Source organism: Xiphias gladius, chromosome 17 (genome assembly GCF_016859285.1).
Source record: "Xiphias gladius isolate SHS-SW01 ecotype Sanya breed wild chromosome 17, ASM1685928v1, whole genome shotgun sequence".
Lineage (NCBI taxonomy): Eukaryota > Metazoa > Chordata > Actinopteri > Istiophoriformes > Xiphiidae > Xiphias > Xiphias gladius.
In genome coordinates, this window is record NC_053416.1 from 27,966,249 (window position 1) to 28,038,337 (window position 72,089).

General features: G+C 39.1%; 2 protein-coding genes across 3 annotated transcripts in view; one reads left to right on the plus strand and one right to left on the minus strand.

Moving 5' to 3' along the window:
• Window positions 1-2,335, minus strand: part of riox2 (ribosomal oxygenase 2) — a 30,477-nt gene extending 28,142 nt beyond the window's left edge. For both annotated transcript variants that reach the window (XM_040151264.1, XM_040151265.1), the window contains exons 1-2: window positions 2,242-2,335; window positions 62-509 (exon numbers count right to left, since the gene is read on the minus strand). In XM_040151264.1, coding sequence (XP_040007198.1) covers window positions 62-502 — 441 coding nt within the window. In that variant the 5' untranslated portion in view covers window positions 503-509; window positions 2,242-2,335. The remainder of the gene's footprint in view (window positions 1-61; window positions 510-2,241) is intronic.
• A 22,086-nt stretch (window positions 2,336-24,421) lies between these two features.
• On the plus strand, window positions 24,422-58,959 carry sim2 (SIM bHLH transcription factor 2). Its single transcript, XM_040151018.1, is given in 13 exon segments — window positions 24,422-24,596; window positions 35,147-35,229; window positions 38,290-38,379; window positions 38,815-38,923; window positions 42,557-42,642; window positions 47,381-47,580; window positions 47,915-48,021; window positions 49,574-49,721; window positions 49,814-49,967; window positions 51,592-51,874; window positions 53,487-53,502; window positions 56,490-56,526; window positions 58,171-58,959. Coding segments are annotated over 13 exon segments (2,277 nt in total).
• The last annotated feature ends 13,130 nt before the right edge of the window (window positions 58,960-72,089 follow it).

Genomic DNA, 72,089 nt, shown 5'->3' on the forward strand with positions numbered 1-72,089 from the left:
CATAATTTGGCCCAAAGGCAACAAAAAGTCACAATTTTGTCTTTGTTGGCAGCCCTCTCACCTTGAACCTCTGCGGCTGGTGGAATTGGATGGTGGCCTTATTCTGAACCAAGTACTTAGTGAGAACACTACTCTTAACTTGCCCTTCCTTGTTGAGCACTTCTTTCTTGCCATTGATGCAGCGAACAACGTTGATGTCCCTGTAGTAATTCAGACCCTGAGAACACAAGCTTTGCAGGTCAGACAGCTGAAACAAAGACTGATAGTAGGAGGCTGTGCTGGAGTCAGACCTCTGCAGATGGAGAGGTTTCTTCTCCCAGAACTCCCTGAAGAACTGCTCTGTCCCCATGGGCTGGATGAGGCTCTCAAACAAGCTGACTGGGCTGTGGAAGCACAGAGGCATTGAAGTGTCACTGTGCTTTACCCTGCTCTGTTTAGGAGGGCGCTGCTCATCATCACTGCTCCGTCTCTTTACATTCTTTGCTTTGCTTTTCTTTGGCATTTTTAATCTGAGGAAAAATTCAAAGAATACCATCAGTGTAGTGCTGAAACTAAATCGGACTGAATCTCAAAAGTACTGGAGAAATGTTGTTACTGAATTTATTACCACTATGACGTAATGGTTTCACTGCGTCTAAATGACCTCAAACCTACTTTCGCATTTCTGTACTGCATTTTCATGTTAGTTATTGGCCGACAAAGTCCGTCCAAAGTCTGAGACCACGTTCCCATTCACTTGACTGGGTGATATAAGCTTTTCTTGAGCTAACTCATGTTTATCACTGAATGAGCGCAGTTGTTCTTCAATAAAAACAGGTCTACAGGGCTAACAAGGTATGGACGAAATTGGTGCTATTTGGTCAGTAGATCAGGTGTAAACAAATTTGTTATACATATTCAGAAACTAGCTCATCTCTATATAGTTGTGGAACACTGGGCCCCAAGGGGGTGCCAAAGCTTTAAAAAGATTAATGTCTCATAATTACCTGCAGGGTTTTTTTTTCTGAAATTAATATAAAATGATCCATGGTCATGTCTCAGCATGTGAAATTTGGTTTCAATTCTATCAGAGTGGGTGGGGTTTATAAGCAAGTAATCAAAAAAAAAACTAGCAATACAACAAAAAATTGTGAAAAACCACCACCAGAGGGTTGTTAAGACTTGATTCATTCTCAACTCAACTCATTCTCAATTCGATGACCTACTGATCACCACCACAGTAACTCTCAGTGTTTTACAGCTCATTAGGTTATTCATTCTCTTTCACTTCATTGCAATGTTTTACTGATTGTATGTAGAATTAACTCAATGTTTAGTGCCCACTGCTGTCAATGTATATTGTCTTGTCCTTATGGTCTAGTGATGTGGACATATGATCTATAATAGCAAGGTCACTGGTTCCCAAAACATTTTAGGACAGGCTACCCCCCAAATACTTGTATCTTCCGGTGGTACAAAGGACAAGTCACCTTCCCAACACGCTTCATAACTCTGTAAGGACCTGTAAATCCAGGCCCCAAATGGTCACATAGCTAGGCCTGTGGCCAAGGGGTTCATTGCAGTGCAAATTTACCAAAATTAATTTTCAAGAGGAGATTCCACACCAAGACATGTCACTCTCTTAGACAGCTAAGAGAAGGAGAGGTAATGAAGGGGCTTCATCACACCCACCCCCAGGGGGCTGAAGTGTATTTACAATGTTATTTTTACTGTCATGTTAGACCCATCTCTCCTGGTCCCTTTTACCTGTGATATCTTTTGTTTCAATTATTCGAGCAGTGTGAGCTTCAGATGGTTACCTATAATATTATGTATAGTGTCCGGTAGTAATGTGTCTGCATTGAGCAGTTATGTCAGAAGGTTTGGACCGGATTGAGACAGCCTGACTAGAATGCACAAAATTCAAGTGCAGCTTTCAACCAACTGTGGCACTTGAAAAGTGTGGTTTTATCATGACAGATAACTTTGTGCTTTCCAAGTCGTCATCTTGATGACAGGGAAGTTTATATCGTTGTTAAACAGTATTTCGCCTTGGAAATAATTTAATTTATTTATTTATTTAACAATGTTGTCCCCGTGCGCGGTCCCGCAAAGGATCTGCAGTTCATGGCAGACAGACAGGCAGTCAGAATTCTGAATTATATCTGAAGCAACCTGGTTCACATACACTGTTATGTTTATGTGAAAGTTTAGCATGGCGCTATCAAGTAACAATCGCAGTAACTCTATATACTGACTCACCTAACCAGCAACGTCTGAGATGAGACCTTTACCGTCCCACGTGAGTCGAGTTGTGTTGCGATAAAATATGTCCGACAGGAAACTCCTTGTAATGTCGTCACAGCATAAAAACTTTGGGTCCCTTGGATTGAGGACCGGTGTTGTTATAACATAATCTGTGACCATCAAAAAGTGTGTGCGTTGGTGGCATTGCTGCATGGTTGTTACTTTGTCTAAGTAGATTTAAGATGCTGCATATTTTAGTTCAGTTGCCAGGCACTGTATGGTCACTGATTGCCTTAGTCAGAAACTGGGACCTTCATTGATATGTGCTTCTGTTGACCCCTGATAGTCGTGTATGTGTATATGTATAGTTGTGTGCGTGCTCACAATTTCACAATTTTTCATGTCTGTCTTAAAACAATCAGGTATCCATATGGACATTAAAACGGGTTTTGCTTGCTTTAATCATCCCTCCTGTTCATACTCTCACAAGTGTATTTAAAAGTCTATCTCAAGCTAATAAGAAGCTTCACCTTACCAAATTAGTTAAATCAAGTGGATATCCTCCAAACTGGATATCCACCATAGCCTTTTTAGTACAAAAGTCCATCTTTTTTGTTATTATCCATTCCCTGCAACTCAACAGGGAAACACATCTGGGGAAACAGAGTGGATTTTGTACCAGAAAGGTTCTACCTTTGGAAGATACCCACTTAATTCTACAAACTCAGACTCCTGAAACCTCATATAAGATTTGAATAAACTTTGAAAAAAATTTGTGCACAAAATGAGGACTGTGTATTTTTTCTCCTATCACTTCCATTGAAAACACATATGGAAGGGATCTTTATTTGCCAATATGAACAGGAGGAATGATTGCAGCAAGCAAAACCTCTTTCACTGATCATATGGGAACCTGTATATTATGGAAGTGAAAATTTGTCTTAAAATATGGTCAAATCTTCATCTAAGTTACAGTAATGAATAAACACAACATATTTTAACCAATAAGACTTGTTGTTGTTGGTCCAAAAGTCTGAGACCACTTACCCATTCATGAGAAACTGGTCCCAGACTGTTGGACTCCCACTGAGTAAACATAAAGTATTTTACAGGCCATTTACAGTGCTCGCATGTATACTGCTGTTATACAGGTGTTTCTATTTCAATACAAATAGCAAATTCAGTGAGTTATTATCACTGGTATTCCTAAATTGCTCAAATTTTGAGCAATTTAGGTGTATTAATATTAATTTAACTGTATTAATGACATAACATCTAGAATCAGTACTAGTTGCAGGTTATGTGGCCTCTGTGTTGAAGTTTATTTATAATCAGCAAACAAGCTACCTGCCCCCTTTAACAAACACACGCTTAACAAGTTAACAGTTTCTACTTTCTGTCCTTGAACACAGAGTTCCTTTGAGATAAGACAAGATACATTTGCATCTCTCCCAGGAAAGAAAAGGTTAAGAACCTGGGAAACCTACTATTCATAAAGTCAAACAACTTAAATTCTCCATAAATGATAACATATTTAGCAATTAAAAAGAAATCACTGCAACACTCAACAACATTGTAACATTTTATCATTTATAGAACTATGTCAGTCTTTTTTACAGTCTGTGGCTTCCATCCATCATACAGCCTAACAGGGGACAACAATGGACAAAGAAGTTCAAAAAGTGAACTTTCCGTGATGGAAGTCAAGACCATATGCCCATGCCTGCCAAACATCCCACTCCCAGAATGAATATAACAATTTAGGAATGGATAAAATACCCAATGGGTACATCTCTATCTGCAATACAAGTAAGAAAAAACCCCATGATGTTAAAAGGAGAAAACCCTTAAATGCACTACTCACTAAATCTACCTAAGAATCAGAATCAGATCAGAGTCAGAATCACTTTTTTTCGCCAAGTATGTCATACATACAAGGATTTTGTCTTGGTGCGTGGACACATGTACGACATGTAATTACTGAATAGACCACACAAGAACACAGATTATTTATATGTATTCAAGAGAAGTAAGACATTAAATTAAGGAAAGGATAAAAATAAGAATACAATAAATAGAGTAAAGCTAAGAGTGTAGAATTAAAGGAGAAAATGTGAAGGAGCCAAGAGTGTTGATTATGTGAACGTGTACCTATGAGCAGAGTCCGAGGAAACATATAATTAGAATCTATTATTTACAGCATATTCCAGATTTATATGCACTTGTTATACAACTTTGCACAAGAGATACACTTGTGCAAAGATGCATTTGGTAAATGAAAGTTGGCCCACAGCAAGGGTACTCAATGATGTTTTGTTTAAAGAGTGTCTGTTGCAGTTAAACATAAATGACAGACAAAAATTGTTATATAAACTACTAATACACATTTATTTTGTGTAATTTTAGCATTTTAACATTCTACCAATTAATGTATACGTGTGTATATATATATTATATGAATTATAACAACAAGAAATCATAATTAGCTTGATCCTCTTTAACCGGCATCCTGGTACCTCTACACTGCTCCCTCTTCATCAGACCTAGACTGGCCACAGTCTGAGGAGAAATCTGCTCAACTTTCATTGGCCTGGAATGGGAGTTCTTCCAATAGGGTAGTGTTTTCAGCATTACTTAGCACCAGTAACTGTGATGTAAGCATTTTGTTGAATACTGATCTCAACAGAGGGACAGTAAAGGGTTATGCAACAGCATAAAAGAACAAACACAATTCCCACTACTATAACAATAACAGCTACAATTATAACTTCCCAAATTATACCAAAACAGCCTGATTTCCTGAATGACTGCCAGCATCTTGGTGTAATCATCCCTGTGTCCCTAAGGTGTTGGTGCGGTAAATTCATAAATTCTGTGGGGTATATGGGCATTAAGAAATTTACCTGCTAATTGTCACTAATTGCTGTCTAATATATATTATATGCGCTTATTTGTAGTGAGGATGCCCTTAGTAGATGATCTTATTACATTTGAACAACAAGGACTGTTTATTGCTGTTAGGGAAAACTGTGAAAGGCTTTGTTCATTGTGTAGTGGCAGACAGTCTTGGAGCCCACAGTATTGTAGGTTTACGTGGAAATTTTTTCACCTAAATATGTTTGCAGATTTTGTACAGCAGAAAATATAGACATTCAAACAAAAGAAGTCAAGTCAGGTGTATTTTGTCAGAGTATCAAGGACATAAATATTTCTCATCTTAAAGCTATTGAAGAAAATTCCTTGGCTAGTCATTTTGGAATAAAATGAAAGTGTGTGCTTTCAGATCTTTCACATATTTGTGTGACGCAGAGTTTTCCCCCAGATTTAGTTCATGATCTCTTTGAAGACATTATCCCTGTTGAGATTGCTCTTTGTATTACTGTGTTAATTTCTAAAAAATATTTTACATTAGCCAACTTGAATCAAACAATAACAACATTTCCATGTAAGTGGACTGATAAGAAAAAATGTCCCCATCTTGAACCCCTCATCTACACTACAAAGTGAACAACTGGAGGAAATGCACATGAGAATTGGAGCCTGTTGAGATATCTTTCTCTCTTTATCGGAAACAGAGTTCCTTCAAACGAACCAGAGTGGCAAGTCCTCTGTGAAAGGAGATTGTAGAACTTGTTGTTGCACCTTTTCACACTGATGACTTATGTCATATCTTGACTTCAAGACATCTGAGCATAGGATTCCAAGAAGTTTTCCCCATAAAAGAATTCCGCCTAAACATCATTACTTGGAGCATTATCCATGGTTGATACACCAGTTTGGCCCCCTTGTTGCACTATTGAGTATGAGATTTGGAGCAAAACATAGCTTCTGTTTGAATAATCCGTCATACAGACTGTTACAAAAATGTACTGTATTCATTATCTTAAAGGCACCAATTTCAGACTGCATGTAATCTTTACATGTGTAGATTTGCTAAGCAATTTCACTGCCAAAAAATTGGATGCCTGGTACCTGGATCATTATCGAGCTTATGACCCGGTCATATCTACTAGTAGAGCACTAAGGCTTTATCTAAACCTTTAATCGCTCCTGATCTAATTCAATTCAGATAAAATAGGCAGATTTTTTTTATAATATGTGATACAACTGTACAATAGACTAACAACTTATATACTGTATTTCATAGTTGAATAGCTTTGCATTTAGAAAATTTAGTGTACATCAGAGATTTCCTTAAATGGTTCCCTGTAAAATTGTGTATAAATTCTAAAGTATCTTATGTATAATATTAACACAGTTGTTAGTTGGGATCTATTAATGTGGGAACGTTTCAGTATGATTCAGATCGCCAGTTAACTATAAACAAAATAAACAGCTCAGTGTAAGAGTACACTTTTGAACTACCATAAAAGTAATTGAAAAATACTTTTTGTAATTTAATGAATTAACACTTTTGCTTGTGAAATCAATCCTCACATGCCTGTAGGTATATTGAACAAGAGTGATTGGTGGCAATTATCATTCCTTTTATACATGCAAGCATATCACTAATGAAAGTGAAAGACAACATTTGCTGTCCTTTTTCAATGTAAAAATGAGACTATACCAAACATAATATAAGGCCTTAGCAGTTTGACTTACACCAATATTGGGAATTTCCTAAATTTAATATTTACTGTGAAATGTCTTCCTTTTTCACCAGAATTATAAAAAGGGAGAATTGTGAATCGATGAATTTGTGAATATGAATTAGATGTAAGTAATGGCCAATTTTGTACTACAGCTATACTACTGTTTTTATTCTTCATCTTCGGTCAAGTTGCAAAATTGGACAGCATTATTTTACATTATGTGTGTTTGTACTCTCACCTAGAGCCTCAAGGTAAATGTTGTGTTTGCTAATGTTCCTTATTGTGTACCTTGGAGAAGACATAGACAGACTTGTCAAGGTTTTTCTGGTAAGTATGACCTGGAGGCTGGAACCAGCAGACTCTCCTTGTCTGGTTTTATGCGGCCGACATGGAACATGGGATGGATCTTCCAGGATCTGGGGAGCTTAAGGCGCACAGCCACAGGATTAATAACTTTTGGTATAGGGGATCGGCCTATAAACCTGGGAGACAACTTATGTGACTCCACCCGCAATGGGAGGTCTGTAGCAGAGAGCCAGACACGAGCAGGTTGGTGGGATAGAGCTAGGACCCGCTGCCAATTTGTCAACCTCTTGTACCAGGGTGTGGTCTTGAGGAGCTTCTGATATGCCCACTTCTATATACAGCAAAAATTAAGGATGAAGGAATTGACTAAAGGAAAACTGGCTTCTATCTCAAGCTATGGGAATATTGGCAGTTGGCAGCAGTAGGCACAATGGAAGGTAGAGACCAGAAGAAGAGCATAGTAGCATGTTGTGAGCATGCTCAACCCAGGTGATGTGTTTGCTCGAGCAGATCCAAGTGGATAGGTTATGGGACGCTAGGCAGCACAGGCTTGTCTCCAGCTCCGATTCATCCAATGGTTTAGCCATTGGTTTGTGGGTGGTATCCTGATCACAGGCTGACCATGGCCCCCAGCAGAGAGCAAAACTCCTTCCAGAAAAAGGAAATAATTTGCAGCCCCCAGTCTGATACCACGTCTCTGGGAAAACTATGTAACCTCAGCCGTTTGGGCAGAGGTTGAAGGCAATTTGGGCAGACGAATGGAACGTGACATTTTAGAGAGTCTGTCTACCACCTTGAGAGCAGTGGTGTTACCTTCAGAGGGAGGCAGTCTGGAAATTAAATCAAAGGAGATGTCAGACCTGGGGTGCTTGGGCACAGAGAGAGGGTGTAGAAGACGAGTAGGATGACTTCATTGAGTCTTGTTTCAGGCACAGACTGGACAGGGTGCCACGTATACCCCAACCTCACATTCCATGAAAAGCCAGCAGAAGCACTACTTTATGACAAAAACTGTCTTCTTGACTCCCAGGTGGCAAGCAAAAGGACCACATGGGTCAACTGAGAGCAAAGAGAGCAAAGCTCAGGATCAACTGAGAGCAAAGAGAGAGAGAGAGAGGGATAAACAGCCAGTTTGGGGTGCAACTGTCGGGCACAGGAGAATCACTATTGGCTTGCTTGACCTTGGGCTCAATACCTCATGTGATAGCTTCAACCACACAGGAAGAAGGGGGTGTGTGAGCTACTGGAAAAGTCTGAGTTAAACTGATGAGAAAGGTCATCTGGTTTAACATTTTTTGAACCTACATGGTATGAAAGTGTGAAATTGAATCTAGTAAAGAAAAGAGCTTGTCTGTGCATTGAGTCGTTTAGTCGTCTGAACATATTCAAGGTTATTATGAGCAGTCCACACTAGGAGAGGGTGTTCCTGCTCCCTCTTACCAGTGCTTTCACTCTTCTAATGCCACTCTTATAGCCAGCAGTTCTGTGTCCAATGTCGTCATTTCTCTATGCAAGGGTGAGTTTCCAGGACAGGAAGGCACAGGGGTGTAACTTGTTGTCCACCAGAGAATGTTGAAAGGACCATCTTGCTGCTAATGTCCAAGGCATCCATTTCCATCTCAAACTGAACATGAGGGTCCACGAGAGTGAGGGTGGGAGCAGAAGTGAAGCTCTCTCTCAACTTCCTGAAGGATTGATCTGCTTGAAGGGGGCCATGAAACTTTGCGGAGCGGTAAGGCATGCAAAGGATCTGCCACTGTACTTAAGTTCCTAATTAACTGTCTATAAAAATCATCAAAGCTAAGGAAACGTTGTAACTGTTTTCTACTGGAAGGAGTAGGCTACTTGTCACAGCACAGACCTTGGCAGGGTCCATCTGGATGCTGTTCTGTGAAGTGATTAAGGCCCAGGAATGATACTGTTGTGATGTGGAACTAACTCCTGGTTGAGGAGCCGCTGGAGGACCTGGCAACATGATCATCATGTGTCTCCTCTTCTGTGGAGGAGATAAAGATGTCATCCACGTGACAAATTCAAAACTGTTCAGCGTATCAAAAAGGACATTGTTTACCACGGTGTGGAAGACAGCTGGAAAGTTTGTGATGCCTTTTGGACTCACAAGGTATTCATAATGTCCACTAGGGGTGTTAAAGGCTGTCTTCCATTTTTCCCCCTCCCTTTGTCCCCCCTCTAAGTGATAAGCTTTTTTCTCTAACTTGGTAAACATTTTAGCACCTTGTAACAGTTTGAAAGCTGAGGAATTGAGAGGGAGGGGGTACCTGTTTTTTTCTTTGTTGATCACTTTCAATCCTCGATAATCGATGCAGGGGCAAAGGGTCTTGTCCTTTTTGTCCACAAAGAAGGATCCCTCCGCGGCCACAGAGGAGGAAGGATGCATTATCCCAGCAGACAGGGATGCAGAGATGTACTTGTCCATAGGCTCTCTCTATAGCGCTCACAGAGAGTAGAGGTGTCCTTTGGGGGGTGATTTTCCTAGTGGCAGGTCACTGGCACAATCATAATCACCATGAGGTGGAAGTGAAGTGGCTTTGGACTTACAGAGTACTTGGTGTAGATTGTGATAACAGGATCTACATGAAGTGGGGCTCTAAACGAGGGAACTTTGGAAAGATCATGGAACTCAGGAATTTCAGGTTCTGGGACTGCTCAAGCAGTTGGAGCCTATGTAGAATTGGAGGGTGCCAGGGATTCTGACTCCTCAGGATCTGGACTTTTTTCAGATGTCAGAGACACAGCAGACTCAGGAGGGAAAGGACAAGACGAAGCAGGTAAGTTCTGAGGATACACTGAAGAGAAACAGGTTAATTTGCACCACTCCCCTCAACTCATTACCTCACCAGTAAACCAGTTCATGTTTGGATTATGTTTTAAGAGCCAGGGAAGACCTTGAATTAGTGGTTTCAAATTGGAGTTGACAACTAATGAAAATTTTATTATTCATAGTGTCCATCATGATGTTTGTAACTGGAAGAGTGTGTTGAGTTACTCCTAGTCTTTTACTGGACAGAAGGCCATGGAATTCCCCAGCTGAGCACAATAAATGCACCGACCTTCCTGTAGAGGGCACCGTCGCTCCTCTGATGTCAGTCTGGCTCGTCCCAACTGCAGTGGCTCCTCCTAGGCTGACGAGGGTGCTGTGATGTCAGGAGACTGGTGGCAGCGAGGGAATGCTGAGGAAATGGCCTTCCATCTGTGGATTGCACCCTTCTGTATGGAGGTGCAACTGCTCTACTCTCTGCTCTACTCTAAACTACATTTTTTTCTCTCTTTCTTACGTTCTTTCAGGCAATTATCAATTTTAATAGTAAGAGCGATAAAAGCATCTAGAACAGCAGGTCACTGATGGAAACCAGTTGGTCTTTTATTGGGTGAGAAAGTCCATGATAGAAAGTGTCAAGCAGAGATGAGGTGCTCCAGCAAATGTGTGCTGCCAACGTGCAGAACTCAGTGGCGTAATGTAAAACTTGCCGAGTGCCATGATGAAGAACCATAATTGCTCCCTCTGCCTCCCGGAGTGGTTTAGTCAAAAATCATGCACATGGTGCTAGTGTAGAGAGAGAGAGGAGCACATGTGAGAATTCTGGGTCCACTCAGCTGTAGCATATGCCTCTGCCCGACCATACAGGTCAATAATAATGTATGCTACCTTAGCTCGATCTGACGGGAAAGCTGAAGCTTTCATATCGAAATGTAGACCACACTGGAGTCATCGGAAAACTGCTCTGGTCTGTGGAGATGGAGGATGGGCAAAGGCGGGGAGGCAGTGGCAGAAGCAGGCGGAGGACTCATATTGGAAGCAGGAGTGGAACCTTACACGACGACTGCAGAGGAATCATAATGAACCATCAGCTGCTGCAACTGATCGTTTAGGTGGCCCACCTGACTGCTGATAGAAGCTTGGCAACCCTGCTAGCGCTCGTTCACCTCCCTAACACCATGGCATACAGACGTGAGTTGCTCGTCATACTGTTTGAGCTGTCTCCCCTGGGAGTGAATGGCAGCTTGCAGAGTGACTGAGTTGACTTAGTCCATTGTGGCCAGTTTGCACTATCAAAACTGGTACACAGGGATGAAGACTCAAGTGCACGACTCTGGAGACAGATTAGTAGTATAATCAAGGGATGTTTACTCAGAAAAAAGGGTTTGATAAACAGGAAGGGAGTCAGTCAGGCAAACAATCCAAAAAGGAACACTAAACACTAGGAAAATGCTGGAACACTTGACACTAGGGACAAAGACAAACTGGCAGAGGGAGCAGGGGGCATACAGACTAAATACATAAGAAGGGCAGGGATAATAGTACATAAGTTAAACACATCAGGGCGGGGCAGACAATCACATAGGCAGGAAAAACACAAGGGCAGGAAGTGGGGATCTGAAATGAGAGGAGAGGTGAGTAACACAAAATAAATCAGGAAATAAAGTAACAAGATGTGAAACAAAGAAAACATGAACTAAGATGCTGGACAAGACATGACATTCAGACCCCTTCACTTTTTTCACATTTTTTTATGTTGCAGCCTTATGCCAAAATAATTTTTCATCAACCTACAATCAATACCCCATAATGACAAAAAGGAAAACAGAATTTTGGTAATGTTTGCAAAATTATTAAAAAGAAAAACTGAAATATCAAATTGACATAAGTATTCAGACCATTTGCTAAGACACTTTTAGCTCGAGTGCCTCCCATTTCTCTTGATAATCTTTGAGATGTTTGGACACCTCGATTAGAGTCCACCTGTGGTAAATTTAATTGATTGGACATGATTTGGAAAGGCACACATCTGTATATATAACGTCTCACAGCTGACATTGTGTGTCAGAGCAAAAACCAAGCCATGAGGTCAAAGGAACTGTCTGCAGAACTTAGAGAGAGGATTGTGTCCAGACATGGATCTGGTGAAGGCTACAAAATATTTTGCTGCATCTAAGAGCACAGTTGCCTCCATAATTCTTAAATGGAAGAAGTTTTGAACAAACATGACTCTTCTTAGAACTGGCCACCCAGCCAAACCGAACAATCAGGGAGAAGGACCTTGGTAAAAGAGGTGACCAAGAACTCTGTGGTCACTCTGGCTGAGCTCCAGAGATCCTGTTTGGAGATGGGAGAAACTTCTAGAAGGACAACCATCGCTGGAGTGCTGCAGGTATAGTATAGTAATATGGACTGCACTTATATAGCGCTTTTCTAGTCTTATCGACCACTCAAACACTACACTACTGCTACATTCACCCATTCACATATTCACACATTCATTCATACAGCGCCCTTTTCTATGCATACGGTGCTTTCTACATACACCCACACTCACACACCAATGATACATCAGGGGCAATTTGGGTTTCAGTAACTTGCCCAAGGACACTTTGACATGTGGACTGGAGGAGCTGGAGATCGAACCACCAACCTTCCAGTTAGTGGATGACCCACTCTGCCTCCTGAGCGACAGCCGCTCATAGCGATCTGGGCTTTATGGTAGAGCGGCTAGATGGAAGCCTCCCCTCAGTGAAAGACACATGAAAGCCCGCTTGGGGTTTACAAAAAAGCACCTAAAGGACTGTCACACTGTGAAAAACAAGATTCTTTGGTCTGATGAAACAAGATTGAACTGTTTGGCCTCAATTCTAAACGTCATGTCTGGAGGAAACCAGGCACTGCTCATCACCTGCCTAATACCATCCCAGCAGTGAAGCATGGTGGTGGCAGCTTCATGTTGTGGGGGTGTTTTTTCTGCAACAGGGATAGGGTGGACTGGTCAGGGTTGAGGGGAAAGTTGTACAGAGATATCCTTAATGAAAACCTGGTACAGAGCAATCCGGACCTCAGATTGGCCGAAGATTCACCTTCCAACAGGACAATTGACCCTAAGTACATTGCTGCCAAAGGTGCTTCATCTAAGTACTTACTAAAGGTCTGAATACTGTCAATATGACAATTCAGGTTTTCCTTTTTAAAGATTTGCAAACATTTCTCATTCTTTTTGCTTTGTCATTGTGGGGTATTGATTGTAAATTGATGTGTGTTGGGGGGGTTAATTTGAATGATTTTGGCAAAAAGCTGCAACATAATGAAATGTGATTAAAAGTGAAGGGGTCTGAATACTTTCTGCATACCCTGTATGTGGCTGGAACATATTAAGATATTTCAATTACAGTGCAAAATATTTTTCACTTCAGAGCAGCAGCAAGTTCAGATATAAAATGGAGATTATATCCAAATACCCCATTTTTATCTGTCCGTCTGTGGCCAGATTCTGAAATTAAAGAAAATATGAAAACACAAGGCAGTTTCTTTTAACATTATAGTGAATCTTAATTGATGCATGTATACTGCTCTATAGTATTTTATTTATTTTATTTATTTATTTATTTATTTTTATTTATTTATTTATTTATTTATTTATTTTTGTCACAGCAGATGTTAACTTTTTGTTGGATAGCTTTTATTAGTACTTGTACCAATGCTTTACTTGCAATGAAGTCAAATGTTTGCCATTGGAAAAATATTTTGAGGAGCCACAGCTATCTACTGGACTTTGCAAGTCCTTACCTTTTTGCATCACTGGAATCACAATTTAGAGGTGTGTGTGTGTGTGTGTGTGTGTGTGTGTGTTTGTTGTTTGTTGTTTGTTTTTTTTGTTAATACTGGCACATCAGACACTAGCTCCATCAGAATAACTTTCCAACTAATGTCTTGTCTTTTATCAGGTTGTTCAGAAGGATGAAGCTTAAATGGCGCCTGAGAGGTGTACATAGGCAGTCATCAGGAGGCGGATGATTCTCTCCGGCAACCACATGAAATTTTGGATTGTTATTGAAGGTGTGGAAGTCCTTAATGAGTTGCCATCAGTTGCACATGCATTTAGCCTCATCTATGCTTGAAACTTGAGCTATCCAAGTGAGTTCAAATAGGTTTTAAAGGAGAGATGTTTTACATGGTAAGATTTATGTGCTTAAGATTATAGAAAGGTTGTGAAGGGATTAAAAAACATATCAAAGACCATAATTTGCTTAATTCTATTCTTGGTATGGTATTTTTTTTTTTTTTTTTTTGTACATAAGAGGAAAAGGTGATGCATGTTTTAAATAGACTTCACAATAAAGATTAAGGTCTTTTGAATGGAATATTCCTGTTTATTTACAGTAAGTAAACTTAATTAAATATTGACTGTAACAAAATTTTTTTAATTTTATCTAATTAAGGTTAACTGCATGACCAAGGTTATAAAAGAACCTGTGAAGACCACAGCTTTCTCAGTTTTGGCTTAGGTTGAGTCTAATGCAACATGGCTCCACATAGTGAGGAACTGCCTGAACAAGTAAGAAACCAGATTTTTAAGAGTTCAGAAAGATGGGAGAGGGTACAAGAACAGTAGGCTACTGAAGATAACTTGAAACACAATTCAAGCAGTGGTTAGGAGGGAATAGGAAAAGCCATACTACCAAAAGAAGGAGCAGTAAATGTTCTCGAAAAATGACATCATGCGCAATCTGCTTTTTATGCAACCTTGCACTGAAAAACAGATGGGTAAGTGACCAAGGAAAAAAAACATTCATAAAACAGCACAAAACTGCAGATTAAACTTTGCCATAGAACATGAAAAGAGGCCTGATGCATGTTGGCAGCACATTCTTTTGTCAGAAAAAAACAAGATACATTTGTTTAGATCAGATGGGGTGGAGCATGTTTGGTGCAGACCTGGTCAGTACTACCACAGTGACTGCACAGTGCCGATTGTGAAACATGGAGTTGGGAGGTGGCTGATATTGGATTTGCATGAGTGGAAAAGCTGCAGGCGAGATGACATTTATAGATGGCACTATGAATGCATGTTTGTATACCCAAATACCGAATGAAAAGATGACTCCCAGTCTCAAGATGAGGAATTTTCCAACATGAAATTACAGTGCATAGGCTTTTTTTTTTTTAAAGAAAAAAGTGAAAAGTATGTCCCCAGCATAGTAGTATGCTAATATTTTAAAGCAGAAGGTAGAGTATTTTTGGAAGACTAGAACCATCCATGCCCAGGAGGATCTAATCAGTCATCAAAAATTAAGACAAAAGCTGCTTTCCTCCCTTACAGACTAAAATTTGTCAGCCCCATTGTTCTGGATGATTTCGTCTACTGTGTACGAGGCAGTCCCGGAAGGTCCCACTGAAAAGTTATGGCAAGCAGTTGTGTGCTACTCTCTATCAGAGGTGGGTCAGTTAACTAGATGTACATTTTCCGTACATACCACCAGAGGACTTTCCTTGACTGGCTTGACATGGGAGACATGGAAATTGGGATGGATCCTCATGGCGTGAGGAAGCCAGAGGTGGACCACTGCAGCGTTGATGACTTTGGAAATGAGAAGGGACCAATGAAACAAGGGGCCATCTTCCGGTACTGTAGCTTAGCCAGAGGGACTGTTCAGTCATTATGGCTTGGTTTTTTTCTGATATGCATTGTCAGCTGTGAGACTTTACATAGATAGGTGTGTGCCTTTCCAAATCATATCCAATTAATTGAATTTACAACCGTTGGGCTCCAATCAAGGTGTACAAACATCTCAAAGATGATCAAGAGAAGTGGGAGGCACCTGAGCTAAATTTCAAGTTTCTTAGCAAATGGTCTGAATACTTATGTCAATGTGATATTTCAGTTTCTCCTTTTTCATACATTTGCCCAAAAAAAGTTTAAAATCCTGTTTTTGCTTTGTAATTAAGGCAGTATTGAGTGTAGGTTGATGAAAAAATTAATGTAAACAAATTTGGCATAAGGCAGCAACATAACAAAATGTGAAAAAAGTAAGGGGTCTGAATGTCCTGTCTTGTCCAGCTTCTTAGGGCATGTTTTCTTTGTTTCACATTTTGTTACTTTACTCCTGATTTATTTTGTGTTACTCACCTCTCCTCTCATTTCAGATCCCCACTTCCTGCCCCTTGTTTCCCGCCTCTGTGATTGTCTGCCCCACCCTGGTGTGCAGAGGCAGGTCCGTATGGGAAGAAGAAAAAAACCCAGTGAGCTGGAAGGAAGCAATAATAAATCTGATAACCGTGTTTGGACACAACCAAGGCATCTGTGTGCCATTCCTTATTGATATAAACCGACAGTCCACTGCCTAAATTTTATTGGACAGTGATGTTTCCCTGTTGGCTCAGAAGCAAGCTAGCCTGTCCAGCATGATGGCCATGTCCGAAATGCTGCTGTGTAAAGTCTAACTTTTTATTAAATCGGTGTCACAACACCCGAGCATCTCAAGCAATGAAGAGCTGATTAGTCTAAGGGACTCAGGGCCAACTCCCATACATGAACATAATATACTGGCACTGGTTGTTGAACTGGTAAAGGATTGGGCTTACCTCCACATCTGGCTCGACATGAACCTGTCACTCCCGGTCTTTTTTTGGCTGTCGACTGTTCAAACTCCTTCAGCAAGCCCAGTGAGTCAGGCTAGTCAAAACCTGCAGTGCTTAGTTATAGCAGTTCAGTTTTGTCATAAAAGACACATATAAAGCTCAATGGAAAACTTGCAAAAAAACACGGGGAGGGTTGGCTTCAGTCAAGCAGCTCCTAACACATGGGCAAAATTCCTTCCACCTGTTCATCGCTCTCTCTCTTTGTTGCAGTGCCATAGACCTGAGTCAGCTCACTCACCAAATCCAAAAGCCAATAGCTACAACCAGAAAAAGATTACATGCTTCATAAGTTATTAAGATATAGGATATTACAGTGTCACACTGGAAAATGTCCATTGTACTGGTGCAGCCTGTAATCAACACCACCGTCTTTCTGTTCAGCCCAAGTGTTTTACACACTACTAGGGACCATTACTGTGGAATGGTTATTAGCACTTACGGTGCAAAGGAATGTGGGTAGCCAGCTGCAGGTGGTCTCCGATGTCGCTCCCTTGTCTCTGTCTCTTTCCCTCAACCTTAAGGGCGGTTGGAGATGTCAAGATCACTCTGAAAGGGCCTTCTCTCTTTGGCTCATTCCATTTTCTCTTGAACACTTTGATGTACACCCACTTGCCTGTCTGGATCTTCTGCAGCTCTTCTGGAAACTCACTGGTTCTCTCTTCTGTAGCACCCTTCACCTGTTGAAAAATAGTATTGTCTGTCTATGCAGTTAGGTGATGCACATAGCTTGTCTGTTCTTTTTTTGAGCTGAACCATTATATGGACCCCTAAGGTATGGCACTGGCATGGGTTAACCCGTAAGCATTTCATGTGGTATTAGATGTGCGTTGCGGTTAGTTTGCAGAAATAAATGCAAATTAACCAATTTTGTTTAATCAACATATTTTAATAAAATGTCCAGGGTTATGGAACAAGATTAAAAAAAACCCTTGCATTATAGTGAAATAATACAAACACAAAATGTACCCCCAGACACAATTATTGGCACCCTTGACTAATATTGGTTGCAGAATCTTTGGCAACAATGACAGCCTCTAAACGTTTCTTGTGGCTATCTAGAATCTTTGTACACCTGTCTGCTGGTAGTTTCAATTGCTAATTCAAAGGTTTTCAATGGGATTTAAGTCAGGACTTGTGCTGCTGGATGTGTATTTTGGGTTGTTGTCCTGCTGAAAGACCAAAGACCTTCACCTCAAAAGTAGTTTTCTGACACTTGGTAACACATTTCACTCTAAAATGCCTTGGTAATTTTCTGATTTCATCATTACTTTGATAGATTCAATGGCTCCAGTACCAGAGGCAGCAAAGCAGCCCAACTGCATGATAGAGCCCCCACCATGTTTTGCTGTAGGTAGGGTGCTGTTGGGCATGTACCTATGGTTTCCACTACAGCCATTGTTGCCATAGCATTGATTCTTGTGGTGTAAGGTATGTACAATACACTTGACATTCCCACCTACATTGTTGGGAGTGGCTGATTGTTCTGAAGTGGGGGCAACATGGACATCATTGACTTAATTGCATTGTCACTTCCCGGATCTGGGAAGTCCACATAGACTCCATCTTGAGTACATACAATTTTGGCTTTCAGGGAACAGGTGGCTGAGTAGAGCAGCGGTGCAACCATTGTTTTTCCACCAAGTAGCATTGGTATGGGCACAGTAAAGGGGTACCATTTGTTATTTCCCAAAGAGGCCGACAGTTTTGACAGATGACTTAGAGAGGGGGAGACTTGGGCCTTGCTTGCCAACACATGAGAAGGTTGCAAACCCTTCTGGTACCCCAGAAAATTGATTAAGAAGGAGAGTTACTATTCCTTCCAGATTGCAGCAGTGGCTGTAAGGTTTCAGCCGTCCACAACTGCTGCAGAAATGGTATCCACGGAATATTGGGAAAATCAGCCTGCACTTGTCTTAAATTTACCCACTTGGTAATTTGCCAGAGCTTTAAATTGACTAGGTGTGTGTCCCGATAATGTTCGTCAGCTTCTGAAGGTATGTAGATTCACTTAGCCAAAAAAGTGTTCTTATTCCTTGTGTTTCTATATATTTTTTACATTCCCCATCTAATTTGAACAATCCACCTGATGACCGCTATCCACACCACAACAAATGAAACAGCAAAGTGCCAAAAAGCAGGCAGTGGAACATTTAGTAGCTTAAGAGCCAGATACTTCCATCAAGAGCTGGTAGAGTCCAAAAACAGAGCTAAAAGAGAAGGAATATTGGACTGACATTCTTCAGATGGACATAAACAGGCCTCTACATTAATGATAATGTTGTTTTGTAACCGGCCAAAAAAATCAATTATTGCAGGGTCAAGCTTCATGCAGCACAACTTAAAAACCAAACATGAATGAATAAATTCTCACCAGAAACTAGCAGACCTACTGCACAGGCTATTTCACCAATCAGATATCAGCAAGTGCCTGATCAAAGCATATATGTAAAACTGGATAAATTCCAAATTAATTACGCTCTATGCCTTGTAGACATAAGCTTCAATGTCCTGGCGAACAACCTCCAGTACATTATATGATCTCTGTGCTGTTTTCCTGTTAAGGAGATAAATGTAACCACCAGGAAAGAAACTGCAGAGACAGACAGGGAGAGAAGGAGAGAAAGTGTATCTGACTCACATTTCTTGGCATCAGAGTATTCTCCTTTCTTTCATAGAGATGAAGCATCCACGTTATATTTAATCTCCAGTGTACAAATCATTTTGTTGTATTGACAGAACTCCATAGCTGCTAACTACTGTAACTGAAAACACTAGCCCTGATATAATTTGCAACAATTGACAATCAAGCTAACGCTGCCAGTTGTTTCATAAACTTATGTTGTTAGCTACAGGCTTCACAGGTCACCTTAGGCCCCCGCTCAGAACCGCCATAGTTATGAAACTTGTGTGTGCACATGAGTGTGCATTTACCCTGCCACACACTACTTAATGCTGTGTGTCCTATGTGTGTTTGTGTTTTAAATGGTAAATGGACTGCCCTTATATATCACTTTTCTAGTCTTAGAGACCACTCAAAGCGCTTTACACTACATGACACACTCACCCTTTCACACACACATTCATACAGTGCTTTTTTCTATACATTCATTTCATTCTTTTCTTTTCATACACACACTCACACGTCGATGATACATCGGGGGGATTGAAACTCTGACCCTCTGGTTAGTGGATGACTCGCTCCTGAGCTAAAGTTTCCCCTTTTAATAAACATCCAACATGTAGCTACAAGTTAAAGTGTTGATAGTGAAAATACAAAGAAATACTTTGTGCTTTATCGTTTTTACAAAAAAAATGATCTTTTACTGACTTTGTGTCACGTCTTTGGATACAAATATAAGTTTGACTTACCAGTAAGGCAAGCACACACAGACACACACACACACACACACACACACACACACACACACACACACACACACACACACACACACACACACACACACACACACATATATGTATATATGTACATACCTATACAGTACAGTAGGGTCCCCCACTGTATGTACAGTCCTGGTTGAAATTATAGGCACCCCCTGAACTACAGAATTTAGAATATCTTCAGAAATACATTCAAATTAACCATTTTTGTATAATCAAAATATTTTAATAAAATGTCCAAGGTTACTGAATAAAAGAAAATTAAAAAAAAAACTTGCATAATACTGAAATAATACCATCACAAAATGTACCCCAGACACAATTATTGGCAACCTTCACTATTATTCACTTATTGCACTTGTCTGCTGGTAGTTTCTGCCACTTTTCCAGTTATGCATTTAAGGTCTTTTAAGTATGCAGGAGGCCTTTTTACAATAGAAGATTTCAGCTCTTTCAAAGGTTTTCTGTGGGATTTACCACATATATTGTATTGAGCTGGAAGTAATGTATTGTTTCAAACACTGACCCATGTTCTGCAGACCTGGATGGATTTCACTCGCTAATGAGCAAAGAAAACCATACGTGTACATCCCACAAAAAAGCAAACCATTCACCGGTCTGAACATGAGCAATAACTAGAGCAATAAAATCAGCACACTGTGAGCTCTCAATGCAAAAATAGTTTTTACCATTACAATGGACAGAAAAATTTAGGGTGCTGTTCTTCATCAAGGCGCTATGTGTTTGTTTGTGTCAGTGTCCTGATTCATTGTTCTGATTTTTGTTTCATAAGCAATTATACTTAAAACAAGTAATATCAGGCTGTCCCAACAAATATTTAAATACTCTCCAGCTGATCCAGAATGCTGCAGAACAAGTACTGACAGGAACTAGGAAAAGAGATCACATTTCTCCTGTTTTAGCTTTTCTGCATTGCCTCCCTCTAAATTCCAGAACAGATTTTAAACCCCCCCCCCCTCACCTACAAAGCCCTTAATGGTCAGGCACCATCATATCTGAAAGAGCTCATAGTACCCTATTACCCCACTAGAACACTGCGCTCTGAGAACTCAGGCTTGCTTGTGGTTCATAAAGTCTCCAAAAGTAGAATGGGAGGCAGAGCCTTCAGTTATCCGGCTCCTCTACCGTGGAACCATCTTCCAATTTGGGTCCGAGAGGCAGACACCCTCTCACCATTTAAGAGTAGGCTTAAAACGTTTCTTTTTGATAAAGCTTACAGTTAGGGCTGGCTCAGGCTTGGCTTGAACCACCCCTAGTTATGCTGCTTTAGGCCTATACTGCCGGGTGACTTTCCATGATGAAATGAGCTCCTCTCTCCTCCTCTTCCTCTCCATCTGCACATATTCATATGGCATCAATGCTCGTTACTAACTTGACTTCTTTTCTCTCCCTTAATTTTGTGCTTTTTCGTCTCTCTCCTCTCTCCTACTGTTGTTTTCTGCAGGTATTTCTGTCCCTGCTGCTAGAGAGTCTGGATCTGTGACTGCAAACCACCTACTGCCCCATGATCCTGCTCAACACCCGCTGCTTCAAATATTATCATTATCAACTATTATTATATTTAGTTTTATTAGTATTAGTATTCACCCTAGTATTATAATTTTTTTTTTATTGTTAGTGTCATTATTGTTACACATCTTTATTTTATACATCTACTGTGCTATGCCCCCCCCCCCCCTTCTCCCTCTCTCTCTCTCTCTCTTTCTCTCTCAACCCAGCCGATTGTGGCAGACGGCCGCCCACCATGAGCCGGATTCTCTTCAAGGTTTCTACCTGTCAAAAGGGAGTTTTTCCTTTCCGTTGTCACCAAGTGCTTGCTCATGGGGGAATGTTGGGTCTCTGTAAATATAACTATAAAGAGTACAGTCTAGATCTGCTCTACATGAAAAGTTCCCTGAGATAACCTCTGTTATGATTTGGTGCTATATAAATAAAATTGAATTGAATTGAATTAATAATGATAAAGAAAGCACCATAAAGAAAACTAACAGTCCACGTACAGTATATCACCAAGTAAGTCTCTCTCTCTTACACTGGCTAGTAGCACAGGTAACATATGACTATCCACCTCAGACGTGTCATCCCATTGTCCACTTTTAAAATGTTCTCCTTTATATGCTGTTTGCCGGCCTCTATGACGGATTATTGGGTATATCTGTGCTATCTGTTTTAATAAAACCTGTGCAACATTTATAACGTCTAGAATGTGGTACAACTTCCACTTGTTTAGAGCAATCTCTAGAAGTTCAGATTCAAAAGTCCAGAGTGACTCTTGTGGTAAGCTTTTTTTCTCTACAGTCAGAGCAATATTCATCCATCAACACTGACAGCTTTGCAGAAAGTGATAGCAGACTATAACAGCCAATGCAAATAAATGGACTGATTATACTCTTATGAAAGCTGCCATTAGGTGTACTAGGAACATTTTTCCTGCCGTTACTATCTGGCTTATACACTCTGAACCATAGTCGTGATTTACAAAACTCTCCAGTTTTAGTTAAATGTTATGTTGAGATAGAGAATGACAGATTTCAGAATGTTGAGATAAAATGTTTAATTCTCACTCAGCCCTTCACTTTTTTCACACTTTATTTTGTTGTATATTTCATATAAATGAATAAAACTGTGGCACTACTGAAGTTCTAGACATATCTCATGGATAATTAATAATTAAAGCAAACAGGATGCACCTGATCACAATTTGCAGAAAAAAATAAATACTTTTGTAAATAACAGCTTTACATTCTTGATTTGTAATGTAAGCATATAATAATATGATAACATTTTTTTTTTACTTTGTCATTGTGGATTATTGAGTGTAGATTGATGGGCAAAAATTGCAGTCTCATACAACAGTCCTGTAATAAATCTAATCTTCATGACAGTTATAATGATTCAAAGGGGTGTTGATTCAACTTTATTCTCTTTTGGAGGCTGCAGTTTGTGGTGCTGTTGAATTGTTTTGTATTATACAGACAGGTGTTTCTATTATTTTGTCCACCACATTTGTATCAATGAAATTAACTAAATAACAGAAATGCCTCTCTGTATAATGCAGTACAGTCCAACAGCACCACAAACTACATCCTCCAAAATTATCATACAGTTGATTCAACACTTCTCTAAAGCAGTTTCAGTAAAAACTGAACATTATAAGCTTGATGAAAGCAGAATTTATTGCAGGACTGTTGTATTAGACTGCATCAGTTTTAGCTAGGTGTACCTTATATTGAATGTATATTTAACTCTTGGTTAATGGTCTTCTCAAGCCAGCTGGTATAGCATATTTTGAGCTGTGATATCTTGCTGAAAAATAGTTTTAGTTCTAGAAAAATTTGTTCTACTTAACTTTAATTGATTTAATATAACCATTGAATACAGCGTTGTTTTCATTATTATTAATTGAATAAAAGGATATGGTGAATGTGTTATTTATTTCTTGAGCAGTATTTTTGTATTTAAGCTTCATCAAGAGCCCTCCTAACACTAACTCATAGTTTCATTGATTTAATAAAGAAACAATGAGGTTTTGGGGGCCATACAGCTGTATGTATGTATAAGTACATACAGTATGTATGTAAGTATAAAATATTAGTCTAAAAAAAACCTTGGAAGTTTTATATTTGGTGGTAACTGTAAATATAGCACAGAGTATGGCTATATAGTCTAATTAGGCTAGCGGTTTGTGGTAGTTCTTCTTCACACACACACACACACACACACACACGCATACATACACACACACACACACACACACACACACACACACACACACACACACACACACACACACACACACAAAGAGAGAGAGAGAGAGACATCCAGGCAGTGGACAGTGCCGATCTGGTGTGAGGGGTGTTCAGACCAGTTCAGTTGGCAGTCTTATGCTCCCCCTTTCTCTACACTGTGTTACAACACGCATCTAATAACTTTTGTCATTGTAATTTTTCATTTGTTTTTCCTTTTCGGCGCACAAGACTGTCGATGTCCAGACAGCAGCGGAGCAGGAAATCTGGATGGATGGACTGAGGGGCGGAAAACTGACAGGACCGTGAAAACAAAGTGGACGTGGCGTTCGGCCCCGGACTCTTCAACTTTGACTGCTGTTAGGCTACTGTTCAACAGGTGAAGCCGTAGAGTTGAACAAAGCTTTAACAAAGATGGTTGGGACATATACAGTTATTGTCTGGTGTTCGGAGTGCACTGAGCTGATGGGATAAATGAAATACATGTAGTCTGGTCTGTTCTTTGGATTCAGATAAAAGAATCCTCCTCGTCATTTCAAGTTTTTATAGGAATCTGGACAGTAGGGATTTTTAAGATCTGATTTTTCATTTCCCAGTAACATAGGCTAAATGTAGGCCTATTTGTTACATGTACATGAGTCTGTGGGGAAAGTCCACTGGGGACTAACTTTTATGGAAGAATAATTTCGCTTAAACTCCCAGATATGAAGGAAAAATGCAAGAACGCGGCGAAGACACGGCGAGAGAAAGAGAATGGGGAGTTTTATGAGCTGGCCAAGCTGCTTCCTCTGCCGGCGGCGATCACCTCCCAGCTGGACAAGGCCTCCATCATCCGGCTGACCAGTAGCTACCTGAAGATGAGGGCAGTCTTCCCCGACGGTAGGGACACAGCAGCCTTAGGCTGCACTCAGAGGAACTATAAATATTAACATAGTATATAAATAGGGCCCAATAAAATTTCACATTTTGAGGACCTAAGTCTCAGATCGAGTCTATTCTAGACCGAAAAGGAAAACATCATGTAGGCTAACGAACATATAGTAGGCTTTAATGACATATTTAAATATTTAACCAATGTAACACACTCGTCAACACATCGAAAACATACATTCCATATTTTTTATAATACAGCAGTTAATATGGAAACAGTCAATCCTAACCAATTTCCTTCAAGAAAGTGTTACAAAACCAAGAACCATCGCCATTTTTTCTTAATCAGATAATTATCAGAATTGAAATGTGAAAAGTAGCAAAACTTGGAGTATTTTTCAGCATATTGCATTTTTAATTTGAAATACATTGCATATGTAAATTTGGTAGTTTTCATTATATATAAAATATAGCTGCCCCGTGTGAGTTTCCCCTGTGTAAGAAGGGAACGGACATGGGGGGCTCTGTGGCGTATACACATCCAACTAATACACACACAGAGGGACTTTTATCCTGTATCTCTCTTAAATTGTTTGTTTGTACTCAAAATGTGGAGTATTTGGAGAATTGGATCGATACACTTCTTTTTGTCAACACTTTCTAATAAAGCATCCTTTGTAAAGGGTTTATGAGTAATAACTAATGGCTATATTAAGGGTTAATTTTATAATGCCTTGTATTACTTGTTAAAAAGTGAGATGTCCATGGTTAGGCTATATATTATTTATTTATCAACTGAAATAGTTTACTACCAAAGCACATTCATCATCTAGAGGGATTTTTTATAACCTGGCAACCCCAAATTTGTTCTTTTTAATAGCTTATAAAGTAAAAGATTTATCAACCAATTATAAAGTCATAAGTTCCAACTTATAAACCCTTTTGGTGTCTTATTATTATATATAGTGGAATTATTATTTTTTTTTTTTACCGCTTCAACGTAATTTAAATATGCTTTTTTTAAAAATTTTTAAACTTTATGTTAAAAAAATAAATGTCACTTGACTCTTTTCTCATATTAGAAAATACTCAACATTAATGGCTAAATTTTGCTATAAAATTTAAGAGCCACTGTACCACATTAAGATAAATAATAATGATAATAATAATATTTTCATTATTTTATTACTACTTCTCCTAGCAGTAGTAAACGTGAAAGCGGATCTTAGGCTGGAAGTTTGCTCCTCCACTCAATCATACATTCTGGGCTATTAAACTAATTTCTTTGTTATCGTGTCATCGGAGTTTTGAGTGGTTTCCCCAGTCTGATTAAAATCTGATGTCGACTTCAGGCGCCTTACTCGTTCATCAAGGTGAATTATTTCATTAGGCTTCATACAGCTACATTGGGGCAAGTTAGGGGGCAGGAAAACAGAGCCTTTCCTCTCTGTCATCTTTCATATAGTCAGACTTAACACACGGCCTTTCATGGACAGGCCACCCGTTAGAATCCTGTGAAGACGTCGATACAACCTCTTTGTCCGACACGCAGTAACGCCTCAGCATCCGCAGTTTGTGTACATTTATTCACTCAATTAGCCTGTAAATTCTTAATGCTCTTCTTAATGCTCTAAGCAGACGTTTACTTAATAGTAAACGTCTGCTCCCACAGTGTGTTTTAAGAATCCAGAGAATCTATTTTGAGGTGAATCATTTTGTAGTCTTGTAATCCCAACGCAGCTCCATAATGCAGGGAAAGTAAAAAATCAGTAAGACAAACTTGTGTATGTCAGAGGTCTCATCCTGGTCCTCATTTACGATCATATAATAATGTAGAATTAATCATGTAGACTATAATAGGCTGATTTATGTGATGGCGTTTTTAACATCGCGTTATCTAGAGGTACATGGAAGTACTCCATTTGACGCTTTTATGATTGCACCATCTGTTTTAGAGATCAGGAGTGCACTAAACCAATATCTTTTTCTGTCACTGTAAATATAAACAAGAATATCAGACAGGATTAGACACAAGTCATATTTCCGTTAATCTTATAATACCTGCTAACGGCTACAATTGTAATCCTACATTTATTAGTAGCATTAATGTCTGAAGTGGCTAAACTGTCAAGACGTGCTAAATTTATTTAATGGCTGATCTGAACACTGTCTCACTCTTTAACTCTTTTTTTCCTTAGGTTAGCCAATGAAATAGTAACGCCCGGTAAATAGTAGTATCCTCCACCTGAAGGCACTTCATTGCCTTGTTATGAGGTCCGCTCAGTAAGACTACACAGATATGAATATTTATTCTGTAAACAATCCAGAATGTGCAAAGGCTGTAAAATTGACAAAAGCCTTAAAATGTAGCGTTTATTACATTTTACATACTTTTGAATTTACCCCAGCGACTTTTAGACTGATCGTTGTAATTTGTAGCTTCACTTCGGCTGCCGAAACACTTAATTGCTCTTTGATTCATATGGTTTTACTGAGACTGAAGACTGACAGGTTATTCATATTAGCCAGTTTTTTTTTTACTTTCTCTTAAAGGTTTAAAAAAAAAAAATGGTTAAGGGAAGAACAACATCAGGGACCCCGCAAGATCACAAAAGATTTTCGGGTATTTTTTGCTGCCGTTAGTAGAGGTTAAACTAGTCCTACATGAAGCTGATAGAAAAAATCTACTAAAATTATTCATTTGTGTTTACTAGTTTAGCACTTTTTATCCAGAGCCAGACAGCACTGTTAGAGAGTTTATGTTCCAGAATCATTTTTAGATGTTTATAAAGCAATAAGGTTTTCAAAAGATTTCATGTAATACTGAAAACTTAGTGGTCAAACAATCTGCAGATCTTTGACCTCTTGTGGCCCATAGTGTTCCATTTGACCTGTGGGCCACAAAGTCCAGTCTCCCAGCAAGCATGTGCCCATAATGAAAATGTGTACATATTGAAATACCCGTTGGAGTTTTGCAGACACTTGATAGCAATTATAATGTAATCTCAAAGTTGGAAAGGAAAGTACTGTGTTGGTACAGTTTAGAGGCACTGATGCTTTAATTTATCAGCCAGACCTGAGCATCACAAAACTTTAACACATAAGCATATTTAAAGTGACAGAGTTTCAGAATGAGTATTAATACTCTTAATACTTGTGTGCATTTTACTGCTGTTTCTGTACTTTTACTTCTATAATTTTTTTTAATTTATGAAACGTGCATTTCACCCTTCATGATGGTTTCATGTCCCTTTTTGTCCTCTTTCTTGGCAACTCTAAAAATTTAGCATTTATTTGGTCATTTAGTTGTTAAGTTTGGTTAATCTAAAATTTTCCATACCTCTTCAGTGCCAATATTCCAGAATCTTTGGAATGAAATTACAATTGGTGTGAAAAGCTAACTTGATTTTACAATCTGACCTGTTTAGCAGAAAAAAACCAAAACTCACCCATTGTCTGGAATAATCTGATAATATTCCAGTATGTGGTAGTATATTGAGCAAAATATACTCAACCATAGTATATTCAATCATACATTTATCTTAGAGTAGTTTAACTTGTCTAAGTGCATCTTAGAGCACTTTAACTTTTATCAATGTATTCTGAAATTTGTTTCTTGAAAATCAGTGTGCGAGAGGGGCACGCATACATGCAGCCAGGAAATAATTTTGTAATACTGAGAATTTCTAAGTATTACAAAACATATATTTTCTGTAGTCATCATGATTTAGGTCTAGTCTTGACACTTGAATTCTAAAAAGTAATCACTTTTTTTATTGTTACCCCTCCTAGCTTGGGCATTTGAGTGGCCACTTAAGTGGAATGACATGGCAGACACAGGGGGCTCTGAATGTCAGAATGGATTATGGAAAAAAGAGTTTAGATTAACAGCGTCAGGCACTAACATTTCCTCCTGTCCTTCCTGATCAGATGATAACAGATACTCTATTTCCTTCAATGTTTTCCTTGTTCATAGCTGTTCCCCCACCTTTAAACAAATATTTATTTCTGCTGAAAGCACAATGTGGCTTTGGTACAGGGAAATGTATCCCAAGATACTGAGATGCCATTCAGTCTATGAGCATGTTTCACAAAATGTGCAACAGTGCTGTGTCCCAAAGCAAGACACACTCTGTCAAACATGTGAAAAAATTTAATTACCTCGTGTCGCCTGTGAGTGCAACACAAGCTCTTCTCCAAGCCTGCCTAGGTTCTGTAAGAAGTAAAGATAAAGACAGTGATGGACAAACACAGTGGGTAGTTATGAAGTCCACTGCTTACACAAGGATGTAGATAGAGATACAAAGTAGATCCATGAAGTTTCAAAAATTAAATTATACAATATTGTGCTTTAAAGGTGCTATGTGTGGGTTTTCTCCGATGCCAATAGTGGTTTCATGCCGGGAGTGGGTGGTGGTGGTGGTGGTGGCGGTGATAATGTTTATTTGCCAAGAGCTTCAGCCATCGTTTTGTTTAGAAGACAAGATGTTACAATAAGCCCTCTGGGCAGCACTACATCTTCATCCTCCTAATGTTGAACTGAGGGCAGACTGGCCACTACAGTGACTCACTATCACAAAGTAGTATCACGAGATGCGACGGGCCAGGGCTAGCTGGTTAGCATGCTAACTTCAGTAGAAGAAAAGACGTGATAGAAATAGAAGCAAAATAGGAGTTAAAATTGCCATTGCTTTCCACTGCTGGACACAGATCTTGGCGAGTAAAGGAATAAAATTTGATGTTGAACTTGCAATGTTTCTCCTTCACAACTTTACTGAGTGAGACTCAGAATTATTCCACAGATTACAGCTTCTATTACTGTGCTTCAATCTGTTGGTCTCCAACGCATGGAATAAATGGCTTAGTCCTCTTCCTTCTGGCGATTAGCTCTCATACAAGGGTCATTTTTGGGAAATGTGAAAATTGAGGAGCGTTTGTAGAAATACCGTTAGAAAAAACTTGTAACCTCAGAGGCCGATTGTTAATATGGAAATGGGCCACACCCTAGTATAGCAAGGAAATACATACATAGGGGTCCAAAAATCTAAGACCCCTTTCGCATTGAAGTGCTTTTTGAAAACCATAATCACAATCTTTCCATAGCTCTAATTATACCATATTTGACATGCAGATATTGTAGAAATAAATAACTTGGCAAAACATTTGTACTGGATGTTAAAAACATTAACATTGCACAGCTTTACAGATATTCTGTCTAAAAAATGTAGTGTTTCATCTGAGAGAAGATATTATGAAACTCACTTTAAAGATGCATTAGAAGAGGAAGTGTCAGAGGTGGAAAACAACACAGAATATGATACAGACCATGAGACAGCTCTTGAGGAACAAGAGACAGATGTTCAAAGAGATCCAGAAGGAGGTGGATCAGACAAACATCCAGGCATACATGGATCTGTTGATTATGTCTGATGTACAGAAGAAAATGAATCCACCTGCATACAGAGTCTGGACAGGCATTTTTTTGTGCCACCATGTCATTGCAGACATTTCATATGTTTTCATGGGTGATCCTTTTTGACAACAGAGATACTCGATTAACTGTTCTGAACACATCAAGCTTGCTGTAATCCCAGAGGTTTTGGACAAGTGGATGGAGGGACTGCCACTCAACTCAACAATCCCAGTCCAGATGTTACAGTTAATGAATGTCTGGTCCCTTTCAAAGGTCGCTGCGCATTAAAACTGACTGCATACTGTCCTAAGAGACTGTCCTTCTGATGAGCACCCTGCACAAAGATAACACTATGAGCACCAGGGAGGACAAAAAGCCCAATGCTATCCTGGACTGCAATTGAAAAGAGGGAGTCAGTCCTTGATTAGGTATGCTACTTTTTATCCCTCGACTCTCATGTACTTGTTTATCTATCACCAGATGTTTTTATGCACACTAACGCATGATGTTGAAATGTTTTTTCACATTAGGAACAATGTGTTGTTCAATCTATTGCTTCGACAAAATGCAAATACTCTATATTTTAAGATACGATGAACTGAAAAAATTTCCAATTTGAAATTTCATGTTACTATGTAAGGCATGAAAATAACTTGTACGTATTCAGTATTTTATTGATTGATTGTTGCAGGCTACTGGAATGTAAAAGACTAACTACACCATGGCCCTTGGTGGTGTTTTTGAACATCCTAAATATTTCAGCCTGCAATGCATCTGTAGTGTGGATGAAGGTCAATCTATGGTGGAATTAGAAGAAGACATTAAAGAGCTGGCTTTTGTTGGAGTAGCTGGGGAAAGCCATGCTTCTCATTCAAAGTCATCAATGCTTCTTGAACGCCAGCATCTGTTTTATTGATGAGAGACCTACAGGGGCCAGGACCAAGCTCTACAGCCCTCACAGACAAAGAGACAAAAGGAGCCCATTGTACAAAAAGAGATTGTTGCTTTTGCTATGTAATTTTCAGAAATTAATTTTGTAACTGAGGCAAAGGACTCAAAAGCACGATTTAGGAGTCAAAAACTAGAATGCAAAAGTCAGAGTCTTTACTGGGAAAACAGGTTGGTACACATGTAGTCAAAAACACTCAGGCAGACAAATCCAAAGGGATAAGGCAGAGGTGAGGTCAATAAACTAGAAAAAGGGTAAACAAGCGAGGAACTTAACAATGGGAAAATGACTGGTACGCTTGACACAAATAAACGAAGATTACCTGGCAAAGAGGGAAGGGAGCACAGAGACGAAATACACTAGGAGAGGGGAGACAATGAGACTCTCTTTTAGGGCTCACTTTGACAGGCTTGAGATGGGTAACGTGGAGGGTGGGGTGGATTTTCCAGGATCTAGGAGGCTTGAGACAACTGGCCAAAGGATTGATAACATTTGAGACCGGGAAAGGGCCCACAAAACAAGGAGCCAACTTATGTGACTTTTGTAGAGGAAGGTCCTGGGAAGACAGACAAACCCTTTGACCAGACTGGTAGGTGGTCCGCTAACCTCTTGTACTGGGCTGAGGTTCTGATTAACTGTTGTCTTGCCTGTCCCCAAACACGGTGACACCTCAGGATGAGAGCCTGGGCTGAGGGCACACCAACTTCAGTTTCTAACTCAGGGTTTAAGGGTGGATGATAACCATAGGCACATTGGATAGGAGAGAGACCAGAAGCAGAGCAAGGTAGAGAGTTGTGTGTATACTTAGCCCAGATAAGGTGTTTACTCCATCTGGAGGGGTTGTGAGAGACGAGGCGATGAAGGCAGGTCTCCAGCTCCTGATTCATCCTCTCTGTCTGTCCTTTGGATTGAGGATTGTATCCAGATGACAGAGTGATAGTGACCCCATTTCTTACAAACAAAAAATAATCTGGCTCCAGCAGGTGATGACGAAGGATGAATAATATCAGCTTCCAAGGAGGCAGAGATGTATTTGTCCATGGCGTCCCTCTCAGGAGCAGAAAGGGAGTAGAGGTACTCTCTAAGGGGGGAAGTACCAGGCAACAGGTCAATGGTGCAGTCATTCTGTGGTGAGTTGGTAGGGAAGTGGCGTGGGACTTGCTGAAGATCATGGTAACAGAGAGGAACTTTGGACACAATGGACACAGATCAGGATACTCAGTGACAGCAGGCTCAGGGGTTAACTGGAGACCTGGAGGTTCGGGCTACTCTGGGATTGACTGGCACACAGGAGGTTCGGGAGACTCTGGAGACATTTCAGTCAAAACCTAATGGTGGGGCTAGAGAAAAAGTCAAAGAATGGGGACCATGAATGTCAAAATTTGATGCCAATCTATCCAGTAGATGTTGAGATATGAAAACTGCAATCTTACCTTTACTTCACATAGCAGATATCAGCCTCTAGAGAGGCTATTAGAACAGGAACCCACTCAAGGTGAGGCAGAAGACAGCAGTCACCACAGCATGACCCATGGAGTCACAATGGACACATTTATGGGAAACATGCCCAGATGAAATATGCCAGAATTTTCCTTTAAATCTGAAGTACTTAATGCTTTAAATTTCACTGCAATATATACCTGAAGCTGAGAAGAGTCTGCGGGGAGATTCTAGGAGGGCACTACTATCGGATTGCCTTTATATTATTAATTGAAACCACTGGCTGTTACCTATTTTGTGACAAACAGTTGATTTGCTCACACTGCTGCATAGGAAACATAGACATAAATAACCAGAGTAGCACATTTATGTCCTATGCAAACATCCTGTATATGATCAACACATATTTAGTACATAAGCAGGATACTGATGATGTACTTTATGTGTGCAGGTGCGCCCTCAGCTTGACTCATGTACTAGTTAATCAGTTGAACAGAAAATAAAATGAAAAATTTGTAATGATCAACACCCAAGTTTAGGGTTAAACTAAAGAGCCCTGAGCCAATCTACAGGAACTGTTGATTAATATAAAGTATGTTAGATTTAAGTATCAACTAGAAAGGCAGATGTTTGCTCCTGGAATGATAACTGTCCAAAACACCCAGGTGTAAGGGAGTGAAAAAAGTTGGAAACGAAGGGCTATAATCAGGGAAAATCCAAGTTAACATTAGTGAGGCTTTGCAACATTGGAGACAGTGCATGGTTGAGCTGGGAAAGAAGTTCAGCCCTTGACTTATCCGCTGGGACTGACCTGCACCCCAAATGAGAGGGAAAACAGAGCGGGCCCGATGTGGCCGGACACTTGACAGCTCACTGGGATTTGTTCCAGTAGTCCCAATGGCCAGTCCAACTATGGCGGAGAGACCTCTGAGAGATGAAAGGCATGAAGGTGGATGCAGAGGTTGCTCTGTTTCTGCTTGTTAGGTGTGTAAAAAATTAGTTTTGCTATGTTTCACAGACTTAATAGGTTAGTATTGTTATGTCTTGTTTGCTATTGTTTGTGATAGCTTATCCCAACTGATTAGTTACTAAGCAGGTAGTTTGCCACATTTCTGTCCGTTAATGTTAAATTACTTGCCCATGGACATTCAGCTTACTCTCTAGTTGGTCAAGATATGGTGTTGGTTCAATGTTAGCTATAGTAGCAGGAGAGTTGTGAGTATCACTGTCTGCAGCTGGTGTGCTAGCTATGGGAAATGTTGTCCTCTCTGCGTGTTAGCTTTGCAGCAGCAACTGTAGCCACAGTTTGCTGTCTCTTTGTTTGCTCTACACCATGGTATTTGTCCATAGACCTGCAATAACACAGTGGGATTATTTGGATTGATGCATAACTCGTAATGCTATGCCAGGTAACGCTTACCTTCCTTGTTAGCTTAGCTACAAACCTATGGTCCTCTCTTCTGTCACTGTAGTTTTGTAAAAACAATCTAAATAGCTCTCACTAGTTTTTACTTTTTTGAGTATTGGAGAAATACTATCAGAAAAAATAACAATTCCAAACAGTACAAGGCAATCGCCAAAGATCTTGAAATCCCTGTTTAAACAGTTCGTAATGTTTTCGAGAAGTTTCACAGTGATAAAACTGTTAAGATGCTCCCAGGACATGGTGCTAAAAAGAAACTTAATGAGAAGTCTGCAAAGGTTGATGTGGATTGTGGAAAAAACACCATGCAAGACAATTTAAGAGCTTGCCCCATTGCAATCTGGAGTGGTGGGTTCAGCCCATACCATATGCCGCACATTAAACCAAGTAGAGCTCCATGGGTGAAGGCCAAGGAGGACACCACTATTGAAAGAAAGGCAGAAAAAGGAAAGACTAATGTTTGCAACAGCTTTCATAGATAGATAAGCCGCAGTCTTTCTGGGATAATGTTCTATGGACAGATGAAACCAAAGTATAGCTTTCAGGAATTCAGTGCATCAGTTTGTTTATAGGTGATGAAATGAAGCCCACAGGGAAAATTGCACCATACCTACAGTAAAACATGGTGGAGCTTCTATCATGCTGTGGGGCTGCTTTGCTGCCTCTGGTAATGGAGACACTGAATGCATCAAAAGAATGATAAAATTAGAAGATTACCAAGGCATATTAGAGTGAAATGTTTTACCCAGTGTCAGACCCTAGGTTTGAGGTTAAGGTTCTGGTTCTTTTTATCAAGAAAACAACCGAAAGCACGCATAAAGTACCTCATCCTCTCTGACATATTCTGATACATTTTTAATGTTTTCTTTCCCTAGTCTGTGTAGTGTCAGATAGTGAAGTGGGAATTACCTGCACTTTTAATGTCTTCACTGTTTTATTGTGTTATATTGTGTTTATGTCATATTTTTTTATTCTGCGTTGCTGCAAAAACAATTTCCTCTTGTGGTACAATAATGATCTGTACAGAACTGAAATGAACTGAAATGGTGCCACCAGTGCCAGAATGTTTTGATATTTGGGGTCAAAGTTCAATTTAGTAGAACTTTTTCCACCTTGGAAAATCATAGCAATGCTGACACGGCTGCTCAAAAGACTGCTGCTGCTCTCTCTGGCGGAAATAAAGCTCTTGATCTGCAGATTGTCTAACTTGTGTGTTAGGTGTTAAAGCCCAGTGATTGTGACTTTACCTCCCAGGGTATTCTTCTCTTGCATGATAGATGGAGTTCAAGTCTTTGTCTCTCTCACTGTGTAATCATTTCTGTCTCTCTCTGTAGGTCTGGGTGATGGTTGGGGTCAGTCAACAAGGTTCAATCCTCTGGACAGTATGGCTAAAGAACTGGGTTCCCACCTTTTACAAGTCAGTACAGAAAACAAAAAACTGTTATATCACTGTAATATGCTCTTCCATACTGTATTGTAGTAGTTACACTATTCTATGGGATGACTATACTCTGGAAAATGCATTTTACAGCACATAAATCATTTTTTGCTTCTTTATTACTCCACCATAAATAAAACAAAGAAATGCCGTATTTACAATCTAATACTGTAAATAATATACTGTAGAACTGAGAGTGGTGTTCAGTTTAGGGTTTTTTTTTTCATTATGTACTGTTTTTTTTTATAGTAAGTGTTTTATCAGGACATGTTGGCATTGACTGTATCCTAGCTTAACAGGAAAACTCATGAATCAATCACACATAACTTTTCTACTGCAGGAACTACATTACCTGCAACATGCGGCTTTCCGTAACCTAAATTTGTAAAAACCTTGAGAGGTTTGGTATCAGGTTCTTCCTTGCTTTTCCATTGTATTTTACAGGCTCGACATGTTCAGATACCCACAATTTAAAAGCCAGCAGTAGGGCCAACTGTTATTAAAGTGCTGCTGATATTGTTACAGATTTTCTTTTAAATTTATCCAGGGCACTGCGCCCTGCACGTCGTATCACTTCAGGGTTTAATATTGCAAAGTTCTGGAATACTATGGGTAATTACACAGATCAGGATGTAAACTCTTGGCTCTATTATCGTTCTGGCACATGGCTGACATTCACTATGACATGTGATCACACATGTCATAGTTTTTATAGTTTTATTCTGATTATAGCATTTCTGCCAATTATAGAGATTCTTACCACACACTATTACGCATGGAATACATGACCAGATCATTACGTCCAGAAACGTGAATTAAACTTTAAAAGTTACATCATCTACTGTTGGAAGTATATTTGATCTCTTGTATTAATTTTTGAAACTCTGCGCTCACGGAAATCCAGTTTCTTCTGAGGAAAAATCTTTATAGGATTCCTAAACTTTTATTGCGTCATGATGGGGAGAGCTTTGTGTTTAAAAGGGATGAAAAACAAATTTGTTTGGACATGTTTGTCAGAGCCTCTAAAACATCCTACATATATGTTCTTTCTGATCCCAACCCACATCCAAGTGTGCCACAGGTGTGCCAGACTCGCTATTTCATATTCATATCACTTGATTCACTGCTGCTACTAAAATACATCCACTGCTATTTTACTAAACGCATTACCATTACTTAACTATTACTGACAAGACTACTCATGGTACTGATATCACTACCATGAGTGTTTTATATGTTCATTCTGGTACTATTTCACTGGTGCTGATGCCCGCAACAGTGCTGCTGTTAAAGCTAATCCCACCATCACTACATCTATGACCATTACCAGCTCAATTACAACTGCTATGATTATTTACAGTAGTAAGTGATACATACTGCTGTAAGTACTAAACTGTACCAGTAAATGTATTTCTCCTCTTTAAGTTTAAAAAGGCTACAGGTAATACCTCTGTACTGCTCTTCTGCTCATATCTCATTCTTTTTCACATACCTTTTTTATTTTTCTTTCTCTGGCTCTTGCTACTCCATCATTTGCTTTCTGCATATTAATGTATATTTATTTATGTTACGTACAACTTATTATTATTACTTATTACTTACTTATTATTGTTGTTGTTGTTAAACCGCATCAATCAAAGTCCTTAAAACACTTGTAGGAAACAGTTATTTTATAACAGCTATGAATCAATCAACTTAAAAGAACTTAAGTTAAAAAAAGAAAAAAGATAGTCAGATGCTTGAACTGGGCCAGTACTCACCAGAATCACGTTTTTTGGTCCAGCCTAGTTCTGTTACTTATTACTGAGCACTTTTTTCTTTTTTTTTTTTAAATAAATGTAGGTACAGTACTAACAGTGTAGTTTTAAATGTCAAGCACAATAGGCCTGCTTCTTACTCAAACAAGCCGTGAGAGGATGTAAAAATGTTCAGTTTCTGTGATATACAATATGTGGTCTGGTTCAGTCAGAAAGCGGCTGGATAAGAGCTTAGAGTTTTGCTTGGCCTCCAAAATTCCTCTGTCCATAAATCGTCTGAATAGAGCCCAGGCAAATATTTGGCCTAACTTTTGAACATTTGTTCACATTAAATAATATTAAAATTGTTTTACAATTTGTAATTTGTACCCTCAATTTTGAAAAATTCTTTTAGTAATTCTTGTGCACGGGATTTTTGCCCTTAAATGCTGCGTGGGCTACTATGCTGGTTGCTTTTTTAGACTACACTTTATTGAAATTTAAGCACTGGATTAAAAAAATGATACTGTTCTTTCTCTAGAGAAAACTGAGTCACGTGACTTTCAAGTGATGAAAAACATCTACTGCATCTAGAGAAAACTGCCAGGAAAAAATAGATGTTATGCTGATGCTTGCATTTAACAATAAAACACCAGCCTTTGATATCTGAAGACATTTAGAGCTAACCTTGAAGGTTATGGTGGGTTTGGTTTTATCCAACATTAGTATGATTTAAACTTATCTCTTACAAATTATATTCATATGCAACTATTTTCCATCAGCACAATATGTTGTGGGGTAATATAATGCCTATGGATTATAAAGTACATCAGACATATTAGAATACTGATTTTTTTTTTTTTTTTGAATGTTCACTGACAATATTTTTCGGTTTATTATAGTTTATTAAGTCTGGTAAAGGCTTTTTCACTGATAATTTTGGATTTTTCTAAATGAGTTACTATAAGATTTAAATGGAAATTATCCTATGTATGAAGACACATACAATAACCATCCTTCAAATGTTTCTGTTAATGAAAACTAAAAAGAGAAAGAGGCCTAATAAAAAGATAGTAAAAGGTAATAAAATATAAAAAATGTTTACAGTAACTTAACTGCAAAAATGCAGTGTGGCTGCATAAAAACAAAACTGTAGGAGGCAGAGCTGGAAACTCTGACAATAATGGTACCATCCATTCTTACATTATGTGGACAAATGTACGGGCATATAACATTGCAAAAATTAAGTTCATTAATATTACTAACTTGTGTTAAACAGTAACTTCTTTGTTACTTTATTCAGACTCTGGATGGCTTTGTGTTTGTTGTTGCCTCTGATGGAAAAATCATGTACATCTCAGAAACAGCATCAGTCCACCTTGGCCTATCCCAGGTAAGACCCTCCATCAACTCAACAAACTATAAACATGATACAGTACATCAGTAAGTAAGTTTATTGTACTGAAACCAATGATTTGGAGGTAAAAACAAAAGTAAACTTTTTTGCAAAAAAACACTTTATATTTATAACAGTTCAGATGAACCATCAGTAATTAGTAAAGGAGTTTGACCTCAGTTATACCATAAGAAAGAAAAGTATAATAAGACCATGTAACATACAGTACAACAATGGATATGCACACACATTCCAAATTTCAGCTAATTTGGAATGTACCAGAAATGACATCAGGAATGGTCTTTCATTTCTGAGTGGATTCAATACGTTTCTAAGTTTGCTCTTGCATTTCGGTTGATTCGTTTTGGTGTAGCTGATCACTGCACATCTCAGCACATTTATGAGCGCATGCTGGAAATGTGTGTCCTACAGGTGGAGCTAACAGGAAATAGTATATTTGAGTACATCCACCCATCAGACCACGATGAGATGACAGCAGTGCTGAGTGTTCGACAGCCCCCACACCATCACTTCTCTCCAGGTACCTAAAGAATAGTCTCAGTCCCAGTCTCCAGGCTCTACAGTAAATTCTCAAATAGTGGCCAGGGTCTTTATTTATCTCAACATCATAAAACAACATTATTTGAAACAAGCTTATATTAGAGACATTTCTATTTTCCAAAATTCCTTGGTTAATGCAAATTAAACTATTATATGCGTACTTGGTGTCTTGATAAGTTCAGTATAATGTACATTTCCATAGCATTAATTCCTTCAGTAAAGGAGAGTCATGTCACAAACACTTCTCTGTTGCTCTCTGAAGACTGTGAAATGTAGTAAAAAGCTTTGGAAAAAGCTAGTTTTCCTTGAGTTTAGAGGTTTTTGGTGAAAAAAGTATTTCTGTTTAAAAAAAGAAACACATTACCTTTTCCTACATGTGTTTCAGTAACACAACTCTATTGTTGTACCGATGGAGTTAATGCTATGGAAATATTCATTATATTGAAATTAAATTGGAAGCATTACAGTCAGATAATTCCCAGCATCACTGTTGAGTAACAAGTCTGAATGAAGTTTATTAATCTGTGAGGTGCACATGCAAGCTCTGTTAGTCAGCTGCCATTGCTGACTTCTATAGAACAATGTAGTCAAACATTACAGTACCAGTTTTTAAATTTAACCTTTGTGAGTAATTCTTCTTACTCTGATGAATATGAATTTTGAAGACATTTTTTTAATTTAGATGATGGGCCTTTGCGATTAGATTGTCAAGTCTGAGATGATAGTGTCATAAAGAGTTAGGCTTAATTTAGGCTCAGCTCAGTCTTGGAGACCACACATTTGAACAAAAAGCCTGTGTTGCAAACTGGCATTATGGAGTTTGAAAGACATGGGTGTTTACAAGGCAGGGAGGGTCTAAAGAAAAGATACCAGTTGCATTATGAGACCTTGGCATATACTGCTCTGATTTTGCGGGCATACACCTGTACTGAACTTTATTCTTCGAGTGCTAGTGACAGCTATAAGATGAAGGCAATAGACTGCATACAACATCTGGAAAAGGAAAAAGCCATTGACCGACCATTATATTACCGCCTGTACCCAGGTGAAACCACCCTTTGCATTTATGCACTCCCTAAGATACACAAGGAAGGAGCCCCGATCAGACCCATCATCAGTAGCAACAATTTGGTTACCTACAACATTGCCTAACACCTAGCCACCATCCTAGCCCCTCTGGTCGGTAACACTCAACACCACATCAGAAACTCCCAGGATTTTGTCAACAAGGTTGGAAAAGTAAAAATGGACGAAACCATGGTATCGTACAATATCATTAACTCTTTACATGCATTCCCAAACCCCAAGGCAGTAAAGACTGTAAGGAAACAAGTGCAAAGGGAGAGCACTCTGTAACAGAACCCGCCTCACCCCAGACCGTATATAGTTAGGTACATTAGTATTTGGACAGTGTCACAATTTTCATAATTTTGCCTGTGCACCACCCCAATGGGTCTGAAACAAAGCCACCATGATGTGATTCAAGTGTAGTATTTGAACCTTAATTCAATGGCTTTACTCCCCCCAACCTGCAATATCGCATTATTCATTTAGGAATTACAGCCATTTTCATACATAGTCCCTCATTTTCAGGACTCCATGAAAATCCATTGGAGTCAAAGACTGCCTGATGTCTGGACACCATGGACATCGCCGATGCTGAATTTCCTCCCTTGAGATGTTTTGCCACGCCTTTACTGCAGCTGCCTTCAGTTGCTGCTTGTTTGTGGGTCTTTCTGCCTTCATTTTTGTCTTCAGTAAGTGAAAAGCAAGCTCAATTGGCTTGAGGTCAGGTGACTAACCTAGCCATACTCTTTTCTTCCTATCATTCTGGTACAAGTTAACCTTGGTTTCATCTGTCCAAAAAATCTTGTTCCAGAACTGGACAGTCTTTTTTAGATGTTTTCTGGAGAAGTCTAATCTGGTCTTGTGTGTATCTTGTGGTAAATCCTCAGTATTTATGATGAATACGATTAATTAATGATTTATTGTAGACTTTGACAATGATATGCATACCTACTTCAAAGTGTTCTTGACCTTGTGAAGGGGTTTTCTTCACCAAGGAAAGAATTCCTGCGATCATCCGCTTTAGTTGTCTTCCATGGTCCTCCACGCCTTTTGGCGTTGCTGAGCTTGCCAATGTATTCCTTCTTTTTAAGAATGTACCAAATTTTTGATTTGGCCACTTCTAAAGTTTCTGCCATCTGTCTGATAGGTTGGTTTTGTTTTTCAGCCCAATGATGGCCTACATCAACACCTCTTTGGACCGCATATTGAGAGTTCCCACCATTTGGTAGAACAGCTACCAAATACAAATTCAGCCCTTGGAATCAACTCCAGACTTTTTAGCTGCTTAAATTGTCATGAAATAATGAGGGAACAGGCCACACCTGGCCATGAAAGAGCTTGTCAGTCAATTGTCCAGTTGCTTTTGATTGATTGGATAAAATGTATAAATATATATATAATGTATAAAAATGGCTGTTATTCTTAAATGGTTAATGTGATATTTTTGTTAAATGAAAAGATACAGAACAGACAGGAAGGAAAGAGACAATAAACGGAGCAACATTGTTAGTCCTTACGTTGCAGGATTTTCAACAAACACAGCATCCCTATGTATTTAAAGCCCAGTAACACTCTTTAGAGTGAGGGAGGCAGAAGGCAGAAGCTCGTCTATCCTAAGGAAAAAACAACAAAGCCTCAGCAGAGCAATGTAGTGTACACAGTTCATTGCAGCATGGAATGCACAGACCAGTACACTGGGGAAACAAAACAACTGTTTTACAAGCACAAGGCACAACACAGGAGAGCCAACTCTTCAGGTAGGGCTCAGCTATCCACCTGCATCTGAAGGACAAGGGACACTCATTTGAGCACAGGAATATGAACATTTTGGCCAGAGAAGACTGGTAGTTTGAGAGAGGAGTAAAAACAGCCATCTATGTCAAATTAGAGCAACCATCACTAAACAGAGGTGGTGTATAACACCACTTATCTGCCGCTTACAATGCAGTCCTGAGATCCCTCCCCAGGCATCTTAGCAACCCTTCAAGCATGTCTCATGTGACCCTAATGACTCATACGATGGCTGGGTGGGTCAACAAATCACATGTGACCCCAACGACTCTTAGGTTATTAACAACCCTACAGGAGGCTAAATAGCCCCACAAGTCAGTTAGAACTTAAGAAGGCTTTCGGATGAGAGGTGACACATCTTCAAGAACGTTAAACAAGTCCAGATGCCTTTGTATAGCACTTAGGAAAAAAAGTTTCACATAACTTGTAATAGTCTGGTCAGTTTTTGCCCTGATACTGGAGAGGAGTTTCTGGCTTATTATCCAGCCTCAGGTGGAGCAATACAGACTCCATCCTTGTAATTAAACAGCGAAGCAGGTTTTTACGGCCTTACATGTGTACTTGTAACTTGGATTGTACATCAATTGTATATCGCTTGGGACAAAATGTCCGCCAAATTGTCTGTAAAAACAAATATGCTAAATTTTAAAATAATGTTAGGAGTAAGAAGTGTTACTGGTGACCACAACACTGGGATATTTTGTATATATATAATATGTGAGTAATGCTTCTGTAATGTGTGTTTGTGTGATAGATTATGAAATAGAGCGCTCCTTCTTCTTGAGGATGAAGTGTGTTCTTGCTAAACGAAATGCAGGACTGACATGTGCAGGATATAAGGTAAGTGCAACCAGTGGATTACCATTTACTCCAACACACACGTGATGACTTCATTTAAGGAAACTGAGGGGTTTTAGGGGACTCAAGGGTCATCATTAAGTGATGCATAAACAAGTCATTGCTTATTGGTCATTCTCAAACAACCACGGTGTTAAACATTAAGGCTAACTTTATTAATCTCAGAATGTGTCTTTATGCAGCAGTAGCATCTGGAGGTATCCTGGAATATGGTTTTCTTTGGTTTCTGGTTGGCAACTATTTAGCCATCTAATGACTAACCATTGGCTCATTACGAATTTTGGAAATTCAGGAATGTTTGGTTGCCCCTGCATAAAACTAGAGCTGCTGTCAGATCACTTCAATAAGTAGTATCACTTTGTATCACTTCAATGAATCAAGCCCTTTATAATCATTACAAGCACGTATGTGTGTTGTGTTTGTATTATGTAACAGGTGAGAGAACTGCCACAGACTTAAACTAGAAGGACAGAGTACACTAAATGAAGTGCTCCAAACCAATAGAGAAGTAGTATTTTGTAAACCTGTTAAATCATAATATGCGTAATGTTACTATTAGATACATCTAGATGCTGATGAACTGTGTGGGTGGAGCTGTTCTCCCATGGTTCTGACACTTTTTCTGTCTCTCGTGATCCAAGAGGTCAGCCAGTGCTCTGAGGACCTTGACATGAGGCCATCTTTATCTCCCAAAGCTAAGTGCAGTCTTGCGTCAACGTGCCTCTCTCAGTGCATAAGTTGCACACTGGGCCTTCCCTCGTTCCCCACCTGTGCTGGTTTGTAGGTGTGGGAAGAGTATCTTACACTGATCAGAGAAGGAAAGAGATACAGAAGGGCTCAAGTCTCCAAGGTTCATGCCACGTCATCTTCTGCTTTCGCGAGTCCCATTTTGTCCAGGCTCCTTGTGATCTAAGTTCCACGGCCCTTGACCTTCGCCCTTCCTCCTCAAGGTATCGGACCTCAGCTTGGATCATGTCTCTCCTCTGCTTTGAGTTTGCTTTCCCCCCATTGATGGAATTGGATTGGTTCCGAGTCCTTGTCTCCCTATGCATGGATTCCCGATGATGTCCTTCAACTTCAGCATGCTTTCTGCCTGTGCCACTGATGTGTCAGCTGCCCACTTGCATCCTAACCTTGTGGTGTTGCCTGCATCTCAGGCCTTTTCATCACTGGAATCTCTGTACTATGCCACCTTGAAGTCTTCAGCCACCAATGATAGGGATAGCGGTAACTGTCAAAACCTTATGTATAGCCCTACTAACGTGAAGCTTGGTGGAATTCCGAGCCACCTGCGAAGGTGTTTGTTCACTCATGTCTCATGTTCTTCAACTGATGTCATATGCAATTCATAAATTGTCAGTAGCCACATGAGTCTTGGTAGCAGATCATGCTTGAAGAGCCAGGCCTCTAACATAACTTGTAAGCCTGATCCCATTATCTTTCTCAGCCATTCATCTGCCTGTTTCATTGACCTGGATACGTTGCTTCTGTGAGAGAGGCATCATACCAATTACCTAGAAATTTTTTGGGGTTTTCCTCAATTGATGGTATAACCTCCTCCTGGCTTTGGAGCTGGAGCTTGCTGATCACGTTCCCATTTCTGATCACCATGCTTCTTGACTTCCTTGGTTTGAACTTTATTCTTGTCCATGTTGCCAAGTCATCAAGTGCCTTCAGGATCCAACTTGGTTGTACATGGGATTAAGTTGTTATGATTACCTCATCCATAAAGCCATTTCTTGGAGGTTGGTGGGTGCTGGACCTCTGGATTCCTTCCTAGCTGCTGTTATGAGCAGATGATAAACAAGATGGGGGAGATAGTGCTGCATGTTACGATTCCCTTTTCCAGGTCCTGTCACTGGGTTGTAAAAACGGCAGTCTTTAACCATAACTTGAATCCTACAAAGTAGCTGATGATCATTCCCATGATATAGTGGGGGATATGGTAGTGTTCCATAGCTGTAACAATGAGGTCATGAGAGATTGATCCGTAAGCGTTGGCCATGTTGAGCCAGACAACTATTAAATTGCTTTTGCTCTCGTTGGCCTCCTGGATCAACTCGTCGAGGACAACCATGTGTTCCAAACATCCAGAGAAGCCTGGGATGCCACCCTTCTGTACTGATGTATCGACGTACTTGTTCTTCACCATGTAGTTAGTCATGCTTTTGGGCTAGACAGAGAAGAAGAAGTTGCTTTCAACACTCAGGAGAAAATGGTTTGGAAGTGGTTAATCTCAGAGGAGTTTGTTTCCTCTGGTACAAAAAAGTCTTCTGCTGTTTTCCAGGACGATGGGGTAGTTCTTTTTGTCTATACTTGCGGCAAAACTTTCCATAGCCTGCAGAGTAGCATCGGGGATCTCTTTAATACATTATAAGGTATACTACTTGGTCCTGGGGCAGATGCTGATTGAGCTTTCTGCACAATGTCTTTGAATTCTCTCAGTCTTGGTTCACTGGTATCTAGCTCCTCCTCATGAGGGTTGGTTCTGCTAATGTGTGTGCACTTAACGCCTGGCCCCTAAGAGTGTTACTGTAGCTCTCTTTGAGGAACTCCTCCACAACTTCCTTAGGGCTGATATGTCTCCTTGATCTTGCTTCGCCAAATAGAGTTTTGGTAAACTTGTATGGATCCTATGAAATGAGCTTGCTTGGCCTCCTTCACCTTCTTTAGTTTTCCAAGACTTTCTGTCCTCTCATCCTGCATAGTTTCACTCAAAGTCCACTTGTCAGATCTGTTATGCCCTCCTTTTCTTCAGCATTTGCTCTTTGAACTGCTTATTGAGAGTCTTGATTTCCCTTCTCAGATGCAAGATCTCTCTCTCCCTCCTGATGGGCTATTTTCCAGGTGTTCCGACGGTCGCCCTGCCTCTCCTCTGTGCCAAAGTGTTCTCTGGCCATATTGAAGACAACTTGTCATGTTGTCAATTTTCCTTTCGGCTGTTCCTGCTAATGTGGCCTCTAGAATTCTTCCTCTAGAAACAACAATGTAACTTAGATATTTCTTTAAAAAAAAAAAAAAAATCAGCATTACTACAATAGGCTCCAACAAGCGCTTGGCAGGTATAACTGTCACAAGCCCTCAAACTAAAAAAATGACAGCTGAGACAACCCACTCTCACAGTAGTTTGTGAAATAGTGAAATTTAATGTTTTGATTCATGTACATGTACACAAATTTTCCATTTTTTTGTGACACTCAGCACAGCATTCAAATTAATTTACTTCAATTGGAAATGAATTTTTTGGGGTTTGATGTGCTAAAATCATTAGCAGCAGCGGAGTCGCCAGTGGTTGGGGTGGATGGCGGGCGTACAAAGCACACAACCATCACATCAGAGACCAGGGTTCGCACTCGGAGTCCCATCTGTGGTTAGGTTTAGGCAACAAAACACTTTTGTTAGGTTAGTGAAAGATCATGATTTTCGTTAAATATAAATTACAACGCTGTGTCTAAAGTCACTGTGAAAACTTTTTCAGTGTTAAACCAGACCACAATCTTTCACTAACCTTAACCAAGTGCTGTGAGTGCCTAAACATGACCATAAATAAGTGTTATAATGCTGTAGTCACTGCAATTCGATAATTTTATTGTCACAGAAAAAATGGAAAATTCCTGTCCATGTACAAATCTATAGATTAATTTTGTGACTATTTCACAAACTGCTGTGACTGGGTTGTAAACTGCAATACATTAGTTTGAAAATCATGTTAAGTGTCATGAAAAAAATGGAAAATTCATGTTGTTGTACACGAATCAATTGATTACAACTGCCGTGAGACTGGGTTGGCCTTAGATATACAGACCTTAACAACAAAGCCGAAGGAAAACCAACCAGGCCAAAAAAGATTTCTTTTGGCTTGGAGTTGAATATGGAAATTTCATCATAATCCAATGAATCTACCACCTCACATTACAGTGATAGTAAATCAAGTTGTTCAGATAAGTGCTTGTCACTGATGACAGGAAATGTTTTTTTATCCTATTTGTTGTAGAAAACAGTCACTCCCCACTGCAAGATGTGGCAATGACCCTTAGGAGTGAATTTATACTCGGGAAAATATCTTGGGGTAACTGTCAAGTACATCTGTGATTTTATTTTGTGTTTCAGTTGCTCGGTGAAAACTGAGAATTTGGCATCTGGCACTGATATGCCATACAACTCACGTGGGGTCTGTGGTGTCTGACATTGGTAGTCACTTCCTTTGCTGTTTTAGCTTAATTTAAGCTGGCCAAATCCTCCCTAGTTACATGCACTTCTTCCTTCTCCAACTGTGGTTGTTTTAAATACACTATCTTGCTATGGATATTTTCTTTGATATGTTAATTATCTAACTCAGTAGCTGCCAGATTTTTTATTTCACTTGAAAATTGGAATATTTCCAGACCTTGGCTCCTCGAGGCACTTAACAGCAAGCTCACAGCACACACAGAAATATGTTCACATGCAACTGTGAAACGTTAACCCTGCCCTCACTGATATTCCAGATTTTCAACTGGACATAATATACTAATGACATCTCCAGAAACCAAATCACGTTGAGAATAGTTAAAAATACAATTGTAGTAGAAATACCCTTATCTGACTGATTAGGCCTGGGCCCATTCAGCCCTACCCTTAGCTACATGCCTGGTACAAACCCCAAACCTTTTCTTTCTCTCACAGTTCCTTTGAATGTGTAGATGTGTAATGACATCATTGTCATGCTGTTATTTTCCAGGTCATTCATTGCAGCGGCTACCTAAAAGTACGTCAGTACATGATGGACATGGCGCTGTATGAATCTTGTTATCAGACTGTGGGTCTGGTGGCAGTTGGTCACACCATGCCTCCAAGTGGTATCACTGAGATAAAACTCCACAGCAACATGTTCATGTTTCGGGCCAGCCTGGACTTTAAACTCATCTTCTTGGACACAAGGTAGGAGAGACTCTTGACTAAGTGGGTGGATAAATAGATGAAAGCCATGATGTCACAATATCTGGATGATCCCTAAATGGAATATAAAGTCATTAAAAACATTAATAATAATCAACAGATTTGCATTTAAAGATAGAATCTTACAACAACATATGCATAAAAGAACATGTTATGAGAATATAAAAATATGTACACAATATGAAATAGTTTACTGTTTTAAAATATGTGGACTGCTGGATTATTAGCTGAACATTATGATGCAGTTCATCATATTGATGTCCAAATCATCCTCTGAAAATTAGCTTGTGCCCTCTCTCCTGTGTGCTGGAACCAGGGTGGCAGAGCTGACTGGCTATGAGCCACAGGACCTGATAGAGAAGACTCTCTACCACCATGTCCACGCCTGTGACATTTTCCATCTACGCTATGCTCACCATTTATGTAAGTCCTTGAAATCTTCAGTGGGAGCGTTTGTGTTTTATACCCTGTTAATTCTTACAAGTTAACTTTACTTATTAAATAGGAAACTGATTACCTTGGGAAAAGTAAGCAAAATAAATTAAATGTGTCATGTTGTGTGAAATGATACAGTACAGTACACTTAATGTATCTTAGTGTAGTCAACATCAATAAAGTTGAAAGGAACACAATAAGGGTTCAATACTTAATTTTAAATAAAATGCACCTTAGTTTAGCTGACTTAACCGTCTATTTCATGAGATTTTATTTCGGAGGAAAGATATTTTACCCCTTTTTATGGGAGTGTGGTAATATGATAATATATGCATCATAAAATTTGGCCTCCCTGCCCCCCCAACAAGATATTGGTACGTTGCCTCAGGGCAACAATCTGCTACAAGGGTACTGAAACACCAAGGTTTTTATATAGTATGTATGATCGGTAGAATAAGGAAATCAAGCAATATATGCATTAGAAAAAATTTTATTTTGACAAACATCAACACAAATGGTTCCGACTAATCACAATAAGGAGCTCTAAAGCCAAAATATCAAACAATCAAATAAAAAAACTACACTAACAACTAACACCTCATGTATAAATGTTTCTCACATTTCATATAAACCAACATCCATATGACTGTGTTTGTGTGTGTGTGCACATGTGTGTGCGCACTGCTATATGTGCGAGGCTGTGAAGTATGCAGTGTGGGTTGTTCTCCACCAGCGTTGAACATCCACCTCTATGACATCTTCATCCACAGATGCAGTTTCATTGTCAACAGACAGGAAACAACTGTGCAGGAAGCATAAATTTGAATGTGTCATATACCCTTCTTCGTCCACCGACACACATGCACACACACAAACTAACATGCCAACGAGAGAGCTAGCGTTAGGTAACTTAAGGAATTCTTAGCTTGCCTTCTTGTTGGCTAAAGTTTTTTTTTTTTTTATGACATGCAGATCCTGTATGGGTTCTGATAACAAGCCAAGCCTGTATTGACAATATTATAAAAAATATCTCGACACTTACCAACATCAACATTAGAGCTACCCATTTACTTGACTGAAATGGAACGAAATGAGATACTGGGGTACCTCCTGGTTTCCTTGTGATTCCATTTGTGGATGCACAGTAGGCGGTAATGCACATTCTTCTTCTTTAGTTTTACTGGCCTACTGCACTGGCACTGGCATGTGCACAGTCCTATGACTTTGTCTCATATTACAAACTCAGAAAAATCCAGTAAATATTATTAAGTGAAACAAATATGCTGTCAAACAATATAAAAAAAACTTGGTGTAAGCAAGTGAAATTAAAAGACTAGTATAAATTACCAAGGATACTGTTTGCATTTACAGTGTACTTAAAAAAAAATGAATGTAGTGGCTGCATTTCACTGCAGTCTATTAAAGTTAGTGAGTTGAGAAATTTCTGCTTCTTTAAATGACTAATGCACAATGCTGGAGAATCCCTTCCTGTGTGACTCTCTTTTTCTCTCTTTGATCCTGACCTTTGTGTTCGCTGTAGTACTGGTGAAAGGGCAGGTCACCACAAAGTACTACCGCATGTTATCAAAGCATGGAGGGTGGGTCTGGGTGCAGAGCTATGCCACCATCGTCCACAACAGCCGCTCCTCCAGACCTCACTGTATTGTCAGTGTCAACTACGTCCTCACGTGAGTCCCCCCCTCCCATAATTCTCCATGTAAAACCTCCATTTAAGCCAGTACAAAGTATATATAGTTTATGCCTGTCTCTTTGCACGCAGTGACATCGAGTGCAATGAGCTGCAGTTATCTCAAGACCAGAATCGAGCCACTAAGCCTGATCTCAGTCTTACTTCCTCTGAGGACCCCCGCAAACAACTGAGACCCAAAGCGGTCAAGATGAAGACCAAACTTAGAGCAGTTCCCTATCCTGAGGTGGGACTTCCACTTGGCTTTATAGTATTTTTGTCACAGCTTAGTGAAAACAGGTCGGACTCAAATGCGTGACTCAGAGACTCAGGTAAAAGTTAAGACAGACCTCAAACTTTATTGAAGTTATGCAGGCACAAACAAGCAAAGGGAGTAGGCATGATGCTAGGCTAAGGTGGAGTCCAAAACAGGCACGGAATCCAAAAATGGGCAGAAGATTTGACATGGAAAATAAACTGGAAAAACTACAACTGGTAAGACATGATAGACAATCTGGATGGCAATGAATGCAATCGGACCAGTATAAATACTATGGAGCTAATGAGGGAATGGGGAAGTTGAGTAGGAGGGTGTGGAGAATCAGGTGATTGAGAACGGCAGGAAGGGTTGGGGTTACTGCAGGGCAGGTGGAAGTGGTAGGATCTAGAATGACATGAGAGTTAGTGAATGGGAGAACAGGCAGGCATGAATGAATGAATAGTATATATAGAAACTGTGATAATTTAAGAGTAAACCAAAGGTGAACATTTTCACACAGTTTTGATGGAAAATATTTTGTGCCCCAGTTATTTTCTTAAAGAAAATAATATAATCTTAATCATGTAATTCAGATGTTGAGGATTTAACAACAAGAATGTCATAAGAAAATTAAAAAGTATTACAGCAAAACTGAGGGCTCTTTTTTGTGGCACGCAGTGCTATGAAAAGATCTTATCCTCCTGACCTTTAAATGTACTTTACCAGTTTGTTTGCGATTTTAATGCCCAGCACATTCTACAAAATGGAGACAGCTCAAATCATGTTGTCGGTAAGAAATAGTTCAACTTATAAAAAGACTGATCTGCTTAAAAGGAAGTGTCACCTGCCTGACTGTGATACATTATTTAGTGATTCAGTCTGTTGACTGAATGAGAAAATGTGTAGCAACTATGGAGAAACACATAAACAATGTAAATAAGCAATTATAGTTCCTTTAACCAGAAAACACATTTAGATTGTCTTCAACAAGTTTAATGTGATTATAGTGGGAAAATTAGTCTACTCCTACCTATAAATTAATAGGTGATACTAACTACTTTTTGTCATTCACAGCTTTTTTTTTCACTGTATGAAGGTTTCTCCATTAATTAAAAAATTCTTGCAGTAGGGCTGGTGATATAACTGTTATTATATTTTAATTTTAAAGGATAGATTCACATTTTTTCACATTTTTTAAAACAATACTCACATGCCCATATGTAAAATGTGTAGTTTGTGGATGCTGTAATCAAAAACTCAACCAAAAACTCTTTCAATATACATATAAGCTTATGAATGTCTTGACATGGAAAAATGTGAGGTATACTTTAATATGAGTTTCTCCCTGTCTTCCACTCTGTATGCTAAACAAAGAAATGATCTTTTCATCTGACCAATTTTGACTGCAAATAAGCATTATTATCCCGAAACTGTTCCTGTAATATTCAGCCTATATCCTATGTTTGACTAAATGAGGATCAGTTGGGAAAGCCAGTTAATATACCATTTCATCATGGATGTTACAAATTGCTGCAAACACAGAAATAATATTGGGATTTTGAAACAGCCAGTAACGTTATCTATACTGTTGTGCATTTATGGATAGCAGCAGGCCACTGGGCTCTTCCAGCCGGACCACTTGAGCTGTTCCCCACAGAGGGAGCTATGGAAGGAGAGACCCCCATACCCAATGACCCCTTGCTGGGAGAAGAGCTCCAGCTTGAGTCCTGAAGCAAGCCAGGTGTCCTGCAGCCCCACTTACAATCTGACCCTCCACTACCCCAACAACCACGATGCTCAGAGACAGCTGCCTAGCTTAGTTCCCTCCTCTCAGCTGGCTAAGCACATCATCGGCTCCCTACACAGCAGAGGGCCTGTTGGATGGAACATCAGCAGTCCCCCAGCACCCAACAAATACACAGGTACACTTTTTATCTAACAATGTTTAAGTTACCATGATAAAAACTCATTAAGGCGTGATTCCACATTCTGTAGATTTGTTTCCTTTATTAATTACATTTTACCTAAACTTTCACCTCAAAATTCCCCTCAATATGGAAACCAGCCACAGTATTTCCATTACAAAAAAGGTGGTGACACTTGCAACCTAAATAACTACTGTCTTCAGTCTGTTTTGTGTTGTTCAAACTTGAGGCTTCCTCATTAAAAGCAGTTACTTGCTGAAACTTCTGTTGTGCATGACATTGTTAATTCACTTACTAAGAAGCACTCTTTGTAGATCTCTCTAAGGCTTTCGATACCATTGATTGCAACATTTTGTTAAATGAGCTACTTTCCATAGGTTCTAACGATTCTGCTTACAAATGGTTCAGACCATGTTTTGGGGGGAGTTCTGACTGTTGTTGCTCATGGTTTCAAATCTCCAGATGGTTGATGAAGGATCGATATTAGTCACCCTTCCATTTTACTCTATACTTACTGTAAATTATGTATTTTAACATGGCACTGCACTTCAGTTCAAATTTATTTATATAGCGCCAAATCATAGCAGAAGTTATCTCAGGGCACTTTTCATATAGAGCAGGACTAGACCTTACTCTTTATAATACTTACAGAAACCCAGCATACCCCCATGAGCAAGAACTTGGCAACAATGGCAAGGAAAAACTCATTTTTAACAGGTAGAAAACCTTGAAAAGAACCCAGCTCTGGTGGGCAGGTGTCTGCCTCAACCAATTGGGTTGGGAGTGAAAAAGAGAGGGGAAGAGAAAGAGAGCGAGCAGGAGGAAAGAGAACACAGCACAAAGCAGGTTCCACTGAAAGATGTATAATAATTAAAATAATAATGCTACTAAGAACAACAATAAAATAATTGTCAGACTAAATATAAGAATAATAATGAGAAACTGCAAGAGGACTCAAATGGACGACTCGGTGCACAGTTCAGGGTTCCACAAAATCAAAGTCTTTACTTGGAAAAAGGTCAGTACACAGGCAGGCACTCACAATTGGACACAGGTGACACAAATCAGGGGCGGAGCAGACAATCGCAAAGGTGGAAAAAACTTGACAGGAAGTGGGGATTTGAAATGAGAGGAAGAGTTAGTGACAAAAAATAGAACAGGAAACAATACCACAAGCGACAAAACTAAGAAAAACATGACGTAAGGAGCAGAGCAGGACATGACAAATAATAATTGAAGCAGTGCATGTTGAGCAGGATGATGGGGGCAGTAGGTGGTTTGCAGTCACAGATCCAGACTGCAGCTCAAGAGGCAGAAATACTTGCAGAATGCGACAGGAGGAGAGAGGAGCTTGTTGCATCATTGGGAGTCCCCCTGGCAGTCTAGAGCTATAGCAGCATAACTAGGGGATGGTCATGCAAGCCTGAGCCAGCCCCAACTATAAGCTTTATCAAAAAGGGAATGTTTAAGCCTACTCTCAAACATAGAGAATGCGTCTGCATCCAGGCTGCAAACTGGTAGAAGGTTTCAAAGTAGAGGATGCTGATAGCTGAAGGCTTTGCCTTTCATTATAGTTTTGGAGATTCTGTGAATCACAAGTAAGCCTGCATTCTGGGAGTGCAGTGTTGTAGCTGGGTAATAGGGTACTATGAGCTCATTAGGATATGATGATGCCTGACCATTATGAGCTTTGTAAGTGAGGAGGAGGATTTTAAATTCTACTTTGGATTTTACAGAGAACCAGTGCAGTGATTCTAACACAGGAGAAAGATGATATCTTTTCCTAGTTCCCGTCAATACTCATGCTGCAGTATTCTGGATCAGCTCGAGAGTTATAATTGAGTCTAGGTTTAGTGTTGATTAATAGGCCTGAGTCAAAAGCAGCAGCCTCGTGGAATGTGGGTATTAATATTCTTCATAACACGAGCCACGTTTCAGTAAGACAAAATAAATCAACATGATGATCTGAAATAAAATTTTTTACTGATACAGTTTTAGATGAGAGTGATCTTTAAGATACCACATTTAATTCTCCTATTTTGTTGTACTTTTGCAGTGGTGGTGTTAATTTTTATTGGGTTTTTATGTACCTCATCTGTTTATTTTTGATTTAATTAATTTAGGTACTTGGGGGGTAGACAGTCTCCACAGGGATTTTCAATGGGTGACTGCTATAAGTGTAGTCCATTTACACGTTTCTCTGTGTAAAAGGTAAATGGACTACACTTATATACCCCTTTTTTCTATTTTTATCAACGACTCAAAGTGCTTTACACTACATGCCACATTCACCCATTCACACACACACACACCTATTTGGGGGCAATTTGCGTTCAGTATCATGCCCAAGGACACTTCGACATGCGGACTGGAGGAGCCGGGGATCGAACCACCGACCTTCCGGTTAGTGGACGACCTGCTGAGCCACACGTTTGCTGGACACCACCTCGACAGCCAAAGGTTGAATGATGACATGCGGGTATACATGTCATCACTGGTCAGATTTAGCAGGGAACAGAGAAAACTACGGAGTAGGTAGACACCGACTCAACATTCATTTTTGTGACCTCTGATTGGCGCAATCGGGTGAAAGGAAAGAGGTAAGAGTGCTAGAGCAGAACTTGTGTAGGTTTAAATATACAGCAGGTAATTAGCAGCTGTATAAAGAAAATAGAAAAGATAACTGGGTAGAGACAGAGCAGCAAAACTCGCTACCAGTAATACAGAATCACCAGCAATGAAATGACACATTAGGTTTACTGCAGCGCGTCAGCACCTCAGCCAGCAATGCGGTGTCCATTTTATACATATAAGTATACCAGTGTTTTCAGTTACAATGCCTTGCTCTCTGAGTTATTTAAAATCATTGGTTGAGTTCAAAGTGAACAACCATGACACCAGATCAGTGGAGAGATTAACTAATCCATAAATCTACACCAACTCCAAATAATTGGATAATTGTGATTGTTCTTAGGGCTTTTTTAATGTGTGTTGACTGCTTTATGTGACGGAATTATCTTGTGATCTTGTTTGTAGGACATTTGTCTCTTGTGCAAAAGAAATCTTGATCTTAATGAGATTTGTTGAAAAAATAAAACGTAACTAATTAGTTTTACTAATTAATCTCCACTGTTATGGCTAACAAAAAATATTGTATTACAACCACCACCTGTACGTAATAAGTGAGTATACGTAATTACTAAATAAGTATAAGTCACCACAATAAAATATGGACCCACAATCACACACTCATTCTCTCTCTGTTCTGCAATTTCTTTCTTTCTTACTCTCTTTCTATCCCAGAGAGAGAGAGTGAGAGAGAGAGAGAGAGAGAGAGAGAGAGAGAGAGAGAATGCAGGAGACATAATTGGCATCCTATCGCGGTAATAAATAACGATTATAAAATATTTGCCTCAATAACTGTTAAACAGTTTGAAATTACTGGATCAGATTCAAGGCTGTGTTCAGCCATAGAGCTAGTTAGCCACCTAGGGTTCCAAAAGCTGGAGGGTTGCTAAAGAATCAGGAAGGGACCTCTTGCAATTAAATGCACATATTACATTGTCAAAAATAAAAACAATGCTAAATCTGTGCTGAACACCTAAAACTGAGGGAAGACTACAAGCAGACAAAATATTGGGACACTCTATTCGATTCACTCGCATATCATTAATCTGCTGGATGACACTTATTTTGTGACCCTGCAGTTCATTTGCTGTGGGGTAGATGCATAATTCTCACATGAATAACCAGGTTACTTATGTTCCATGCAAACATCATAATATGATGCACACGGAGCAAGAAAAATACAAGTACAATAAGATAATAAAATATGGTAGTAATAGTCCTATTGATAAAACTATCACTTCAGTACAGAAATGAAAGAGACTGTGAGGTTCAAGTTTCAAAGACACCTCTGTAAAGATGATCAGTAATGTCTGTAATCTTAGAATAATTTATCGAAATTAAATATGTAATTACAAACATGATTAAAACCAGTTAAATAAGGTTCAATTTAAAATAAAATATTTTAAAATTAATGTAATAGTCATAAAATATTTTAATGAAAAGAACAATCCCCTCAGGGTCACCAGTCAAAGTCTCACTTAGGGCACCAAAATGTCCAGAAATGTACCTGATCTGATTATTGATGTCAAATTGGAGTCCAATCAGGTTTCATGATAAAAAAGACATATTTTAATAATATTAGGCTTGTCTTACTGTAGATTTAACAGACTATTAATTTCTTTGTGCCCTGGACAGCTTAATCTCCTTTCTTGATTTTTACTCTTCTCTCTTGATACCATCCACAAAACTTCATGCAGTTATCCAATCAGCCAATCATGTAGCAGCAGTCCAATGCATAAAAACATGCAGATACACGTCAGTAGCTTCATTTAATGTTCACATTAAACATCAAAATAGGGAAAAAAGTTTATCTCAATGGTTTTGACTGTGGCATTATTGTTGGTGCCAGATGGGCTGGTTTGAGTATTTCTGAAATTACTGATCCCCTGAGATTTTCCCACACAACAGTCTCTTAATAATCAGAATGGTGTGAAAAGCAAAAAACACGAGTGAGCAGCAGTTCTGTGGAAGGAAACACCTTGTTGATGAGAATGGTCAAAGGAGGACGGCCGAGCTGACAGAAGGGTTATGGTAATTAAGATAACCACTCTTTACAACTGTGGTGAGCAGAAAAGCGTCTCAGAATGAATTAGAATGGCACATATGATACTTATCTCTGGTATACGAGACAAGGATATGGTGACAAACTTAGGGGTTACCATTATAAAGAATGAAGATGTACAATGTTTCTGCAAACTTCAGTTTAATTATTTGAAAAGGCTAAGAAAAAACTTACTCAGTGGTTGCAAAGAAACTCTTTAAAAGGAAGAGTGCTGTTATCCAAGGCTGAGCATACCTCACGTTTCATTGCTGCAGTTTCTCTATTTTATGGATTAGAATGTGTGCAAATCAATTGTTGGCTTACTATTAATTTTGTTTGGAAAAAAAAGACACTCCGTTAAAAAGTCTGTTGTAATGAACACCTATGTAGTGGGAGGGCTTAACTCTCTTGATGTCACTACCTTAAATAATAATTTTAAAGCGAAGTGGCTTAAGCTTTTTTTTTTTTTTTTAAAACCCTACTTCTATTTGGAATTTTGTGCCACTTTGAATGCACTATTTATTCAATATTATATATTTACTGCATAACATAAATTAGACATTTAACAGACTCAAAATAAAAATAAAGTAACAAAATAGAGTATGCAGCTCTCACATTCAACTCTGTGACTGAGTTGGCCTATGGATATTGTAATTTGTATAGTATCAGGGAAATGTGTCTGTTGACAATTAAAAAAAAGAAGCTTAGTTTATAGGAATACTGGTTTATTACAACTTGGGTGTATTTCCATAATTCTCGCCATTGATTCGAATAGTTATGACAACATTGCATTCATCAAGGTGAGATCTGTGAACACAAAAAAACACAAGCACTCAGATGATCACACGTCTGGAACAAACCTCTAACTTAATCAAACTGACTTGGCAGAAAAAATAAGGGTGAACAATGAAATTATTGCCCAAAGTGTCAATTGTAAACATCCATCACAGTTTACAGACGCAGTAAAATTAGAGACCTAAAATTTTTCTGTGAGGGAGAAACTTCCCTTACTTTTAAATTCCATAAACAAGTACTTTTGGCCTGGCGTCTCATGTATGAACATAACTTTATATTACACAACTGTCTCTTCTGGAATAATCATCGCAGAGCTTTAAAAATAAATCTTTATTTTCTGATAATTGCTTCCATAATAATTATCCACGGTAAACAGTTTGGGAATAAAAATGGCCTGCTGATGACGCTGCTAACAGGAAGCACAGTGGCCATATTTAAAAAAAAAAAGGTTTAATGCATTTTGAAAATCTTCGTTCCATGTTCACACAACATGGATGACTATGGTTTTCAGGTGTGTCTGCTTTGGAGAGTGTTTACAAAAATCGTAGTCAGAGGTGGAATGCTGGCTCGGTGTGGATGTAAGGCCCCAACACAGAGAATAATATTTGTCATCATATTGTGGAAAAGGACATGGAGGGATATTGACATTATATCACGACTTAGAAAAGTAGCTAGTGTATCTCTTCAAATATCTTTGGACCAGATTCATTAACACACTGCCTGACATTCTGACATTTTATTAAAAATGTTTCTCTGATCACTGCATACTCCTGACGCTGCCTCAGGAATCTTTCAGCAGAAGTTCAGTTGTAATTTCAGCTTCTGAATATTGTTTTCCTCATCAGGCTCCATGCTGGCAACTGACCGTAGGCACCCTAATGAGCTCTACCATGATTGTTCCAGCAGCACGAACCAACATTCTACAAGCAGGCTGAAGGATGAACCCTACAAACATTACACCCTTATCCACAATGAGGTGTCTGATGTTTGTCAACTTCCTGATCTTCATGCCACCAAAGACAGTAAGCCTTTAAGCCAGGAAGTCCTACATAATAGAAGAGGTGCTGAGGGACTTCGAGGTGACCGAGCCCTGGCCTGCTCTTTGTTCAGTGGCCTGGTACTAGGTAAAGGTGAGCAAGTTGGCTCGCTGCATGGTATGGGCCAGCCTCTCCCTGTGCAGATGATGCTGGAGCAGAGGAGGAGGTTGTGTATGATAGAGACTCCCTACAGCCACACAATTGCAGGATATCCACAAACTGCTGATGGTAGCCAGTACTGTGAAGTTGCACAAGAGCTACAGCCCAGGTCTGCTGAGGAAGACAGGAGAATGTTGATAGGTATGGGGGTTGGGGTGGGACTTCCCCAGGCTCCATATATGTCTTTGAACTTTCATCAAGTCTTGGGCAAAGACATTTCTATTAAACCCCCCCCTTTTACCACACGGAACCATATAACAGACAGCCACATTTACCATGGTAAAGACACGGCCTCTTACAGCTGTAACAGCCCCAGCTCCAGTTCATCCCCTGAGAGCCACAGAGAGATCCCACATTACATTGGAACATCAGTCATTATTACAAATGAGAGGTGACCCAGGAAAAAGACTCAGGAGACCCTTAGGCCACAAGTCTAATTCCAGCCAGGGTCATTTATCTTTGATACATTTATTTTGCACTCTTGCAATGCCATGGGACAGCTGTAAGCTTTTTTTGCTCCCGTGTTGTCCATCATATAAAAGATCAACTTGAACATAAGATATATATGCAATACAGCTTTTGCAAGAATATTATTAACTTTTTTAATATTATTATTCAACCAAAACCTTAACTTTTTTATTATTATTATTCAACCAAAACCTTAACTGAGGGACTAAACATAATATATAATTTGAGCCTCATTTTGTACTGTATAACATTTGGATTTTCATATTTGGGAATACCTTATCTAACTTGGTAGTGAAAGTCTCAATTGTTTACATTAAGTAAGTGTATGAGGATCTCAGACAAACTGTACTGGGTCAGAAAACAGTAGGCTTCATTTGAAAAACACATCTTGCATGGAATATGAGTATAAGCCATGTTGTAATGTAAAATAAGTTTTGAATGAAATAGAAAATTTCATATGGAACTGAAAAATAAATAAAAAAAATATTGACCTATTTCTGATGAGTTTTTAAAAAAAAATTATAGAGCCATGTAATTTTTGGCAAATAAGGATTGCAAAGATTCCCAACTCCTATGCTAGACCTAGTCTAACTCTATGTATATGTTACGGTGCAGCCACAGCATGAGTAGAGACAACCGTCCAGTACAACAGTTCTTGAGAAGGAGAATTCCATTTTACTTAACAGACAAAAACTTAATTCAGGCAAGATTTTTTTTCTCTTGAATGCACTATTTATTCAATATTATATATTTACTGCATTTAGGCATTAACAGACTCAAAATATGGTACAACAGAGTATGCAACTTGCACATTCAACTTTGTGACTGAGTTGGCATATGAATATTGGAATTGGTACGGTACCATGAAAATGATTATCAGTATTCAGTATTTTCATGATTCTCAGAATGATTGTTGTTTTTTAAATCCGATTTCCTAAAAAATAAATGAATTAAAAAATGTGCTACTTTGGCTCTGATGCAGCTGCTTCTCTTTCTCTGTGTTCACCACTCTGCGGTCTCAAACAATGTCCTGTCTACAGAACTATTAGATTGGTTACACATCACAAGAAATAGCCTCTCAACATTGAAGGCTACTGTGCTACAGATGAGCACTGAGGAACACATTTGCTGACCGGAGCAGTTCTGGTGAGTGCACCAAGCTATGTTTTGAAGGTAAGGCAGCAGATATTGCAGAAGCTGCAATAAACATCACAATCTTATGATCTATTTCTATGATGACAAAAAGGCCCAGTTTCCCAGTGAAATGCCAGAACAATGCTGAAATTATCTCGTAAGTTTTTACATTTTATAGGTAGCCGATGGTCATACTAACGCAAGCTAATGTTGAGTCCTGTAGTGCTAATTTGAAAGTGAAAGCAAAGGTCAACAAGTTAATTTGTTGAGCCATAATTTAGCCAGCTGTTGTAGCTGTGCTAGCAGGTCTACTACGAGAAGCTCGCTGGTGTGTGTGTGTCTGTGGAGGGGTGGCAGTACATAGCTATAGCCATGTTGTTTATTGTGAGTAACATTACTGTTTGTCAGCCCTAAATATCTTGTTATCCTCTGAATACAACACAGTTATTGGCAGGCTCCTAGATGAGCTCACTGACACACATCTTATATTAGCTTATGTGAGCATGTGTATGCCTACTAAAATCTCTGAGCACCCCCTGCACCCCTACTCCCAAGGTCCAAAAAATTCTAATGTGTGTTTGCTGCAGGGGTTGTATCTACTCCTTTTCACTTCAGAAGTTCAAAATATATGTAACTTGCACCGGGGGCTGCCCACACTGTTGCTTACAACTGTACGTTGTTGCTCATTATTGCTTTTTATATCCATATGATGAATGCAAACTAAAAAACCAGAGTCAAATTCCTTGTATGTTTACACCAATAAAGCTGATTCTGATTCATGTGTTGTGTTTACTGCCTCTGATGAGGAATAAATGTTGTTCATGTACAACTGCCAGCAGCTTGTGAAGGCTCGGTAGCACCAGCCTGGTATGAGGGGCACATGCTGGTATTTCAGCAAGTTCAGCCAGTGTTCTGTTTTTTATACATGGCATGGCACCTGACATAGGAAATAGACTTGCCCCAGTTTGGGAAGTACCACTGAATTCAGCTGAACTGAATTTAAAAATCCAAGGACACAGATGCAAGCTAAATTTGAGCAGAAAAAGATTTTTTTTTTTCACCCAATATGTCTGTTGATGGAAAAATATTATATTAATCATATAATTATTATATTAATATTAATATATAACATCAACAATATTAATATTAACATCATATTCCAACAAGAATCTATGAGATTATGTGTACAGCTCAGATAAAATAATTTAGTGTGGATTTCCTCCTAAATCAAAGTATAATTAGTTTTTTTTTTTTTTAAAAGCTGTATTTTGTCACAATGATGCTTTGATATAAATGCTTACATACTCACAATGACAATGTTAACATTTACAGTGGGAAAAGCACAGGTGTAAATAATAAAATTAAAAATGTCTGATATTTATCAAACAACATAGAAATAGGATGTTCGCATTGTAAATGTCATTAGTAACATCAATGCTTCTCTGATTATAACAAGTTAAAATGTCTGCTGTTAAAAGAACCTAATAGCACTAAACAGATCGTACACCTAAGGCCGATGGGAACATCATTAGTTGTGTAGGTATCTGGTCATAAACCTATAGAAATGCATTACATTCACCATAGGAAAAATGGGGTCCTGTCTTGTAATTATAACTTCTTTATCTAATAATTCTGACTTACTACCTCATGATTACAAGAAAGGATCCTGTAATTATGAGGTAAGAGTTGTTACACCCATCAGATTCTGTGACCTGATTAGGACCTGATAAAAGATATTGCCATTGCAAACATTTTCATTGTTGCATGCTTTATTTTGATAGCCGTTACCAAACATGGTGCCTCCATAGTATTTAAAGTCGAACAAATATTGCTCTACAGACAGGCACACTGAAGTAGTGGTCCATGGGCCAAATCCATCCCTCCAACAGAGCATATTTGGCCTCCAATAAAAGTTTTCCCTTTAATAGTTTGCATCAATACTTTTGCATAATTTTTTCACAAATCTACTGCAGGCACGTTGAATATGAATTGAATATATTAGCAATATATAGTATATGGAGAAAAAGAAAATAAATTTTACCTTGTAATGGGATAAAACACTGAAAAATATAATGTTATATATTATATATATGTTATATATTTTACTAATAATAGTTCATAGTTAAACCTAATTGCTGAACCCTACACTAAAGTTTGTGCTATCATAGCTATCTAAATTTATGTCTAATATATAAGGTATATATAGTATATACAATAAATAGGGTCTCAGCTGTTCGTCAGCTATCAAAATTTGTGAAGTTGTTTATGTACTGAGGTGGCACCACTTTTGCCTGTAGGCCTACTTATCAAAAATAAAGTATGATTAAAAAAAACATTTATTGTAGCAATAATATTTAAATTTCTCTTCAGGTCATAGATTTCAATAAGTCACAGAATACTTTGAAAGCCAGGTTTAATGCAAGACTTTGTATTCATTAAGCATCCCATACTGGTTTAGCTGCTCCTGAAGAAACAGAGCAACCTCACATCAGAGTGTGATTTCTACCTGACTAATCCCAAGCACTTTAGATGCCTGTGGAGTGTTGGCACACTAATAATAATACCATCTGCATTTATCAGTGACATTAACATCTTCCAGTCTCTCAAACTACGGAGGAAATCAGAGTGAATTAAATCAGGTCAATACTGGCATCATGCCTCTGTCTTCTCAAAAGCGATGAACCACGGTAACCTAATTACAAGATCTGGATCTCATAAGAAAAACACAAAAAAATGACACAATGTAATTCATTGCTTTCCAGCCCTGCACATTGTATGAAATATTCTGTTAGTAAAAGGTTACATTTTGCTTAACTGTTTTTCTAACTTTACACAGCTGCTATAGTGCCATATATACTGTATATATTCAGAGAGAAAGACAGGAAAGCTTAGAAAAGCTATGCTCCCTCTTTATGACCTTGACCTCATTGTAGTTTTGGTGTAATAGGCTGGTGCGGGAGGGAAGGATCAAGCAGATTCTATGCTGTTTCTGATATATGCAGTCTGTTTCCTGGTACCAGAATAAAATACATTCATTTAAGACAACAGAGACTGACCAGAAAGTGTTTCTTTATTCGTCACAAGGTGATCAGGAACTAAATTTACTTTTTCATAAAATTACACTGTTTAGTTTTATCTTTTTAGCCCATTAGCAGCATGGCTCTACGGATAGAAATGTTGGTTGGTCATTCAGTGGACCCATCACTTTGGTCCAGACTAAAACACTTTACCTCAACAGTTACGAGATGGATTAAGGTGAGAAGCTGTTTTGGTGCTAATTAGCAAATTTTAGCATGCTAAAACACTAAAGTAAAGCCCCACAGAGCTGTTAGTACCCTCTTAATCTTGTTAATTTTTTTGATCTTTCGTACCATGTCTCCTTCCATTTGAGATCCACCCACAGACACTTCATCACAAAGAACTGAAATGGCAGACTGCGGTTGTTAGTAGTACATAAACAGTGTTTCACTAGTCTCTTCCTTTGAGTGGAGATCCTGTTTGAAGGTGAGCCAAAGCACTCTGCTCTTCCCCTGAGGAGGTTGTAGACGTGCTGTTAGGCAGTCAATACAAAAAGGGATAGATTGCTTTTGACCCCAGCAACCAGCCCACTCAAATTTTTTAATAGGATGTTGAGAGTATGGCATGTATGGATCCAACAATTCCATTTGCTTAATCACCTTCTGACTGCTTTTTCACTGAGAGACATTTTTACACCGTCTGTTAACCTATTCACCACCTTTGTGCGTATTATATCCTTGCAACCCTAGAAATTATGTTTATATACAACTGAACTGCAACAGAAAACACGTTTTCTGGGAGGGTGGATTTTGTTCAAATCTCTGTGCTCTAATTCTGTCCATAAATGGTACTGGATCATCTTGTTTTGTACGTTTCACAACATGCTTCTTTCCCTCTAAAACATAAATAAGGTCATTTTGAGAATAAGAAAGAGAATAAGAGTTTTGTTGCACTACTGAAACATACCCATCTCCCACTCCCATTTTTACCTTTTTCTGGCTCACATAGTGTGGAAACTGCCTGAACCTGAAAATTAATTGAATATACTGTATGAAATCTAAGTAATAATATCTGCAATAGAACATAATACACTCTAGAGAACTTGTAAAGTTCAATAAAATTAGAATCTATTTTTGAAAAAATTAACAGATTCTATAGAAAATTTCCTGAGCTTTAATGTTTTGAATAATTTATTTGATAAATACCACATATGAAAAAATGAAAACGCCTCATATGTAAAAGAAAATCATTAAAATATACGAAATGCTGAGACATACATAATGATTTAAAAAATCTCACATATACATTGCAACAAAATGTTTGCTGGGCAACAAAGGTATGTTCCGCCTGTAAATGTCTTTACTGTCACATACTGTCCAAAACATGTGTGCCTCAGCACAATCCAGGTATGTTTTGTGAAAAGGAGAAGAAAAATCCAGCTGTGGACCTCGATTAGACCACTGGACTGGACTACTGTTGTGACAAGCAACTTTAAATTATCTGATCATACTGATCTTGCAGTCCTTTTCCGATTTCAACTTAAGTCTTGCGGTCAATGATTCATGAAAATAAGCGAAAACACAACCAAATACAGAAACACTGCAAGTCACAAAAAATAACAACAGATGTTAGGAAGGTAAGGGGGGCACAAGTGTGGACTGAATACTGAGGACCAATATCTAATTAGAAAAACACAATGCAAGCCCAGTTTTAATATCAAAGTAATCACTGTCTATCTGTTTTACTCAAAAGCACACTTTCTTTCTCCCTCTCTCACACACACATACACACAAATAATGGGGGGTGAGAAGACTCATCAAAGTACCATACATATGTTCATGACAGACATACATAGGTGTAAAAGTGCTACTTGGAATGCCCCTTAACACACTGCAGGCATGTACATTAGTCTGCCTTATATATATATGTATATCAATGTTTAATATACATGTAGTCTGTGTGCAAAATAGCCCCCCTATAGATTTCAAAAAGAAAAGCCCCCACATTTCGCTTTTGACTTACATGTGCCAAATTTGGTGGACACATGTATCATGGCAAGACTTAAAAAAAGCCTCTTGGAGCCATACTCTAAGACCCACAGGAAGTTCAGCAATTTTGATTTTAAAGTAAAATTTAAATGTGTTTTTTGACTTTTTTTGAGCGAAGCTCAATTAGATCGACTTCAAATGTAGTAAGTGCAATCTAAAGATGTGCATGATGCTAAATTGCAAAGCTTTTGAGTTTTCGTTGAAAGGCGTTTCCATGGCGAGGCATGGAATTTTCACAGGAAACATGAAGTGGTTTTTAACTGGACTGTACATGGTCCAATCTGCCCCAAACGCCCAGATGTTTTATAAGAGTCCTGGCCTGAAGACATCAACATGAATTTTAGTGTCTCACCATGAAACAGGAAATTGTTGAGGGCTTAGAATGCTTGAAAACTCACAAAACTTGGCCCACACAGCAAAAGTTACATTTCACTTACATGTACGAAATTTGGTAGGCCCATGTAACATCCCAAAACTTACAAAAAAGCTACTTGGAGCAATACCCTAAACCCAACAGGAATTCAGCCATTTTGGATTCACTGTGCAATTTTGGAACAGTTTTTGCCATTTACAGGTGTTGTATATTAATGAACTCCTCCTCGAGAATTGATCATATTGATATCATATTTTATCAGTGCACTGTAAAGTCCTTGCGATGCAACATTGCAGAGCTTTTGAGTTTTCATTGGACAGCATATCCGTGTTGGTGAATTCTGGTCTTTCGTCATGAAACAGGAAGATATTGTAACTCAAATGTAAATTGTCCAATCGGCAACAAATTTCATAAGTTTGATATGACTCCCAGCCTGAAGACATCTACATGCCAATGTTCATATATAGTCATAGCGCCTCCTACTGGCAACAGGTAATGACTTGTTATACTTTGATGTACTCCTCCTACAATGTTCAGCATATCCATCTCAAAAGCGGTCAGAAAATCCTTAAGACCTTGATTATGCTTTATTGTGAAAATTTAGACTTTGATCAAACGATGTTGCTAAATTTTTGTGGCCGCCATGAAATAGGAAGTTTTTGAGGTGTAAGGGATGCTCAAAAACTCATGAAACCTGGTACATGTGTCAGAAGTGGTGGAAATTAATAGCTTATATGGGTCTCAGGATTGGGTGTGGCAAAATGATTCGATAGCCCCCCCCCTACAAAATGTCAATGAAGTAGCCCTCCCGGTACGTTTCACTTACATGTATGAAATTTGGTAGGAACATGAAACATCCCAAGAAAATTTAAAAAATTTAGTCAGTGCAACATTAAGACCTTCACGATGTTATATTGCGAAGCTTTTTAGTTTTCAGTGAACGGCATGTCCATGGCAGCATGTCGAATTTCGATGTTTCGCCATGAAAGAGGAAGTTGTAACTCAAATATGCGATGTCCAATCTACCCCAAACTTCACGTTTTATAAGAGTCCAGGCCTGAAGACAGCTAGATGCCAATTTTGAGTAATAGTTGTAGCACCCCCTACTGGAAACAGGAAACTACAATTCATGATTTGATGTATTCGTCCTAACATGTTAACCAGATCCACCTAAAATTTGGTCGAAAAAATCTTAGGAGCTTGATGATGCTCAATAGTGAAGCTTTTGAGTTTTCATCAAACGCTGTTATCATCGCAGCACTTATTCAGCATGAAACAGCTAGGTTTTTTTGAGGGCATTGGATGCTTGAAAACTCAGGAAGTTTAATACAGATGTCAGAATGGGTGTATTGAGTTTCCTGCTATGGGTCTTGGACTTGAGGGGCTCAATAAGCGCCCCTAAAAATTTCAACAGAGTAACCCTCAGGCATATGTAACATCCCAGATCTTAAAAAAAGTCTCTTGGTGACATGACTTAACCCAACAGGAAGGACCATATTGAATTTGGTGTGAAATTTGAATAAAATTCACATGGGCTATACAGTATATAAAACACCTAAGCAATACCAAGTTGCAAAGCTTTGAGATTTCATTGAAAAATGTGTGAAAGTGAAAGTTAGTTAGTGATAGGAAGTGATAACACATAGTTCACTGTCATATAACTTGACAGTGAACCATGTCTGCATGGTCCTTTCGCAAAACAGAACAATGTGCTCCTTCATGCAGAATCCGTATACTATCAAGGTTTACAACTCTCTTGCTCTACAGTAATGACACCACACCTCCCACACACCCTGACGTGCACAAAGGTGTGTTAGTCAACCTCACCCCTTTTATTTTTAGTACATTTGTAGTCAACTAAAACTCTGGACATTTTAATCTTGTCTTTGTCAAATAAAAACATAAACATTTTAGTCACGTTTTAGTAAACGAAAACACTCGACATTTTAGTCTAGTTTTAGTCAAGACCAAGAATGAGCATTTTAGTCAAACTTTAGCAAACTGCTTTCAAATAAGATTTCATCAAACTGATTTTCACAATTATGTCTGGAAAGATGTAACAACATTAGCAAATCCAATGCAATCTGACTCTTGCATTATGATTCAACCAGAATGTAACAAGAAAAAAAAAAAATTCACAATCAAAAAGAACCTTGTATAAAAGCGCTGCAATACATCCTACCCTTATATATTTCAGTTTTGTCAGGACCGTGCCAAAAAGGTGTTGATTTTATTCTTAGTGGTACTGTTTTACTAGATTGTGTTATATAGTGAGTGCACACTACCATTTAAATTAATTCGTGAAGAAAATATTTGGAACATCTTTGCACTCAAAGCAAGTTAAGTACCAGACAGCTAACTACTGGCCAACAGACTTTATTCAAGCACAAAACAATCTCCTACATTATATATTGTGCATTATAATAAATAGTATATGTCACAAATAGACTACAGTTAGCTATCACGGACCCATTTAATTCCAACAAGAACTGAAATGTTTATGACAATTCAGTTGTGTTTGCATTAGCAAGAATAGCATGTTTAATACACCAAAAATCAAAAAAACAAAATTGTCTTAAGCAAAAAGTTGGCCAACGTAGCTGACCAGGCTACTGACTTTCAGTGAGACTAAATCCCCATCTGCAAGCAATGTAGCAATGTCCAGTTGTGAGTTGCTAACAGATGTTACATCACTGCCTTTAGTAGTTTGCTTAATATGGCTTTAAAATTAAAGTAATGTTATTTAAACCTCTTAACGTTATGTTACTTATAATTAATTAAGTTACTATAATTTCTGTGTCATTGTCTGAAGAGAAGCTCTATGTAATTTCACATCATCTTTTTCCATCAATGAAAATATAGAGAGATTTTGGTTATTATTTAAACTACATTTTATTCTCCTCTTTTTCATCAACAATATTGCATTTTGATGTAGTCAAATTAGTGTCTAATGGCATCGGTCATCATCGTAACAAAATTTATTGAGGTAAGCAACAGAAAGTGATTAAACTCCAGCAATGTGAAGCATCTTCAAAAGCATTTTTACCATGGCGAGGGTGATTCAACTGTGAAATATAACATAATGCGCAAGAAAATCAAACAGTAATCATAGTGAGCAATAAGGAGCTATTTCACCTATATGGGAACAACTTATTAGGATGAATGATTCAGAAGGGACAGAGCGGTATTAAAGGCTAAGGGCAATAAAATGCCAGCGAAAGAAATGCTGCCGTACAATGAAGGCGAGAGGCCATTGAAAGCCAGAGGAGAGAGACAAATATTAGTGTGGGACTTAGAGGGCCGTCGAAGGGGCTACAGGCCACTGAAGGCCAGAGGAGAGACATGTTAGCAAGCAGCGTTAGACGGCTAGCGAAGACCTGAGTAGAGGATTAGAGTTTAGCCTGCAACAGAATCCAGGGTGGTTGAAGGCCAGTGGAGAGAGATTGATATTAGCGTGCAGTGAATACTAGAGGGCCATCCATGGCCAGCAGAGAGAGATCAATGTTAGCACCTGGCAAAGGCTAGAGGCTGTCGAAGGCCTGAGGAGAGGATTAGATGTTAGCCTGCAATGAAGGTTAGAGGCTGGGGAGACCAGAGGAGAGAGATGGATGTTAGCCTGCGATGAAGGCTAGAGGGCCATTGAAGGCCAGCAGAAAGAGATAGATGGTTAGTGTGTTCAAAGGTCTGAGAGAGATAAATGTTAGCCTGCGATGAAGGCTAAACCGTTGAGACCAGAGGAGACGATAGAACCAGCAGTATAAGAGACGGAAGACATGGATTTTACCCTGGGATTTATTTTGCTTTAGAAAATTTTAACCTTAAACCAATCTCCAGCAACCTAATTGCGAATATATGGAGCTTTTATTTTTAGATCACTGCAGTATGAAATGAAACCATAATTTGAAATGGGCTGAAGAGGTATGACTCCAGACATATTGTGCTAGGACAACACGGTAAATTTCAAAAAGAATGCAGAAGAAGGAGATAGAGTGGGAAAATGAGATGGCTAACCAACTATAAAAACCACCTATAAAAAGCTTCCCTGATAGTGGGCCTAAAAGTTTGAGACCACCCATTCACGTGAATAGGAAAGTAAGGTGTGTAGGATGAGTAGGGTGAATTCCTCCTCCAGTATGGGAGATGAGGTACTGAGTGTTATTGATGTTGCAGCTTTGCTTCCACGTTGAGAGTTTAAGCTTCATGATGGACAGATCTCTGATTTTGGGTCTGATATGTCATATAATAGCCTTTGTAAACAAATAAATCAGGGCTGGCAAGAAGGTTTTAGCAAGTCTGACATCATTTGCAGAGTTTGTGATAGTGATAATGAAGCCTGGTACATTCGGAGAGATGTTAATTAATTTAACTTCACATATCAGAGACAAAAACAGTACTGAACTCTTTCAAGAATTAAGTACTGCTAAACAGCAAGACAAAGAGATTCTGCAGCAGAATCACACGTTTAAAGCAACATGTTCTTTTTGAGGCACAAAAGCCTACTGCAGATTTTAACAATGACAGAAAGCTTGTTCAATGTACATTTCTTCAAACACTCTACCAAGGATTGATTGAGAAAAACAGCTATGTCAGACACAAGCTCAAACCCCTTCTTACTGACTTTCAAGTAAGTAATTACTTTCTTTTAGAACAAATCACTAAGTCCACTGAGGGGGCAGACCCCAAAACACCTTGGCAATGCTAAAACCTGAACAGTTACTGTTCATGTCAGCTTTAGCTTCCTTGGCTGAATGACTCCTGTCAAGATGAGCTGCAATGAGTTACGGGCTAATCATGCTGTTATTACAGAGCTGACTGCACAAGTGTCCTCACAGACCAAACATCTGGCCCAGATGGTAATACTTACTTAGTGCAACACACACAATGCACTTACCAATATCCTGCCTTCAGGTACTCACATGTAAGACCAGGGGAAGATGCAGTGACTGTGCACAGCAAAGCAAGGTTAGGTGCTATCACTGCAAAGGAAGATTTGGGGAAATAGGGTGAGGTCATTGGAAAGGGGCAGTGACCACTGACCAGGACAACAAAGAAGCTCCCAGCACAGATGAGCCACTTTAAAACCGCCACCACTGTAATACAACACACACTGTCAACCACTACCAAGAAAGTGCTAAGTACAGCTCACTGAAAAGAAACGTACAGTCTCGTGGATGTCAGATGCTGCTGGACTCGGGCCCAAGTGACTGTAGTGGGGAGAGCATGGATGGCAAAAGTACTTCCCAACATCCAAATCCAGCCACTCGAGTCCCTCCTTTCTGACCAGAAGTCACTGCAGTTAGTGGCACAGATGTTTCCTTAAATGGATGGGCAGACGCTGAACTCAAGATCAGTAGTGAGAAAGATGGATATGTCACCGTACAGTATTAATCTGCTAGAACTCTCTCAACTGTCCTCAGTAAGGCAGTAATATGTTAGCTATAGCTGAGAGAATCAAAACAAAGAACACAGAGTTGAGGATCAAAGAAGCTTTAAATGTCAGTGCAGTGGAAGCCTTAGTTTCTGCCCTCCAGATTATGACCCCTGATGAGACAGTGTGAGTGCAGTGTGAGAACAGGGAAGAAAGGTGTAGTTATACCTGCAAGTCAGATTTTTAAAGTTAGATGCAAAGGATCAATGTCTCAATCCTGTTTCAACCAAATAAAATCTGTAACTGTTTTGCAGGTTTAGAGCTGTTTCTAGATTTAGTAGACTAGTGCAGAGCATGCCTATCAGAAGGTGCTGATTGCTTGGCCTGCGTTAATCCGGCTTGCAGCTTTCTTGAGAGCATCATCCAAACAACTTCACACTCAACACTGCACTTTTTTGGCAATACACCTGCCATGACATAGTCGTGTCCCCTAGCAATACCAGAGTTAATGTGTCATTTCTGGAGTTACCTGCTTCGCTTCACTCAGTGATGAGACAGTGATGTGAACAAAGCCATGAGAGACAGTGATGTGCAAATAGTGGCTGCACTGCAGCTGCGCCCTGCTGCAGATGACCCACCCCCTGGTAGAGTCGTGGGTCCTCCAGAAGGAAGATGGTCCCATCTGGTTTATGTTAAATGTAAAATCTGAAAAAGAGGATGGAATCCTAATGACAAAGAAAAGACACAAATGGGGCAAGAGACTCAGAGTATGACATGAATGGAACAAACTCACACTTGACAGGGGTAAATTGTACATGCAGACAGGACAACAGAAACAGTTTATTCTACCCTGTAAGCTGAAGCTGATAATGCTTAAACACCTCCATGATGATATGGGGCATGTTGGTGCAGACAAAGTCATCCATCTGGCAAGACAGGTTTTACTGGGCTTTCATGCAATATGAAATTGAAGCATATGTTATTCGCCAGTGCCCTTGCATGAAGCAGAAGAGCAGAACATCCTAGAGAAAGCACCCATGGGTTCAATAAAAACCAGTGCGCCCTTCTGCCTCATCTCGGTTGACTCAGCTGTTCCTGAATGTTACTACCCTACGC